At 44.4% G+C, this 72089-nt stretch overlaps 3 protein-coding genes across 7 annotated transcripts in view; 2 read left to right on the top strand and 1 right to left on the bottom strand.

The window, feature by feature from the left end:
* Nucleotides 1-2750, bottom strand: part of atp5f1a (ATP synthase F1 subunit alpha) — an 11886-nt gene extending 9136 nt beyond the window's left edge. Inside the window, exons 1-3 of the mRNA XM_085975403.1 lie at nt 2591-2750; nt 1353-1431; nt 43-212 (exon numbers count right to left, since the gene is read on the bottom strand). Of these exons, the coding sequence (XP_085831529.1) occupies nt 43-212; nt 1353-1431; nt 2591-2650 (309 nt within the window). The 5' untranslated portion in view covers nt 2651-2750. The remainder of the gene's footprint in view (nt 1-42; nt 213-1352; nt 1432-2590) is intronic.
* A 27250-nt stretch (nt 2751-30000) lies between these two features.
* tspan36 (tetraspanin 36) lies at nt 30001-49716 on the top strand. Its single transcript, XM_085975402.1, has 7 exons — nt 30001-30219; nt 40797-40988; nt 42731-42805; nt 43477-43572; nt 44592-44741; nt 47452-47535; nt 47860-49716. Exons 1-7 carry the CDS (start codon nt 30160-30162, stop codon nt 47944-47946), a joined length of 744 nt encoding a protein of 247 aa, XP_085831528.1. The 5' UTR covers nt 30001-30159; the 3' UTR covers nt 47947-49716.
* Nucleotides 49717-71146: 21430 nt separating this feature from the next.
* haus1 (HAUS augmin-like complex, subunit 1) overlaps nt 71147-72089 on the top strand; it is a 43791-nt gene continuing 42848 nt past the window's right edge. The window contains exon 1 of one of the 5 annotated variants that reach the window (XM_085975401.1): nt 71147-71282. In XM_085975401.1, coding sequence (XP_085831527.1) covers nt 71262-71282 — 21 coding nt within the window. In that variant the 5' untranslated portion in view covers nt 71147-71261. Of the gene's footprint in view, nt 71283-71526; nt 71679-72089 lie in introns of those variants that run through there. The other 4 variants (XM_085975398.1, XM_085975397.1, XM_085975400.1 and 1 more) reach the window with 4 other exon arrangements.

Genomic DNA, 72089 nt, shown 5'->3' with positions numbered 1-72089 from the left:
GTTTTCCATTAATTCATCACAAGCACTTTAGTGCTCAGTTACCTTCAGGCCAGAGGAGAATTCCACCATTTCTTCAGCCTGCACATTCCTCAGCCCATACACACGGGCGATACCATCACCGATCGAGAGCACACGGCCAGTCTCCTCCAGGTCAGCGGCGGTGTCAGCTCCCAGGATACGTTCTTCCAGAATTGAGGAAACCTCTGCAGTACCTAATGGAAAACACCAGCAATGTAAAACTATAGTTACGAGGAAATAGTGGAGATTCTAGAAATATTTCCATGAGAGCAGCGAAGGCTGAGAAGATTGCAGAGGTTAGTTTTAAAATTATGAAAGGATTAGACAGAAATGGAGTCACTGATGTGGGCAGTCAAGGGGGGGGGGGGGGGGGGGCGGCGTCATCAATTTAAAATCATCACAAACTGAGAAGGTTTCGGGGAAACTTCTTTATACAGAGGATTACTAGATCATGGGAAGCTTTGCCAGAGGGAATGGCTGAAGCAGAGGCCATTATATATTTTAAAGAGAAAATTGGATAAAAACTTCAAGGAGTGCAAGATACAGATTTTTGGGAGAATACAGGGCCATGGGTTTAGTTTTGGCTGGCTCTAGCTAGGCGATGACACAGACTCGATGGGTCGAATGGGCTCATATGCTGTGAATTGTTATGGTTCTACGTACTAGAGCAAAATGAGTCCAGGCTAGTTAAATCATGGCTAATTAAACCAAGATTTCCAGCAACTTAATAGAAAATGTCTGGACAAACCACTATTCCTGGCTATCTACTATAACCAACAAAAGAAACATTACTGCAAAATGCATTCGATTTTGGAAAAATTATCCAGTTTCCTGATAAACCACATCCAATGCAAGTGAAACACAATTCAAAATTAACCACCACTATGGGGTTTGGCATTCTTAAAGCAAGACTACTCAAATACTACAGTTATAGGATACTGAAAAATTAATATACTGTAGCATGGATTACTTAGAGTAGACCAATTAGACACATTAAGGTGATGATATAACCACTGGCACTCCAATGTGGAGCATATGACATAGGTCAATGCAGGCTCAAACCTGTCATTCCCTTAGTCTACAGCAGGCCATCAGTTGTACCAGACACCAGAACAGAAAGCAAGTCACCCAACCATGCTCACATTAAACTAACCTTGAGTTAATTACATGACCTGAAGCCAGACAAGGAATATAAATACAAGGATAAAACAAAAGTCAAATGGGAATGGTCATTGTTGACACTATGATTGACTTCTTTTATCTCCTCCTATAAACACTGAAATGTGAATGTCTACAAATATTAAGTTAGTCGAGGTCCTTTTCTAAAGACTGACCAGTCTTTTGAAGCCATGTCCTTGACGTGTGAAGATTCTTGGTGCCTACAAAGGCTGCAGGAAGGGCATGTCTTGCCACCTACAAAGAAGACGACTTTAAATAAATACATGTTTCCCAGACAAACCCAGTACATAAAACAATGGAATAGCATTCTACAGAGAGAGTGTAGGAAGCAAGCCTCTAAAACAGGATTAACTGCACGGTACTTCCAAAGGGTTGCTTTTAAATTCAATATGCAGATTACCTTTGTGCTGAATCACTCTTGGTAAATTTAAGTGATATTTAATTTAACACAAGGTCAAACCTCAACTGTTTACTGCCACTAGCTACAGCATCTATATAGAACAAATTCTGAATATTTCTGAACAACTGAATATACAAAGCAAATCACCGATTAATTCAATGCCATTCTGTATAAACACTAGATACAATACTGCTCCGGTTTCCTCCTACAGTCCAAAGATGTGCAGGTTATTAAGGTTGATTGGCTATGATAAATTGACCCTTAGTGTTAGGGGGTTAAATACGTGGGGTTGCAGGGATAGGGTGGGATATGTGTTGGTGTAGGGGTTACGGGGATCGGGTGGGATATGTGTCGGTGCAGGCTCGATGGGCCGAAATGGCCTCTATCTGCACTGTGGGGTTTCTGTGATTCTGTGAATTAAAAAGGTATAGCATTTTGCTAAACCAATTGTCAAATATTAAATGTTGCCCCATTAAATGCTACAAAAGAAAAGCCCCTACAATGTTCTTTTTAATTTTCAAACTCCAACCACAAAAAACAACGCAATCAAATTTGGAAACGAATCTACACACAAACTTGCCATAAATGCAATTTACAAAATCGATAAAGATAAATTTGCTGATCACAGATATTGCAAATCAAGTGACGGTTTGTACGTGAAGTAAAGGAGACATTCAGGACCTGACCTTCAGCAGGACGTTGTCAGTGAACCTCTCTTACAGACACACATGGGGCTCCGTTAGAAAGCTCCATGGATGACAAAGTGATGCAAATGCAGTAACTAAAGCCCTCTTGCAATAAGTACAAAAACCATTTTAAAGAACAGCTACTAAACAAATTCCCCAAACAATATATACAGTTCCTGCTCAAAGTCACTCTAGGCCCTGCGAGCTGGCTTTCCAAAATGGCGGAGAAGGCGGTTCCGGATTATTTTATTCTGCTCGCACGTTCCGCAACATCCAAACCCGGCAATTTAGCTTTCGGGATGCTTACATGAGCCCGCTGCCTGGGGAGAGATCGCGCGAAGGCGGTTGCAAGGCGGCCCGACAGCATGGTCTCGACTTTGTGTTTCTGCGGTTCTACTGCTCGGAACCTGCCTCCTCCTCCGAGCGGCTCTGCAAATGGCGACCGATTCACTAGCTGCGCCGCTCCTGGAACCAGAGGTCACCGGGGCCAGAGCGAGGCTCCGCCCACAACCCGGAAGCAAATTCCGCTGGCTCACTCAGCACTGCCTGCAGGAGCATCATTGCACTAATTAAAGTGACCTTCACGCCAATGGTGGGGAGCACAGGGAGAGGGCACTTTTCTTCTCTGCTCTGTCAAAACCCTTCATGATTTTGAACACCTCTATTCAATTTCCCCTTAACCTTAATAACAACAGAAAATGCTGGAAAAACTCAGCAGGCCAGGCAACATCGGTGGAGAGAAATTAGAGTCAACGTTTCTTGATAAAGGGTTTTGACCCGAAACGTTGACTCTAATTTCTCTCCACGGATGTTGCCTGGCCTGCTGAGTTTTTCCAGCATTTTCTGTTGTTATTTCGGATTTCCAGCATCTGCAGTATTTTGCTATTCCCCTTAACCTTCTCTGCTCTAAGGAGAATAATCCAGTTTGGATTATACTCGCTGGAGTTTAGAAGAATGAGAGGGGATCTCATTGAAACTTATAAAATTCTAACAGGACTAGACAGACTAGATGCAGGGAGGATGTTCCCGATGGCTGGGGAGTCCAAAACCAGGGGTCACAGTTTAAGGATAAGGGGTAGGCCATTTAAGACAGATGAGGAGGAATTTCTTCACCCAGAGAGTGGTGAACCTGTGGAATTCTCTACCACAGAAGGCAGTGGAGGCCAATTCAGTAAATATATTGAAGAAGGAGTTAGATATATTTCTTAAGGCTAAAGGGATCAAGGGATATGGGGAGAAGGCAGGGACAGGGTACTGAGTTTGGATGATCAGCCATGATCGCATTGAATGGCGGAGCAGGCTCGAGGGGCCGAATGGCCTACTCCTGCTCCTATCTTCTATGTTTCTATGTTTTTCCAGTCTCCCTGGAACCATTCGAGTAAATCTCTTCTGCATCCTCTCGAAGGGCTTGACATCCTTCTTAAATTGGACACAATGCTCCAGCCGGGGCATGACCAGTGTTTTATAAAGGTTTACCATAACTTCTTCGTTTTTATACTCCCTGCCTCTGTTTATAAAGCCAAGGATCCCATATGCTTTTTTTAACAGCCGTCTCAACTTGTCCTGCCATCTTCAAAGATTTGTGTATGTACACCACCAGGTCTCTCTGTTCCCGCACCCCCTTTATAATTGTACCATTTGCTTTATATTGCCTCTCCTCATTCATCCTACCAAAATGCATCACTTCATACTTCTCTGCATTCAGTTTCATCTGTCATGTGTCTGCCCATTTTACCAGTCTGCCTATGTCCTCCTGAAGTCTGTTACTAGACCGGTAAGCCTGACATCGGTAGTGGGGAAAATGCTAGAGTCCATTATAAAAGATGTAATAGCAGAGCACTTGGAAAGCAGTGACAGGATCAGACAAAGTCAACATGGATTTACAAAATGTAAATCATGCTTGACTAATCTACTGGAATTTTTTGAGGATGTAACTGGTAAAATAGATAAGGGAGAACCAGTGGCTGTGGTGTATTTGGACTTTCAGAAGGCTTTCAATAAGGTCCCGCATAAGAGGTTAGCGTGCAAAATTAAGGCACATGGGATTGGGGGCAAGGTATTGACTTGGATAGAGAACTGGTTGGCGGACAGAAAGCAAAGAGTTGGAATAAACGGGTCGTTTTCCGAGTGGCAGGCAGTGACTAGTGGGGTACCGCAAGGATCGGTCCTAGGACCCCAGCTGTTCACAATATATATTAATGATCTGGATGAGGGAATTGGATGTAATATCTCCAAATTTGCAGACGACACAAAGCTGGGTGGGAGGGTATGCTGTGAGGAGGATGTCATGAAACTCCAGTACGATTTGGACAGGTTGGGTGATTGGGCAGAAACATGGCAAATGCACTATAATGTGGATAAATGTGAGGTTATCCACTTTGGAGGCAAAAACAGGAAGGCAGATTATTATTTGAATGGCAATAGATTGGGTGAAGGGGAAGTGCAAAGAGACCTGGGTGTTCTTGTGCACCAGTCGCTGAAGGTAAGCATGCAGGTGCAGCAGGCGGTTAAGAAGGCAAATGGTATGTTGGCCTTCGTAGCAAGAGGGTTCGAGTACAGGAATAAGGATGTCTTGCTACAGTTGTACAGGGCCTTGGTGAGACCGCACCTTGAGTATTGTGTGCAGTTTTGGTCGCCTTATCTGAGGAAGGACGTGCTTGCCATGGAAGGAGTGCAGCGAAGATTCACCAGGCTGATACCTGGGATGGCAGGAATGACGTATGAGGAGAGATTGCATCGATTGGGCTTATACTCACTGGAGTTTAGAAGATTGAGAGGGGATCTCATCGAAACCTATAAAATTCTGTCAGGTCTGGACAGACTAGATGCAGAAAGGATGTTTCTGATGGCCGGGGAGTCCAGAACCAGGGGTCATAGTCTAAGGATAAGGGGTAAGCCATTTAGGACTGAAATGAGGAGGAATTTCTTCACCCAGAGAGTGGTGAACCTGTGGAATTCTCTGCCACAGATGGCGGTGGAGGCCTGTTCATTAAATATATTCAAGAAAGAGTTGGATATATTTCTTAAGGCTAAAGGGATCAAGGGATATGGGGAGAAGGCAGGGACAGGGTACTGAATTTGAATGATCAGCCATGATCTCATTGAATGGCGGAGCAGGCTCGAAGGGCCGAATGGCCTACTCCTGCTCCTATCTTCTATGTACTATCCTCCTCAGTATTTACTACATTTCCGGGCTTTGTGTCATCTGCAAACTTTGAAATTATGTCCTGTATACCCAAGTCCAGGTCATTAATATATATCAAAAAGAGCAGTGGTCCCAACAAGTACTGCTGGGGGACACCACTGTATACTTACTTCCAGTCTGAAAAACAACCGTTCACCATTACTCTGCTTTCTGTCCCTTAGCCAATTTCATATCTATGCTGCCATTGCCCTTTTACTCCGAAGAACTTTAATTTTGCTAACAAGACTATTATATGGTACTTTATCAAAAGCCTTTTGGAAGTCCAGATACACAACATCAACCACACTACCTTCATCTACCCTCCCTGTTGCTTCATCAAAAAAAGAACTCAAGTTAATCAACTCTTTGCTCATAACACTTACTTTCCCAGTCTACATTAGGTTAATTGAAGTCCACCTTTATCAGTACTCTATAGTTCTTTCATTTTTGTGAAAATTGCCTGCAAATTTGCTCCGTTATCTCCTTCCCCCTATTTGGTGGCCAATAGTATACACCCAGCAGCATAATAGCACCTATATTGTTCCTTAATTCTAACCAAATAGATTCTGTCTTTGAACCCTCAAATACAGTATCCCTTTCCAGTGCTGTAACAGTATCTTTCATCAATACTGTCACCCAGCTGCCCCCATCCGCCCCCCCCCTCCTTTTTTCCTTCCCTATCTTTCCTGAATATTTTGTAGGCAGGCTTATTAAGTGCCCATTCCTCCCCTTGTTTGAGCCAGGTCTCCGTTATTGTCACTATATCATAATTCCATGTGGCAGTTTGTCACACCAACCTTATTTACAACACTCCATACATTTACGCACATGCACTCCAAACCCATCATAGTCTGCCTTGCATTCCGCCCCCGCCTCCCCCCCCCCGGTCTACTCTTTTGATTAAGCACCCAAACAAATTAACTGTAAATTAACAAAACTTTAAATAAAACTTAACAAATCAAATTAAAATTTTGTTGGCCAGAGTGATGATGCACTCCAGTCCCCGCGGCGCCCACCGGTCGCGGAAGGCCTCAAGCGTGCCGGCGGACACCGCGTGCTCCATCTCCAGGGCCACCCGGGCGCGAACATGGCCGCGGAAGAGAGACAGGCAGTCGGGCCGAACAACCCCCTCGACCGCCCGCTGCCTGGACCAGTTAATGGTCCAAATTAGTGTAAACCCTCTCCCACAGCACTAACCTCCCAGTAGGACATTGGTCCCAGCCCTGTTGAGGTGCAGTCCATCCATTTTGTACAGGTCCCTCCTGTCCAGAACTGGTCCCAATCAATGTTCCCACTAAGCTGTGCGGCTGGTCTGGAGGTCCCATGCAGGCCACTCACCGGCTTCTCAATGGAAATAACCACGCATGCGCGAAAATTTGAATGGGCCGCCCAGCCAGTTAAAAGGACCGTGCACGAAAAGAAAATTAGAGGGAACATTGGTCCCAGTGCCCCAGGAATCTGAAGCCCTCCCTCCTGCACCATTTCTCAACAACAAAAACAACTTGTATTTATATAGTGCCTTTAACATAGTAATACGTCGCAAGGCGCTTCACAGGAGTATTATAAGACAAAAAATTTGACACCGAGCCACATGAGAAATTAGGAGCGTCTTAAAGGAGAAAAGAGAGGTAGCGAGGTGGAGAGGTTTAGGCAGGGAATTCCAGAGCTTGGGGCCTAGTCAACAGAAGGCACGGCCACCAATGATTGAGCGATTATAATCAGGGATGCGCAAGAGTGCAGAATTAGAGGAGCGCAGATATCTCAAGGGATTGTGGGGCTGAAGGGGGTTACGGAGATAGGGAGGGGCGAGGCCATGGAGGGATTTGAAAATAAGGATGAGAATTTTGAAATTGAGGCGTTGCTTAACTGGGAGCCAGTGTAGATCAGCGAGCACAGGGGTGATGGGCGAACGGGACTCGGTGCAAGTTAGGACACGGGCAGCCGGCAATGGTTGAGTGATTATAATCAAAAATATTATCTTAATGCTCCTATAATCACTAGCACATGGCACTGGGAGTAATCCAGAGATTAGCACCTTTAAGGTCCTACTCTTTAATTTCCTCCCTAGCTCCTGAAACTCTGACTGCAGGACCTCAACCCTTTTCCTTTGTATGCGATTGATTACAATTATGCAATAAGATCAAGTTAATTATGGTTGGGCAAGGCATTCGCCCCATCCTAGTTCATCTATTTAGAGAGATCCGAATGCACCCGGACCCTCCCCATTGCAGCATCCAATTGTTTCCTAAATGATTCCAGTGTTTCTGCTTCCACCACTCTATCTGGAAGTTTATTCCACATGTTGATCACTCTTTGTGTGAAGAGGAATTTCCTGCTATCAGTCTTAAAATTACCTTTTACTAGTATGAATCTGTGTCCCAGAATTTTACTCCCACAAGTTTAACTTAAAGTAATATTTAGGGTTAACCTTTCTCTATACCATTAGCAATTTTGTATACCTCTATAAGATCATCTCTCAGACACATCCTTTTCAGACTGAAGAGCCCAAGTTTCTCCAGACTTTCCTCATAACTCAGGCCCCTGACATTGGGGATCGGCCTTGTGGCTCTTCTCTGGAATGTCTACAGTGCTTGAAGGTTTCTTGTTTCTTAGTGAGCAGGAGTAGATGTGGACTGACCAGAGCACAATAAAGTTTGATCATTAGCTCCTCTGACTTGTAGTCTACAGTGCCCATAAGTCACAAAAGGCTTTGAGTGAAACGGTGGACACTGCAAACCTGTGTTCAATAGCCACCTGGGCAGTTACCAGAACTCTGAACATGGGCAAGAAGGCAGAGAGACCTATATTTTTTTTTACCCAGTTTCACGATGTGGGTGTCACTGGCAAGGACAGCATTTATTGCCTATCCCTAGTTGTCCTGGAAAGGTGGTGATACAACTGAGTGGATTTTTAGGCCCCATCAATTAACTGCGCAAATAGATGTAAACGAATATGATATAATTGGGATTACGGAGACATGGCTCCAGGGTGACCAAGGCTGGGAACTCAGCATCCAGGGGTATTCAATATTCAGGAAAGACAGGCAAAAAGGAAAAGGAGGTGGGGTAGCATTGCTGGTTAAAGAGGAGATTAACCCAATAGTAAGGAAGGATATTAGCTCTGATGATGTGGACTCTGTATGGGTAGAGCTGAGAAATACCATGGGGCAGAAAACGTTAGTGGGAGTTGTATACAGACCCCCAAACAGTAATGCTGAGGTTGGGGATGGCATTAAACGGGAAATTAGAGACGCGTGCAATAAGGGCACAGCAGTTATCATGGGTGACTTTAATCTACATGTAGATTGGGCTAACCAAATTAGTAACAATATTGTGGAGGAGTAATTCCTGGAGTGTATACAGGATGGTTTCCTGGACCAATATGTCGAGGAACCAACTAGAGATCAGGCCATCTTAGACTGGGTATTATGTAATGAGAAAGGATTAATTAGCAATCTTGTTGTGCGAGGTCCCTTGGGGCGGAGCGATCATAATATAATAGAATTCTTCATTAAGATGGAGAGTGAAGTATTTGACTCAGAGACTAGGGTCCTGAATTTAAATAAAGGAAACTACGATAGTTGCCCCCAATCCCATGTGCCTTAACTTTACATGCTAATCTCTTATGCGGGACCTTATCGAAAGTTCTCTGAAAGTCCAAATACACCACATCCACTGGTTCTCCCTTATCTATTTTACCAGTTACATCCTCAAAAAATTCCAATAGATTAGTCAAGCACGATTCACTTTTTGTAAATCCATGTTGACTTTGTCCGATCCTGTCACTGTTTTCCAAGTGCTCTGCTATTACGTCTTTTATAATAATGGACTCTAGCATTTTCCCCACTACCGATGTCAGGCTTACCGGTCTGTAATTCCCTGTAACTCAACAAGGCAGTGCTTCCTCTAGTACCATTCTGGATGTTAGCCTAGATTATAAGCTTAAATTCTGGAGTAGGACTTGAACCCACAATGCTGTGAACTTTAACAGCAAGAGTGCTACCAGCTGAGCCAAGATGACACTTAAAAAAAATCTGTAATTAGTGCCATTAGTGCTTCTGTCTAGTCTTTCCTTGGCCAGGTGGGGGCAACATACCATCATTGAAGAGCTTCATTACTAATCATTTCTTGTGAGGGTTTAATCCATCTCCCCCCCCCCTCATTTCTCCTCCAATTCTATTCCCTCCTCCTCTTCTCTCCTAAAGGTTGTGGAGTTCCCTCAGTGGGTGGTGGGCTCCCTCTGGCGAATCATCCAACTGACCATTCTTCATGTATGAGTTTCAATAGTGAGTGACGGGAGAATATTCGATTACTGGGGAGAGACAGCATCGCAGCCAAGCCTGATCCTGCCCTCACCCACTGTCCGTGCCTGGGCACATCCAACAGGGACGGCTGAACAGAAATTAAGAGTGGCTGATTCCTCCCCATCCCAGGGGTACTGAGGTCAATTGTAGCAAACCCAATTGCTGCCTCTGCAGGGTTCAGTTAACTCAGATTAGACAGGGATTGTATCTGAGGCCCTTCTAGTCAGCTCAGCCACTCACTGGATAAGATTGCTGATCCAACAACTTGACTTTTCTATTATTAATTTGTTTTCTCCTTTTCTCTGCTGTCTGTATAACATTGTTAGCCAAGAATGCAGGCAGTGTAGGCCCAGACTCTTCTCACTGCCATTTTGAGCTGTACAAAGATTTGTTGAGTAATTTCACCAATTTTCCCCAGGTCTTAAAAATCTGCAGCCCTTCCAGCATACTCCTGCTGTAACTTGGGTAGGAGTCTGCCAAAACTACCGGAAATTAGCTTGGAACTCGGTGACATAGGTTTCCAGGCATGTGTTGGGAAATTCCACTCGGCCTTGTAAGGGGCAGAGCCTCTGTGTGCCCCATATAAGGTCAGCGACATAAAAAGTGATGGGGTTACAACTACTTATGTTGGGGTTTCCGTCTCCCCGGCCCTCAGAGGGCCAATCTTCCCCACCCTAGCCCTCAACTCAAATCTTTCTCTAGTTGCTCTCCTATCTCCCATCATGCCCTCTCTGAGCTCATCCTGTCCATGAGACCCACCTCCTGCTCCCTCGACCCTAATCCCACCAAACTACTGACCGCCCAACTTCCCTTCCTGGCCCCCATGTTAGCTGATATTGTTAATGTTCTCGCCCCTCAGGTACTGTCCCCCTCTCCCTCAAATCTGCTGTCATAGAATCATAGAATGGTTACAGCACAGAAGAAGGCCATTCGGCCCGTCGAACCCATGCCGACTCTCAGCTAGTCCCACTCCCCTGCCCTTACCCTGTAGCCCTGCAAAAAAAATTCTTTCAGATACTATAGTAATCTGGGATGTAATGTTTAAATTATCCACCAGATGGAGCCAAATATTAAGGGTTCACATTCACCAGTATTTAAGGTAATGGGTCATGTATTCAATGTCCTGGTACACCAGTTAATACGGTAATGTGGCATTGCATTATGGGTATGACTCAGAGGTTGATCCTCCATCTTGGCTCGTGCAGTAAGAAATGTGTCTGGCCTCCAGCTTGTAAGAGCTATGTCTCTCTGCTACACCGTGTAAATAAACAGTTGGGTTTTGTTCCTAATATCTCGCTTCTCTCAGTGTCTGACCTTACCACTCGGTTTTAAACAGATACTTATCCAACTAAATATTGGGAAGACCGAAGCCATTGTCTTCGGTCCCTGCCACAAACTCCGTTCCCCTAGCCACTGACTCCATCCCTATCCCTGGCAACTGTCTGAGGCTGAACCAGACTGTTCACAACCTTGGTGTCGTATTTGACCCCGAGATGAGCTTCCGACCACATATCCGCACCATCACCAAGACCGCCTACTTCCACCTCCGTAACATCGCCCGACTCTGCCCCTGCCTCAGTTTATTTGCTGTTGAAACCCTCATCCATGACTTTGTTACCTTTAGACTTGACTATTCCAATGCTCTCCTAGAAGGCCTCCTACCTTCCAACCTCCATAAACTTGGGCTCATCCAAAACTCTGCTGTCCATGTCCTAACTCGCACCAAGTCCCGTTCACCCATCACCCCTGTGATCACTGACCTACACAAAATACTGCGAATGCTGGAAATCTGAAATAAAAACAGAAAATGCTGGAAATACTCAGCAGGTCAGGCAGCATCTGTGGAGAGAGAAACAGAGTTAACGTTTCAGGTCGATGACCTTTCATCAGAGCTAGAAAAAGTTAGGAAACTGGCTGAGCGGCAGGAGCCAGAGAGTAGGGATAATGGGCAGGTTCTCAAATTGGCAGGATGTGACTAGCGGTGTCCCGCAGGGATCTGTGTTGGGGTCTCAACTATTCACAGTATTTATTAACGACTTAGATGATGGCATAGAAGTCATATACCCAAATTTGCCGATGACACAAAGATAGGTGGAATTGTAGGCAGTGTAGATGGAAGCATAAAATTACATCAACAGATTAAATGAATGGGCAAAACTGTGGCAAATGGATTTCAATGTAGGCAAATGTGAGGTCATCCACTTTGGACCTAAAAAGGATAGAACAGGGTACTTTCTAAACGGTGAAAGGCTAAAAACAGTGGAAGTCGAAAGAGACTTGGGGGTCCAGGTACATAGATCATTAAAATGTCATGAACAGGTACAGAAAATAATCAAAATGGCTAATGGAATGCTGGTCTTTGTTGTGTCTGTGTATAATAAGACACAGACTGCAGGAGAACGGTACAACAGGTGTTTACTCAACGTGGCTCACACGGGAACTGATCTGTACAGATTACTACTCAGTGCTATATACAGGTGTGGTCACTGCCGGTACTGCAGTATACATGAGCTGTAAAAGATAGTTCCCCCCTTAAAGGTAAATACATTACAATTCCTCCCCTTTTAGATTAACAGTACCATAACACTCATTAAACAATTAAATATCAAACTAATTACAATTAACACTTTTAACATGCAACATTAGCTGAAAATAGTCTATTTATATATTCAGTCTTTGGGGAGGCTTCCTGATCCTTTCTGGATAGCGCCTTTCCTGAGTGTCTTGCTCTTGGTGCGGAGGCGATTCTGGCCCCCTGTCGTCGGTTGGTTCATCAGCTTCCGATGCTACTGTTTCTGGGGTAGATGCGACCTGTACGTCGGGTTCATCACCAGGTACGTATGGGCGAGGCATGGGGTTGACTTGTTCCTGTGACTCTAGGATCTGGTCAGCATGGCGTCTCACGATGCTCTCCCCAACGTCCACTGTGTACATTAGGGGGCCCTGCCGTGTGCATATCGTTCCTGGCTGCCATTTTTCTGTTTGGTAGTCGTGGGCCAAGACTGGTTGCCCTACATTGAAGCTCCTTGTTGGCTTCTCATGGATGTGATGGAATTGCTTACTCTCAACACCTCTTCATACATTTGGTCTGAGCAAATCCAGGCGAGATCTCAACCTTCGGTTAAAGAACATCATGGCTGGGGCCTGGTTGGTGACTGCCAGGCCCCAGGTGGAGGTAAGGAATAATAAGGGGAAAAAAACACTAGTGGGCGTAGTCTATAGGCCTCCGAACAGTGGCAACTCTGTTGGACGGAGTATCAATCAGGAAATAGTTGAGGCTTGTAATAAGGGAACATCTATAATTATGGGGGATTTTAACTATCATATTAATTGGACATATCAAATTGGGCAGGGCTGCCTTGAGGATGAGTTCATTGAGTGTATTAGGGATGGGTTTCTTGAGCAGTATGTAACTGAACCGACCAGGGGGCAAGCAACCTTAGATCTGGTCCTGTGTAACGAGACAGGATTAATTAAAAATGTCCTAGTAAAGGATCCCCTTGGAATGAGTGACCATAACATGGTTGAATTCCATATTCAATTAGAGGGTGAGGAGGTTGTATCTCAAACAAGCGTGCTAAGCTTGAATAAAGGAGACTATGAAGGTATGAGAGCGGAATTGAGTAAAGTGGATTGGGAAAATAGATTAAAGGGTAAGACGATACATGATCAGTGGTGTACATTTAAGGAGTTATTTTACAACTTTCAAAAAAAGTATATTCCACTGAGAAAAAAAGGGTGTAAAAGAAAAGACAGCCATCCGTGGCTAAGTAAAGAAATTAAGGATAGTATTCGACTAAAAACAAGGGCATATAAGGTAGCCAAATCTAGTGGGAGGATAGAGGATTGGGAAAACTTTAAAAGACAGCAAAAAATAACAAAAAGATTGATTAAGAAAGGGAAGATAGATTATGAAAGTAAATTAGCAAAAAATATGAAAACAGATAGTAAGAGTTTTTATAGTTATATAAAAAGAAAAAGGGTGGCTAAAGTAAATGTTGGTCCCTTAGAGGATGAGACCGGGAAATTAATGGTGGGAAATATGGAGATGGCAAAAACACTGAATGAATATTTTATATCAGTCTTTACAGTAGAAGACACTAAGAATATCCCAACACTGGACAAACAGGGGGCTAAAGTGGGGGAGGAGCTAAACACGATCAAAATCACTAAGGAAGTGGTACTCGGTAAAATAATGGGACTCAAGGCGGATAAATCACCTGGACCTGATGGCTTACATCCAAGGGTCTTGAGGGAAGTGGCGGTAGGGATTGTGGATGCATTGGTAATAATTTTCCAAAACTCCCTGGACTCGGCAAAGGTCCCAGCAGACTGGAAAACTGCTAATGTAACACTCTTATTTAAAAAGGGCAGTAGACAGAAGGCTGGAAACTATAGACCGGTTAGCCTAACATCTGTGGTAGGTAAAATTTTGGAGTCCATTATTAAGGAGACAGTAACAGGACATTTGGATAATCATAATTTAATAGGACAAAGTCAGCATGGTTTTATGAAGGGGAAGTCATGTTTGACAAATTTGCTGGAGTTCTTTGAGGAAGTAACATATAGGGTGGATAAAGGGGAACCAGTGGACGTAGTGTATTTAGACTTCCAAAAGGCATTTGACAAGGTGCCACACAAAAGATTATTGCTTAAGATAAAAAAATCACCAGATTGGGGGTAATATTCTGGCACGGATAGAGGATTGGCTATCTAACAGAAGGCAGAGAGTTGGGATAAATGGTTCATTCTCAGACTGGCAATCAGTAACTAGTGGTGTTCCGCAGGGGTCAGTGCTGGGTCCCCAACTCTTTACAATCTATATTAACGATTTGGAGGAGGGGACCGAGTGTAACATATCAAAGTTTGCAGATGATACTAAGATGGGAGGGAAAGTAGTGAGTGAGGAGGACATAAAAAACCTGCAAGGGGACATAGATAGGCTAAGTAAGTGGGCAGAGATTTGGCAGATGGAATACAATACTGGAAAGTGTGAGGTTATGCACTTTGGCAGGAAAAATCGTAGAGCAAGTTATTATCTTAATGGCAAGAAACTGGAAAGTACTGAAGTACAAAGGGATCTGGGGGTCCTGGTGCACGAAACTCAAAAGGTTAGTATGCAGGTGCAGCAAGTGATTAAGAAGGCCAATGGAATGTTGGCTTTCATTGCTAGGGGGATAGAATATAAAAATAGGGAGGTACTGCTTCAGATGTACAAGGTATTGGTGAGACCGCACCTGGAATATTGCGTACAGCTTTGGTGTCCATACTTAAGAAAGGACATACTTGCTCTCGAGTCAGTACAAAGAAGGTTCACTCGGTTAATCCCGGGGATGAGGGGATGGACATATGAGGAGAGGTTGAGTAGATTGGGACTCTACTCATTGGAGTTCAGAAGAATGAGAGGCGATCTTATTGAAACATATAAGATTGTGAAGGGGTTGGATCGGGTGGATGCGGGGAGGATGTTCCCGATGATGGGTGAAACTAGAACTAGGGGGCATAGTCTTAGAATAAGGGGCTGCTCTTTCAAAACTAAGATGAGGAGGAACTACTTCACTCAGAGGGTGGTAGGTCCATGGAATATGCTGCCCCAAAAAGCTGTAGAAGCTACATCATTACATAAATTTAAAACAGAAATAGACAGTTTCCTAGAAGTAAAGGGAATTAAGGGTTACGGGGAGCGGGCAGGAATTTGGACATGAGTCTAGGTTCGGATCGGTCATGGCCCTGTGGGTAGCGGAGCGGGCCCAGGGGCGGTGTAGCCTGATCCTGCTCCTATTTCGTGTGTCTAATTCTGTTAGATTCAGGAGATGGTTCTGTGATAGTGGATTGGCGGTTAGGATCAGATCAGCCATGATCTTATTGAATGGCGGAGCAGGCTCGAGGGGCCGATTGGCCTACTCCTGCTCCTATTTCTTATGTTCTTATGTTCTTATGCATGTGTCGCATTCCGGTAGGCAAACAGGAAATTGTCCACCTTGTGCTGCAGCGGAATGTTGTCATTGTACATAGCCTTTATTGCCTTCTTAAAGGTTTGTACGAACCTCTCAGCCAATCCATTTGTGGCTGGATGATACGGGGCGGATGTGTAATGCCTTACCCCATTCTTTTTCAAGAACCTCCGGAACTCTTCGGACACAAACTGTGGTCCCTTATCGGAGCAAATCTGTTCTGGCAAGCCATTCCTGGCAAAAATGGTCCGTAGGACTGCAATAGTTTTCTCCGTGGTGGTGGAGGACATTTTGATGACCTCAGGCCATTTTGAGTGCGCATCCACGGCTATTAAAAACATTGAGTCCATGAATGGACCAGCAAAATCAATATGCACCCGTTGCCATGGAGATGAGGGCCACTCCCATGGGTGTAGAGGGGCCTGTGGTGGTGCATTTTGGACTTTCTGGCATCCTGAGCAGCTCTTGGTCAGGTCCTCGATTTGTTTATCGATTCCCAGCCACCACACATAAGCCCTGGCTAGGCTTTTCATTTTTACCCCTCCCAGATGACCCTCGTGAAGCTCATTGAGCACTCTATCCCTTAACTTGGGTGGAATTACCACTCGGGATCCACACATCAAGGTCCCCCGGCACACTGACAGCTGTTCTCTCCTTGTCGAGAATGCTGGCAACAGTGAGTCGCCATGTGCTGGCCATCCTTTCACCGTCAAATCATATACCCGAGACAGTGTCGGGTCATTTCGGGTTTCCTTTTCGATACAAGCGTTAGTTACCGGTAGGTATTCAACTGTAGTCGAATGAAATATTTCGACAGGATCCACTGCTGGTGCTTCCTCCGCAGTAGGCAGTGGCAGGCGTGATAGCCCATCAGCATTTCCATGCTGTTTTGTGCCCTTATATTCAATCTCATAGTGGTGCGCCCCTAGAAAAAGTGACCATCTTTGTAGTCGTTGCGCAGTCATCACCGGAACGCCCTTCTTCGGATTAAAAATGGAGACAAGAGGCTGGTGATCAGTCAGCAAGGTGAATTTCTACCCGTGCAGATAGTGATTGAACTTTTTCACTCCCCACACTAGGCTGAGGGCCTCCCTGTCAATCTGGGCATAGTTACGCTCGGCTGAGGTTAGTAATCGTGATGCAAAGGCTATTGGCCTCTCTGAGCCGTCCGAGAATTTGTGCGACAGCACCGCTCCAATGCCGTAGGGTGACGCATCACATGCCAACCGAATTGGTAATGCTGGGTTGTAATGGGCCAATACCTCTTTCGATGTGATTAATGTTTTGCTCTTCTGGAAAGCTCGTCTACATTCATCACTCCACTTCCATGGCACCCCTGTTTGCAGTAGGGTGTTCAGTGGGTGTAGTATTGTAGACAAATTTGACAAGAACTTATGGTAGTAGTTTACCAGCCCGAGGAACGACCTCAGTTGTGACACATTTTCCGGTGCTGGAGCCTTGACTACTGCCTCAATCTTCTCTGCGGACTTATGTAACCCCTCTTTATCGATAACGTGGCCACAATACGAGATCTGTTTTCTAAAAAACTCGCATTTGGGGCGGTTAGCTCGGAGCCCATATTCCTGCAATCTAGTGAGCACCTGTTCCAGGTTGGCAAGGTGATCACTGTCATTTTCGCCCGTGACCAGGATGTCGTCGAAATAATACTGGGTCCCTGGGATCCCTTGCAGGACTTGTTCCATTGCCCTCTGCCAAATAGTCAGAGCTGATGCTACCCCGAATACCAGCCGGTTGTATTGGTAGAGACCTTTATGGGTGTTGATTGTGAGGTATTTTTTTGATGCTTCTTCTACCTCCATTTGCAGATACGCCTGGGCCAGATCAATCTTAGTGAAGCGTTTCCCTCCAGATAGCGAGGCGAAAATATCTTCAATCCGCGGAAGTGGATATTGTACGGTGTGAAGGACCGGGTTCACTGTTACCTTAAAGTCCCCACAGATGCGAACCTTCTTTGGTTCCCCAGGCGTGCTGCTCAACGACTTTTTCATCACAGGGGCGATGGGTGTAGCCCACTCGCTCCAGTCTACCTTGGACAGTACACCTGAACGTTCCAGACTCTCCAGCTCTGCTTCAACGGCTGGGCGGATCGCATAAGGTACCGGTCTGGCCTTAAAACATTTTGGGCTTGCATTTTCTTCAATTTTAATCATCGCTGTCATGCCTTTTAGTGTTCCGAGTCCTTGCTGGAACACTTCTTTCGCGTCAGTTAGGCTCTTTGACAGTCGCCCAGGTGTGACGTCATCATCCTTTTTGTCAGCCACAGTCAGTGCCTATATGGAATGCCAATCCAGTTGTATTTTCTGGATCCATTCACATCCCAGTAATGGTGGTCCTCCATCTTGTAATACATACAGGTCTAGTTTTGGTGTTTCCTTACCGTTATATATAACGGTCACCCTTATTTTTCCTTTGGGGTAGACTTTTTGCCCCGTGTACGTCTTCAAAATAATTTTTGTGTCTCTCAAGGGTATGTGTGAGAATAGCCGCTCATAGTCCCATCGGTCTGTGACTGTTAGGGCTGATCCTGTGTCCAATTCCATCTTTACCTGGACTCCTGCTATCTTGAAAGTGACCCAAATGGTTCGGTGATCCTCCGTTGTGATCACATTATGTAGTTTCAGACAACTCAGTTCCCTGCTTTCGGAGTCGTTATCACTCTTTTGTGCGTCTGAACTATTCTCTGTCATCTTATGTACCTTCTTGTACTTTTCTTTGGTAGGTTTCTTATTGCTGGTTTTCTTTCCCGACCTGCAGACTCGTGCTATGTGTCCTACTTTTCCACACTGTCTGCACACTTTGTCTTTGAACCAGCAATCATTCTGGTTGTGTGTTGTTCTGCCGCAGCGATAGCACTTCTCTGTTCCATATGACATTTCGTTTGTGCCATATTCTTGCGGTCTCTGTTGTATCTCTGCAGCGTCCCGTGCTGCTGCTTCATATGATACCGCAATGCTGAAAGCCTTTTCCAGCGTAAGGTCCTTTTCAGATAAAAGCCATTTCTGGGTTCCTTCACTTTGAAGCCCACACACAAACTTGTCACTTAAGGTATCTGCCAGTCCCGCTCCAAACTGGCAGTGTTTCGATAGTTTGCGCAGTTCTGTTAAATAATCAGCACTGCTTTCATCCTTATGCTGGTTCCGTTTGTGAAACTTGAATCTTTCTGCTATCAGCAGCGGTGTGGGATTTAAATGTTCCTGTGGTATCGTTACTATGTCTTCAAAACTCTTTTCCATTGGCTTCGTTGGGGTTACTAGATTTTGTAATAAACCATACGTCTTTGCACCCATTAAATTTAACAATACCGACGCTTTCTTGTCATCTGACACCTCATTTGCCTTGCAGTATACCTCTATTCGTTCGACATATGTAGTCCAATCTTCGACTTCATTGTCAAATGGGGTGATACTGCCACTCTTCGGCATTTTGGGTGTGGTTTAAAATGGCGTCTCCCAATGGCTTAAAATGGCGTCTCCCGCGCTTTCCTTCCACCCCCGCTGCTGCCAACGCCGCTCCTGGCGGTTCTCGTGGCAATGGCGGCGTCCTGTAGGTTTCGCGTGTTTCTCCTGCGCTGCTGCCAACGCCGCTCTCGGCGGTCCTCGTGGCAATGGCGGCGCCTCGCGGGTTTCTGCGCGTCTCTCTCTCCCTCTCTTCGACGCTGCTCGGCCCCTGAACACCAACTGCACCCTGTGCGCTCTGCCCTCTCTCGCTCTCCCCCGTCGATGCTGCTCGGCCCTTTGCTGTGCCGCTCGGTCGGGCTCTAGCCCGCCGCTGTCCGGGAAGGGTCTGCGCACTACCTGTTGCCAGCCCGTTTCGCTGGACCACCTCGACTGGAAAGCCAAGCCTGGCTCTCGACAGCGTCCCCCGCAATTCTCGAGTCTCTGCTGGATGACTGGGCGGTTGCCCGTGGTCGACGCCCGAGTCTCTGGCCTTGACCTCCAATCCACTGATCTCCAGGAACGAATCCCCGGGAGGTGATGCAGAGTTGCAGGTAGGTTCGAACTTGCCTTGTCGCCAATGTTGTGTTCGTGTATAATAAGACACAGACTGCAGGAGAACGGTACAACAGGTGTTTACTCAACGTGGCTCACACGGGAACTGATCTGTACAGATTACTACTCAGTGCTATATACAGGTGTGGTCACTGCCGGTACTGCAGTATACATGAGCTGTAAAAGATAGTTCCCCCCTTAAAGGTATATACATTACAGTCTTTATATTTAGAGGATTAGAATACAAGGGGGTAGGAAGTTATGTTGCAGGAATACAAAGCCCTGGTTAGACCACACCTGGAGTACTGTGAGTAATTCTGGGCAACACACCTTGGAAAGGATATATTGGCCTTGGAGGGAGTGCAGCGTAGATTTACCAGAATGATACCCGGACTTCAAAGGTTAAGTTACAAGGAGAGATTACACAAATTAGGGTTGTATTCCCTAGAATTTAGAAGGTTAAGGGGTGATCTGATCGAAGTTTTCAGGATATTAAGGGAAACAGATAGAGTCGATAGAGAGAAACTATTTCCACTGACAGGGATGGGGATTCTAGGACTAGGAGGTGATGTAAGAAAACTACTAGGCACTTGGTCTAAGCGTTAAACAAAGCTTTAATCAACTGTTTTACAACATGGAGATCTAGTTGTGTCCTTCACTAGTTCCTGTTAAGAATGTCCTGTGCAAGCTGGGCCCGTGCCCGAGTATTTATACTCTCCCTGGACAGCGCCACCCGCAGGCCGCTCAGTATTATTTCATAAGTCTTTCTTTCATGAATGACTGGTTCATGTCAGGGAGCATAGTCTAAAATTAGAGCCAGACCTTTCAGGAGTGAAATTAGGAAACACTTCTACACACAAAAGGTGGTAGAAGTTTGGAACTCTCTTCCGCAAACGGCAATTGATGGTAGATCAATTGTTAATTTTAAATTGGAGATTGATAGCTTTTTGTTAACCAAAGGTATTAAGGGATATGGGCCAAAGGTGGGTAAATGGAGTTAGGTCGCAGATCAACCATGATCTCATTGAAGGGCAGAGCAGGCTTGAGGGGCTGAATGGCCTACTCCTGTTCCTATGTTACTATATTCCTATCTAGAAACAGAGAATATGATAAAAAATAGTTAGCATGGGTTTCGAAAAGGAAGGTCATGTTTCACTAATCTTATTAAATTCTTTGAGGAAATAACAGAAAGAGTAAACAAGGTCAATGCATTGGATGAGGTGTACACGAACTTTCAGAAGGTTTTTGATATGGTGCCATATAAGACTCATGGCAGGTGGAGTCAGGGTCCATGTAGAAGAACGGATTGAAAGATGGCTACAAAGCAGAAAACAGAGGTTAGGAGTTAAGGGAAGTTTCTTGGTCTGGCAGAAAGTGGGAACTGATGTCCCACAGGGATCCGTGCTGGGACCACTGTTGTTCACCTTATTCTTAAATGATTTGGACTCAGAAATTGGAGGCAAGGCATCGAAATTTGCAGATGATACCAAGTTGTGGGTAAAACCGGTGCAATGAGATCCAATTTCTATTCCAGTGTCTTTAATAGAGGAAAGGGAGAAAACTAGGAAATACAAGAAGGACTTTGTCATCAGGATCCCTTTTAAAGAGGGAACTTCACCATGAAGACCCCTTTTAGAGAGCGAATTGATCCATCAGCACCCTATCAAAAAGGGGATTTCACCATCATATAATCACAGAATCACAGAAACCCCACAGTGCAGATAGAGGCCATTTCGGCCCATCGAGCCTGCACCGACACATATCCCACCCGATCCCCGTAACCCCTACACCAACACATATCCCACCCTATCCCTGTAACCCCACGTATTTAATCCCCCTAACACTAAGGGTCAATTTATCATAGCCAATCAACCTAACCCGCACATCTTTGGGCTGTGGGAGGAAACCGGAGCACCCGGAGAAAACCCACGCAAACACAGGGAGAATGTGCAAATAAAGAAGGAGTCTCACAGACTGGGCCTCTTTTTAAGGAAGGAATCATTCCATCAGGACTCCTGCAATAGAGGAAATGTGTTAATCAGGATCATAAAACTGTCAGTTGTAAGCAGAAGTTCAAATGCAACGTTAACCAACACTGGAGTGGCAATTTTAGACAATAGATGTACTATACATCCTAGGGGCATGCTCCTCCAGAAATGTTGACTTTTGACACTTATCTGGTGCATTATCCAGCATTTAGGTGTAGACTTTCTTTTAAAGAAACATTCACTTTATCTCTTTTAGAAATGTCCCAAAGGGCTTCACATACAATGTCTTACTTTCAAGTGCAGTCGCTGTTGTTATAGGCAATATAGATAGTTGGGGCTAAAAATTGAGTAGCGCCTCATTTGGGGCGCTAACTTCACCAGGGCGCTAACCCGCGCTGGAAATTGAGTGGTTGTGCCCCAAAAGGGATGCAGGGCGCTACTGGAAGCGCCCCGCATTCCTCTTGGGGCGCTGCGAGTCAATATCGCGGCACTCTGTGCCGTGGTATTGGAGGCCTTCCTCCCCTTCTTAAAGGGGAGGGGCCTTGCGCAGCGCGATCTGGGGCCCATCTGAGTCCCTGGGGATTGGGAGTGACGGCAAAAGAGCCCGGCACTCAAGAGAAGTGCCGGGCTCTTGGAGCACAGCCGGCACTCCGCGTGGGGGGGGGGCCGTTCAGGAGGCTGGGGATGGGAACGCAGGCAGGTGCTGGCAGGCGGCCAGCAACAAAAATGGCCGCCCGCACCTCGCCTTTAAATTGCGCCTCTCCGGCCGCAGGTAGGCCCCTCTGACCCTGTCGGACATAGCATCCGGTGGTAAGTCAGGGGGCGCTCCTGAAGGTCGCGGCCGGGGCACGAGCGGGGCGCTGTGCACGGCAATGACGTCAACGCCGGCGGCGCAGCGCGCGGGGCACGACCAGTTAGCACTGCCGCTAACCTCCCGCTGAATTTCGCGGGAGGCGTGGGCGGTGCCGCGCCCGGGCCCTAGTTGCTTTGCGCCCTGTTAGCGCCCTCTTAGGGTGCTAACGGGAGGCGCAAAGCAACCCAATTTTCCCCCCTTGGTCTTTTTTCTAACGTGTGCTCTTATGATAGAATATAGCCCATTTGGAAACTGGACAGAAAACAACTATAATGGTGAATCATGTTTGTGTGGTAATCTATTATTAGCAAACTAATGCGCTTGTTTCTTGACTCTTGTTTCAATACGCTTCTTGCTGTACCATCCATATATTTTGACTGTGGAAATTATTATTGATGAAATTAGTGGGTGAAAGCTTAATGCACTTGTATGATATTCCTTTCTCCATTATTTTAATTCAAGTGTTAATTAATTTATTTTAAACAAGTTAACACACCTGTTAAAATAGTGGACAAAGGGATTTCATATGAATGCATACCAATATTACCAACTGTAATTTCTAGGCTTTGGTCCTAAAATAAATAGTATAGTATCAAAAATAGCCACAGAGCCCATATCATCTCGACTCTTGTGTTATTTGCTGCCTTGTGCTTTTGGAGACAGGCTCTGATATACTTCTTTGGCTTTCATAAGGGAAGAAGTGGTTCATTGAAGTTCTCAACTTGAGACTTGTTGGGGCAGGTTTTCCTCCTTACCACTTGGACATAAAGCATCAGCTGGGTGGAACACGTAGTGGAAAATTGGGAGCAGGATTGCTTGCCTGTGATGGAACCTAACTAATTTCTTTGTTAGGAGTGTGTGATCCTTCCGACCCCATTTTCCTCTGTGTGCTGCACCCAGGCAATGCTTTATGCCAAATCGATAAGAGGAAAATCTGCCCCACTGCGTTCCAACAATCACCTGATACGCTCGGATGAACCCGGCATACTGGAAATTATTTTGGATTCAACAATCTGTGGATGTGGGGTTTACCTGAGGATCGAGGCCTGGGTCTGGCTTGGACTCCCCAAAACATTGCCACAATTTTAATTGTCACCTCCCTTGTTAAAGGAGTCAGTTGGGCATAGAAAAAAGTCCTCTTGTCTGTCAGTGGTACCACCCTCCTCTGGCAAGATGCAACCTGATATCTACGGTACTTGCATTTTGTTAACTGAACACTAGATGGCTGCCTGATGGAAGTAAGAAGTAACAATTACACTTCAATGTCTCTCTTGTATTATTTTTGTTATTCTTATTTTTAATGTTCTAGAGGGTCTGGAAATAAAAGCATCTAGTTATTACTCCACCAATGTGAGAGTTTATTTGGACATAACATGCTCATAGTGTTGGTGCCTGCCAATCATATTAAAATACGACCTTCCTTGATCCTGAATACTTTGGTAGGCTCAGGAGTGGGATCTGGTTGCCGACAAATGCTGATGTGGCCATTCTGTAGATTTTTAGAGCCACAATGTTTAATCCTAATTTGTACCTTAGGCTCCACAAATAGAAACTGAGTATACTCAGCGTACCCAAGTATACGCTCAACGACATGCTACCAAAAAGTGAGCAAGCTTTAACATCCAAAAACAAAAAGTATAGGCTTCCCTCCATCATACTTTGTTAGCCAGGTTATTGGCATATGCATTAGTCCATTGATGGGTCTGCGATTCTTTTTTGGCGCCCCTGTGTTCTTAGAGGGCACAAGGGTAACTTTTAATGACAGTTAGAAACAGAGGTAGAGGCAGATGGTAAAAGTGTATTGTGGAAGGAAAGGAGTACAGATAGAAGGGTAGAAGGGTACAAGTTGTGGGGCAACAGATGTAACGGGGATAGTGTTGAAAGTAAAAGACTGAAGGTAATAAGATAGCTAGGCTGGTACAGGTAAAGAGGGGCAGGTAGAGAGATAGAGGTAGAGGAGTACAGTGAGAGGCAGGGATGGAGGAATACAGAGAGGAGTAGAGGGATACAGGGAGAGTTAGAGGGGTACCATTGAACCATAGAACTTCACAGGACAGAATGAGGACATTCGGTCCATCGTGTCTGTGCCGGCTCTTTGCTAGAACAATCCAAAATTAATCCCACTACCCCCTCTCCCCATTCAGATAATGAAGCAGTCCATGCCCGCATGCAACAAGACCTGGATGGCGTTCAGGTTTGGGCTGATAAGTGGCAGGTAACATTCGGGCCACAGAAGTGCCAGACAATGTCTACCTCCAACAAACGAGAGTCTAACCACCACCCCTTGACATTCAACAGCATTACCATTGCTGAATCCCCCACCATCAACATCCTGGGGGTCACCCGTGACCAGAAACTTAACAGGACCAGCCACATAAATACAGTGGCAACAAGAGCAGGTCAGAGGCTAGGTATTCTGAGGTGAGTGTCTCATCTCCTGACTCCCCAAAGTCTTTCTACCATCAAGGCACAAGTAAGGAGTGTGATGGAATACTCTCCACTTGCCTGGATGAGTGCAGCTCCAACAACACTCAAGAAGCTCAACACCATCCAGGACAAAGCAGCCCGCTTGATTGGCACCACATCTACCACCTTAAACATTCACTCCCTCCACCACCAGTGTACCATGGCTGCAGTGTGCATCGTCTACAAGATGCACTGCAGCAACTCACCAAGGCTTCTTCGGCAGCACCTCCGAAACCTGCGACCTCTTCCACCTAGAAGGACGAGGGCAGCAGACGCATGGGAACACCACCACCTCCAAGTTCCCCTCCAAGTCACACACCATCCTGACTTAGAAGCATATCGCCAATCCTTCATCGTTGCTGGGACAAAATCCTGGAGCTCCCTACCTAACAGCACTGTGGGAGTACCTTCACCACATGGACTGCAGCAGTTCAAGGCGGCTCACCACCACCTTCTCAAGAACAATTAGGGATGGGCAATAAATGCTGGCCTTGCCAGCGACACCCACATCCCACAAACGAATTTTTAAAAATAGTCTTGTATCTAACTTTACTTCAAATAATTATCCAATTTTCCCTTAAAAGCTGCAATTGTCTCAGCCTCAACCACCCCGTGACAAAACATTTCATGCACCAACTATTCTGTACATAGAGAAATTTCTCCTACGTTCTCTCTTCACTCTCTTAGTGACAATTTTGAATTGATGGCCCCTAATCACTAACTCTCCAGCCAGAGGAGACAGTATTTCCCTATCACACTATCAAAGCCCATCAGAATTTACAAACCTTAATTAAATCTCATCTTAGCCTTTTCTGATCCAGTCGGAATTGTTGCAGTGCCTGGTCTCTCCTCATGACTTAGTTTCCAATCCTTGGCATTATCCTAGTGAATCTGCAATGTATGCTCTCTATGTCTTTCATGTCCTTCCTCCAATGCGGTACCTAGAACTTTTCACAGTACTCTGTGTCTTAACCAATGTTTTGTGCAAATTCATAATTCCTTCTTTAATACTCTATGGGGGAGAAATTCAGTATCGCCCCATTTGGGGCGCAATTATCAGCCGGGCGCAAAGATTAGCGCCTGCCACTAATTATTGCCTCCGACTGCAAACTTGGCTACTATCGCCCGAGGTGATTGGAGCGCTAAATCAGGCGCTTCACACCTGTCTTAAGGTGCAAAGGCCGAGGAGCGAGGCAGTACCTCAGAGCACTGGCGAAGCTCATGTGATGTCAGTCAGCAATGGAACACAGACACACTGGCGCCGGCCAGTTCTTAAGGGAGAGGGTCGATCTTGCTCTCCATCCACATCCTGCTCATTGCAGCCTTGAATCTCGGCCTGGAGAGACCTGTACATCAAATCTGCTGGAAAGAACAATGGAGAGACCCAGGGAAAGAACTCAAAGTGCAGCCCCCACAGTCTCTTCTAAATCGATACAAGAAAGGGCAAATCAAAATGAACCTGCAAAGTGCTGCTCATTACCCAAAACTCCTTCACACAGCGTTGAATCTCTCCAGAAGACTCTCTCTCTCTCTCTCAGAATGCATGGTGCAAAAATGTCACCAACAAAAAAAGGCAGGAAGCGGTTGCCTTTAAATAGCGCTCCCCCAGTCCCTTCCTGACTGGAAATCGCTCCCCTCAACCTGTCGTTGCTAGCGGCAGGCAGAAAGGCAGGGGGCGCCACTCAATATCCGGTCCGGGGTGCTACCGGGGCGTTGCACGCTCGACTGACATCACGATCTGCCGGCGCAGGAGATTGTGGCGGTAGTGTTTAGCACTGCCGCAAAATGTCTAGTTAATTTCGTGAGTGGCGCAAACATCGCCGCACCCGGGCGCTAGTTGCTTTGTGCCCCATTAGCGCCCTCTTAAGGCGCTAACGGGAGGTGCAAACCAACTGAATTTTTCCCCCTATGTCCCTATTTATAAAACCCAAAATACTGTTGGTCTTTTTTATGGCTTTATCTACCTGCACTCGCACTTTTAGGAATTACGTGTTTGAATCGTAAGTTTCTCTGTTCATCTATGTCCTTTAGTATCTTTCCCTTCCCATTCCCTGTTTTCTTTCTGAAAACCAGCTAGTTTTAGATATGCATTGATCTGGCGAGGTGCTATTTTTCATCTTCACAGGTGATGGGAGGTCATTGTATTTTCCCACATACTCTCTAGTAAATGCTTTACTGGAATTAGGAGCAATTGCTAAACCAGGGCATGCTATCCCAGACATGGCAGTGAATGAAGGTGCAATTTCAGTTCATAAAAGAGTCGGTCTGCTTATGGAAACTGCTGTCTAGCTCTAAACATGAGAGAAAGTGTTGATTAAAAAACCCCAAACTGTATAGAGGGGTACAGGGAGAAATGTACAGGTAGCAGTAGCTGTAGATGCAGAGAAGCTGTTTCCCCTGGCTGGAGAGTCTAGCTAGAACTAGGGGGCATAGTCTCAGGGTAAGGGGTAGGCCAGTTAAGACTGAGATGAGGAGGAATTTCTTCACTCAGAGAGTTGTGAATCTTTGTATTTTTCTACCCCAGAGGGCTGTGAATGCTGAGTCGTTGAGCATATTCAAGGCTGAGATAGATAGATTTTTGGACTCTAAAGGAATCAAGGGATATGGGGATAGGGCGCGAAAGTGGAGTTGAGGTCAAAGGTCAGCTGTGATCTTATTGAATGGCGGAGCAGGCTCGAGCGGCCGTATGGCCTACTCCTGCTCCTATTTCTTATGTTCTTATGTAGCAGTTGAGGTAGGTTCCTAATGGCCTAGTGGGTAAAGAGACCCTTTGTGTCCCTGAGATAGGAAGGGGAAAAATCCGCTGGGATTTCCATTCCTGACCCCTATCTGATGATCCCTCGTGGAAAGTATGTATGAGATATCAGTGAGTAGCTAGGCTGTGGTGTTGTGCATGATTCAATAGTCGACCGCCACTCACTGTCCCTCTTTTGATAGGACCAGTCAAAAATAAACAAATAGACTGTAACTAATAAAACTTTAAATAATCCTTAGCAAATCAAATTAAAATTTGGTTATCCAATCCAATTATGCACTCCAGTCCCTGCGGCGCCCACCGGTCACGAAAGTGCTCGAGCGCGCCAGCGGACACCGCGTGCTCCATCTCCAGGGCCACCCGGGCGCGAACATGGCCGCGGAAGAGAGGGAGGCAATCTGGCTGGACGACCCCCTTGACCGCCCGCTGCCTGGACCAATTGATGGCTTTTTTAACTCACTGTCAAGTTTCACAAAGGAAGAATGAGGTAAGGTGGCTGACGCCCATGGAACCATTCCCCAGCAAGAGTTAGTGCCCTCAGGAGAGGAAAAAGGGAGAAACCTGAGAGAAACACAAAAGTTTAAGTTATAGGCTATGGCTGTGGTACTTGACTAGCAACCCAGAGATCAAATCCCACCATGAGAAATTGTGAAATTGAATTCAAGAAATCTGGTCATTTTTGGGCTGCTGGATTGTTGTAAAAACCCAGTTGGTTCACGTAATATCCTTTCGGGAAGGAAACCTGCTTCCCCTAGCTGCTCTGGCCTGCATGTAACTACAGTCCCACACTATGTGGTTGACTCAATGTCCTCAGGGAAACTAGGGATGGGTCAATAAATACTGCCTTGCTGGTGTTGCCCATATACCTAAAAACAAATTTTACAAAAGGCAAGAGGTAGAACATCTGATAGAGTTGGCAGTACATGTTGAGATAGAGGTTACAAGCAGGGATACATGTTGAGGAATATAAATAGGTATAGGCAACTCATAAAAATATAATTTCCTCTGGTATCTAAAAATAGATCCATTGAAAGCTTAAGGGAAGACGTGGAGAGGGAGTTGCCATGGTTTCAGCTAGTGCCTGCTGATGGTAAATGGAAGCACGCGCTGTTTGCCTTATTTTTAAACAGCCAAGGTCCTGTGCAAAGATGATTCCCATTTGGTTGTTATATCAATTCATAGGTCACATTGTTGCATGATGACTTTTAAAGGGTATTGTCAGCTCACCCAATGGTCTAACGGACACTGTCTAGTATGGCACTTGGCCACTTAAATCTAGAAGGTCCCAGATCTGATCTCAGCTTGTTGGGGTACTCCGAATTGGTCTCAGCATCTGAGCTGGGGAGAGAAAAATCAGGTTGGGTTCCCAATCCTGATTGCTGTTCACTAGCCCATGCTAGAAAGTGACCATTTTCTTCAGCCCCACAAACCCCCCGCGATATCTGCGCTCCTCTAATTCTGCCCTCTTGAGCATCCTTGATTTTAATCGCTCCACCATTGGTGGCCGTGCCTTCTGTTGCCTAGGCCCTTAAGCTCTGGAATTCCCTGCCTAGACCTGTCCAGCTCGCTACCTTTCTTTCCTCCTTTAGGATACTCCTTAAAACCTACCTCTTTGACCAAGCTTTTGGTCACCTGCCCTAATTTATCCTTATGTGGCTCAGTGTCAATTTTTTTTGTCTTTTAATACTACCGTGAGGGGCCTTGGGACGTTTTACTATGTTAAAGGCGCTACATAAATACAAGTTGTTGTTGTTGGATGTCAAGCGAACTAAGAATCTGGCTCATCCGTGATGCTATCCATGGTCGAAAAACTTGGTGACACTCTAGGCTCACACATGAAGAACATGAAGGGAGGTTCAGTAAAAGAGATCAGCAAGAGCCACAAATCATCTTCTTCATCACACTGGAGTGACACGATTACATTGTTGTGATGTAATGATGAGGTTTAATGTGAAGTCTTTAACCAACAATAGCCTGCAGACGCTCATCGTATGGAGTCAGGCGCAAAGAATAGTCACTTCTTCTCAAACCAAGAGTCAAAGCCTTCAGGAGAGTGGAAGGAATCGGTGGGCGGGGGGCGGGGAAGAAAAAACACAGAAAAAACCAAAGTGAATCTCGCTTAATTGCTCCTTTAATTCGGCGAGCACTAGGACCGCCGCAGTGGAAAGTGTTCTCAGTGACTCGAGATAATTAGTCATGTGCGGCTTATGTCATCAAATGTGAAGCCGAACTAATCGGCAGGCAGTGATAAAGAGAAAAACTCCAAGGGGAAAGGCAATAAAAGGGCCGAAAGCGGGACAGAGAGTTATAACCGCACAAAGTCGCTCTCACAACGTTCTGGCACCAACTTGCGCTCAGACACCATGGACTGCGGCGTGTTAACCTCCAAAAGCGTCCTCCTTTTCCTCAGCCTCATTTTCTGGGTGAGTTTACATATTGAACTTTTAAATGTGTTTATCCAGGAACGTTTCTCCGTTTAACAAATAAGAACAGAAAATGCTGGAGATACTGTTTATTTCAGATTTCCAGCCTCTGCAGTATTTTCTCTTTGTATTTCCGTTTAGCAAAGCTTGGTGTAAAACTTTCAAATGTATCTACGTTTGCGAAGTCTGGTAGGGCGGCTTTCTTTTCTTGGCGTGAACCGACAGCGCGGGTTACTGTCTCTCTGCTCGCTTACTCCTATTCAAACTCCAGTGTAACTTTTTTTTTTTTGCATTTTAGCCTGTGTTGTTGACAAAGTCTCTTAAAAGAAACCTGACCTGCAATGCAAAACAACGCGCGAATTTTATTGCGAATGGTCAAAGACCAAACTGTTGGTTATCTTTATTCCTTTTGTATATATTTTTTTAAAGTGGAAAAGCAGGTCAAGCAGCATTTAGAAACATAGAAGATAGGAGCAGGAGTAGGCCATTCGGCCCTTTGAATGGCATAGCAGGCTCAATGTGATCATGGCTGATCATCCAAATTCAGTACCCTGCCTTTTCCCCATATCCCTTTAGCCTCAAGAAATATATCCAACTTTTTCTTGAATATATTTAATTAACTAGCCTCCACCGCCCTCTGTGGCAGAGCATTCCACAGGTTCACCACTCTGGGTGAAGAAATTTGGAGACTGGACAAAAATGCCAGAACTGCAAAGGGGTATATTTTCAGTTTCTGCCTCCAGCTATGTGCACTTTCACTTTGAAACACTCCTATCTGTCATGTGGTCTGGTGCTAAATTGTCAATAGGGTGGGTGCACTTAACTCATCTGCCCAACTTTTCTGATCTGCCCATTTCTCTGAAGATCATGACTCAATTTGGCTGTCTCTGCTATGGTGTTTTTTAACTAGTTAATTTAGAACTTTTCCACATTACAATAGTGACCACTTCAAAAATACTTAATTGGCTGGGATGTCTGGTGGCTGTGAAAGGTGCTATATAAATGCAAGTCTGTCTTAATTCAGAATGCTGTGGCCTTGTGCAGAGTTTCCCAATTGCATTGTCCTTTCAAATTTTAAGATTTTGAATGTCTACCTGAGAGACAGGTGTGGTCTTAATTGAAAATCTCATCCAAAGATCACTCCCTCCTGATGCAGTACCATTGGATGTTGGCAGGTGCTGGAGTGAAGTTTGACCTACAACCTTAAGTCCAGAAGCATAATGGCTTGAGTGTTGGTTATCCTTTACTCTGCCCCCTTCCCCAGCAACATATTGGTATCCATGTTAAATAAGACTGTTGCTGATTTCTTTCCACTGTGGGCTGTTGCGCATGTGCCCCCCCCCCCCCCCCCCCCCCAAAAAAAAAGTGAAAGGCTACTTTGAAAGCAGTACAAGTAAAATGGAGGGTGACGGCAGCAGCAGGAGGAAACACTCCTTTGAATGTTGGCCTCTGTCCAACCTCTTGCAACTGGTCATGTGAAACTCCCCTTTTTCCTCTTTGAAGTTGGGAGTCGGCATGATTGTGTTGTCAGCAGTTGAACCTGAAGGCTACTGAAACTGCAAGGTCTAAGCAATTACATGGGAGCCTTTTGTAATCATTTGAACTTTGATATCAGTTATCTAGTGGACTAGTGATGTAATGTAGCTTTGTCATTCAGGTTTTGGTAAAGATTTTAGTGTCTGTCTGAAATTTTAACCTGGGAAACCTATTCAGATTTCTAAACATCCATAAACCAACACTTGAAATCCTGCTCACAGTAGTTCTCCTAGCAACAGAGCAGGTTCATTACTGATTTGAATGGAGAAGGAAATCAATTTTACACAAAGGACATGGGTTCAGTATTTCCATTGGTGCTAGTTCATCCACTATCACTAAAAGATAACGTGTATGTACGTCAACTTTTTTCTTGGTAGCAAATTTAAATGCACAATTTGCATGAATATTCTGTCTACTATCAGACTGCTAATGAAGCATGGATTGCTTCAAGGAGTGTTTTCCCTGCCTGTGCTTATGCCCCCACTGTGGAGGGTTGGGGGGGCAAAGTGGAAATAAAACCACCTAGTTTTTCACCTGGAATCTGACTTATTGGTCCAATATCTTTTACATTTTAAATACACAAGTTCAAAGTAACTTTCAAAGCACAATCTACAAGAGCAAGAAAAAAATGACTAGCTTTTTTAGTTTAGATTGCATTCTCTCTTTCCATTTAAGGATCTGAGTGAGTCATAGTACAGTGCAGAGATTAATGATCACCAATGGCAATATCACATGCTCATCATTCCCTGCCCCCGTTCCTAATTTCTTTGCTTTGAAAACCATGTGATCCTCATTCCTGAAGCTTGGCAAGAGTTTTTTACAAACTCTCATTCCATATGACCTTTTGACTTAAGTATATTGACTTGAGTATATACAGTACATGTCCTAGAACCAGCTTCCAATAGTGAACAGCAATGCAAGTCTATCCCCTCTGCCATAAACAAATCTAGTGTGGTGAGAACAATTAGTCCTGTAGTCAATATAATTCTCTACCCCAAAGGGCTGTAGATGCTGTCACAGATTTTTGGATTCATGGGGATTGGATGGCAAAGTGGAGTTGATGATCTTATTGAATGGCTGAGCAGGCTCAAAGGGCTGTGTCCTGCTCCTAAATTGTTATAATGGCTGGCTGAACTCCTCTGGCTCTCAATTCTTTAAGCATATTTTCCAAGTGCCCACATTAAAGATGCTCAGTATTTAGATTGGATTGTAGAGATCCTGAATGGTAATATTTTAATTATTGTAATGTTAAGGTGTTCATAGCACCTTGTGGATGTGTTTACAGTTGACAAGACAGCAAGTCTGTGCTTAGTTAACCACAAACTCTGAATAGCAAGGAAACTCTGAAAAGCAAGGATCCAATTGATACCAACACTGCACACTTGAAGCCTGGACCACTACTGCTTAAGAGGGGGATGGAGGAAGCAATCCTGTCAAATTTAGTTTTTGCATTTGCAGCATGGTTGACCTTCAATTGAATTTTATTCAGTAACCACAGCTACAGTCAACCCAGGCTATGCTTGTCAGAAAACACCATTACACCAAGACCCAAAAGCCGACTCGTCCTAATTAAAATGAGTTACAAGCAACTATAGACGACGATGCAGCAAGACTTGTTTGTACTGCTAGTTATAAATATACCACTATTCTGCATCTGTGTAAAATAATCACAGAAGGAGGCCATTTGGCCCATCAAGCTCTGCAAGAGCACTTCAGCTAGTCCCATTCCCCTGCCCTTTCCCTGCAGCCCTCAATTTTTCTTTCAGGTACTTATCCAATTCCCTTGAAACTCATGATTGAGTCTGGCTCCACCACCCTCTCCCTGGCAGCAAATTCCAGATCCTAACCACTTGCTGCATAAGTTTTTCCTCAGGTCACCTTTGGTTCTTTTGCTAATCGCCCTAAATCTGTGTCATCTGGTTCTTGACCCTTCTGCCAATGGGAACCAGTTTCTCTCTTGACTGACTAGACCTTTCATGATTTTGAACACCTATCAAATCTCTCAAGCTTCTCTGCTCTAAGGAGCAACCCCAGCTTCTCCAGACTATCCATGTAACTGAAGTTCCCCATCCCTGGAATATTCTTGTAAATCTTTTCTGCACCCTCTAAGGCCTTCCTAAAGTGCAGTGCCCAGAATTGGACACCATACTCCAGTTGAGGCCAAACCAGTATTTGATGAAGATTCATCATAACTTCCTTGCTTTTGTACTCTGCCTCTGTTTTTATGAAGCCCAGGATCCCATATGCTTTTGTAAACACTTTCTCAACCGTCCTGCCACCTTCAATGATTTGTGCACATGTACCACCAGGTCTCTGTTCATGCACCCTGTTTATGATTGTACCTTTAGTTTATATTGCCTCCTTGTTCTTCCTACCAAAATGTCACTTTACATTTTTCTGCATTAAATTTCATCTGTCATATGTCTGTCTATTTCACCAGCCTGTCTGTCTTTAAGTCTCTCTCTAGCTCCTCACTTCACTATACTTCCAAGTTTTGTCATCTGCAAATTTTGAAATTGTGCCTTGTATTCCAGGTCATTAATATAGATCAAGAAAAGCTGTGGTCCTAGTACTGACCCCTGGAGAACACCATCACTGTATACCTTCAGTCTGGAAAACAACTGTTGTAACAATTTCAGACCATTAACCTCTACCCCTATTTTTTTCTCAGTGGCTCTTTCATTCTACCAGTGCCATTTACACTTCATCTAGAGCCATCTTGTGTTTCTTAACTTGTCCCATTACCATCTCCTTTTGCCTTTCACCATCTCTTAATGCCTCTCTTCTGCCTTCCATCCATCCTCTTCTGCCATCCATCCTATCACAGACCTTCCCTTTTTTTTTTTGTTTTCACCCCCCCCTTCCCTGCCTCCCTCCCCTCCCCTCCCTCCCTTGCTTAAAAACCTGTTTGATTTCCAGTTCTGATGAAGGGTCCTCAACCTGAAATGTTAACACTGTTTCTCTCCACAGATGCTGCCTGACCTGTTTCCAGCATTTTCTGTTTTTATTAACTGTTCACTGCTACTGTTTCCTATCATTAGCCAATTTTGTATCCATGCTGCCACTGACCATTTTATTCCATGGGCTTCAACTTTGCTGGCAAGCCTATTATGTGGCACTTTATCAAATGCCTTTTTGGAAGTCCATATACACATGTCAACCACATTGCCCTTATTGACCCTCTGAACAATCAAGTTAGTTAAACATGATCTGCCTTAACACATCTGTTGGCTTTCCTTAATTCTCACTTGTCCAAGTGACAATTTTTGTCCCTGATTTATTGTTTCTAAAAGCTTCTCCACTAGAGGTTAAACTGACTGGCCTGTAGTTGCTGGGTTTATCCTTGCATTCTTTTTTGAACAAGGATGTAACATTTGCAATTCTCCAGTCCTCTAGCACCACCCCTGTATCCAAGAGGATTGGAAAGTTATGGCAAGTACCTCTGCAATTTCCTCCTTCACCTCCCTCGGCAGCCAAAGATGCATCCCATCTGGTCCTGGTGACTTATCGACTTTAGTACAGACAGCCTTTCTAGTACCTACTTTATCAATTTTTATATCTTCCAGTATCTCCACTACCTCCTTTCACTGACTTTGGCAGCATCTTCCTTGGTGAAGACTGATGCAAAGTACTCACTTAGTACCTCAGCCATGCTCCATGCATAGGTCTCCTTTTGATCTCATTGGCCCCACCCCTCCTTGCTACCAGTTTTTGTTTATATGCCTCTAGAAGACTTTTGAATTCCCTTTTTTTGTTAGCTGCTAATCTCTTCTCATACACTCTTTGCCCCTCTTGTATTTTTACTTCCCCCCACTTAATTTTCTATATTCAGCCTGATTCTCTTTTATTCTCAACCTGACATCTGTCATACATGCTCTTGTCATCCAGGGTGTTCTGTCTTTTGTTGCCCTACCTTTCCCCCTTGTAGGAATGTACCTTGACTGTACCCAAACCCTTTTTTTTTTTTTTTTTTTTTTTTTTTTAAATATAAAAGGCAGCCCATTGTTTGATTACAGTTGTGCCTGCCAATCTTTGATTCCAATTTACCTGGCCCAGATGCATTTGCAACCCACTGAAATTTGCCTTCCTCAAATTAAGTATTTTTACTCTAGATTGCTCAACAAACAAGATATTAAATCTTGGTCGAGAGGCAGGTTCAGTGCTGCATGATACTCTTGTGTGGTTTCATCCATTACAGGTAATTGGTGCTGATGGGTTTAAGATTTTGGGGCATGGGAGGGTGGACATAAATGGCACTTATTTCCATCTTGGAGAAGATTGTTTTTGGAATTTTGCTGGTTGCCATCAAACACTTGAAGGTCAACATGCTTGGTATTTGCTTTACTGTAACATGAGTCTTTAATGAACTGCAGATCTACATTATGATTCTTAATGTGGTCAATTTTCATTGAGCCATTTTACACAGCTGCATATTATCACCTGATCTCCACTTAGGCCCCATAACAGGCTTGATCAGAGTACCATGACTGCCTTTTCATAAAATGCTGGGCTATATTGCACTTAAATGTATTCAGACAATCCTGTGTATACATAAGCAGCTTATGACCATAGTGTCTCCATAATGCAATTTAGGAATTTAAATTTGGACTTTCCACCAAAATAATAGGACATTTAAGCTCCATCCTTAGATTAGCATAGCAATCTGAACCAAAAAAACACCACTCCCCAGCATTGTGTACATTACAGCTATACCAGGGTTGTCAACACTCCCACTTTTAAATGTAAAAGCCACACTGACCACTGCAAAACAAATGTGGACCAGGGTGGCTGCCAGTGAGTTGAGTCTCAGCCAATGAGCTGGGGAAGGTACCTGAATATATAGTTGGGTTGGCTGCATAGGAATTAGGGCTGCACCTGCTGGCCTTGGGAGCTTTATTTTATATTAAAATCATTGGCCTAGGGCTGTCTGGATGCATGGAGCCAACAAGGGGATGGGAAAGGGGTGGGCTGGCTGGCAGCCAGCTCCAGACTGGACCCAACCACAACTGCAGGGCAGTGATGTATATTTTAAACTGCACAGCCATTTTGGGCTACAGAAAAAGATGGTACTTGGGATCAGAAGGGGAGCAGGCAAGGTCTATGGTAACTAACTTTTACAAGGAGGCTGAAAAATAGTGGCCTAGAGATATTAAATTCATTCTTGCATTTTCTATTAATTGAGGTTTCACTTATGGGGGTGCCTATAGTGCTGCCAAAGTCAAGATGATGACTAAGCTAGCACAGACAGCTCCAACTTCATTATGATTGTGCCATAATCATTAGTTTATATAAGCAAAAATTCATAACTTCTGAGTTGACTGACTGGTGTGCAGCTGTAAGATTTAATTAGAATATTTCTCAAATAATTACACTCCACTCTTAGTTGTGGTTAATGTAGACCGCATGCTTAAACTAGTTACTGAGAAATCCAGGGATGTGACGGTACTGGTGATTATGATTTGTTAATTGGTTGGAAGTTGTACTTGTGTTTGTTTAAATTGAATCTGAGGATCAAGTAGATTTACCTCTACGAGCAGAGGCCAAGTGAGTTTGGCCCATAAATTCAACACGAAAGTGTAGTTGGCTTGAGTTTGGATCCATTTATAATGTGTGTAGAACTTGGATGAATGCTCCTAGGACAAGGACAACCACAAGTTGGGCTCTGAATGCCAGAGAGGTGACAATAGCTGACTAATGTCAGTATTGTGTTTGGCACTAAGGAGCCATGGGGGAAAAAACGAGTCAATTGGAAAACCCTCCTGGAATCCTACTGATTCAGTGTGGACAAGAAGGCAAGTGTAGTTGTAAGAGGCCAATCATTGCAGCACAGCCTTCTTGGCACAAATTATCAGCTGCTTTATCAATGACCTTCTCTCTGTTACAAAGGTCAGGAATGGGGCTGGTCACTGAATTCCAGTGAATGAAGCTGAACACTACTAATAAATGAAGTAACCTGTTGAAATAAAGAATAGATTTGCCTTCCAAAGTTAGGCTTTATTAACTTTAAAATTAGCAGCATATCTTTCTACATCCAGTCCCAACTAAGGCTAGAAAAGGACTGAATTTAAGGTAGCCACAACACATCATGTGATCATCAACTACCAATGAGATTACAACACATATCCCAAGGCAGTTAACAAACAACAAATCATAATACTTTTACTAATCAAGGAATAATCACCACACCTATGCCAACTGATACAGTATGCAAGCTTGGACTGGTGGGTAACACTTGTGCTACAAATACCAGGGAATAATCTCTTCAGCTTCAGCAGCATCAAATCTTTCTCCCTGCTCTTTCTTCCCACCCCCCCCCCCCCCCCCCCACAGACTCATCAATAACATTGACCAGAAACTTATTGGACCAGCCAATTCAATACTATGCTGGGTACTCTGACACACTTCCTGGCCCTTCAATGCCTCTACCATCTACAAGGCTCAATTTGGGAGCATACTGGAATAATCACCCAGATGGGTCCAGCCACAACATCATCCAGCACAAAGGTATTTGCTTGATCAGTGCTCATGAACTCCATATCCACCCTGGCAGTATATGTACTATCTACAGGATGCAGCAACAACTTGCGAAGCTTACCCTAACTGCACCTTTTTAAGCCCTGCAACCTTTCATACTGAAGGACAAGAAAAACCATAGCCTCAAAATTGCACAACATTCAACTTGAACATGTACCAATGTTCCATTGTAATCTACTCCACACCATTGCCACAAACTACAACAGTTCAAAGGCCTACACTACCTTCTCTGGGCAGCTTGGCTAGGCACAAATATAGCCTTGCCCACATCTCCTTTTTTTTTTTCCCCCCCCCCCCCGGTTAATTGACCCCACAAAATTAATGCTGCTTCTCCCACCAGGTTCCCACCTTTGAAGGTCAGTAAGGCCAGAGGCAAATGAAACCCTTGGGTATTTCAATCTAAAGTATTGAACACCAGGAGATGATTAACTTGTACAAGATGGTTAGCCAAGGTTGCTATTAGAATATGCACATTTTGGGTATCTTGAAGAGGCAAGGTGTATTAATTTCACAAGTAGATGCAGGGTTGATTATGAAGTTGGGGCTTCTTTCTGCCCCCATGATCAGGCAATGAAGATTAAGATTCACTTGAGACCTTCTGATTAATGGGTTTTGATGATGCAAATCTCTCAGTAGGCATACACTCCATTTTAAGGCCAGAGCTTGGCTTCCAGTTGGTAACAACCAATGTATATGGGCAGAAACTTCATTTGTGTGCATACTTTTCCAACCGGTGTGCTATTGGACACTGGTGATGATCTGTATGCTATTGTGTAACACACTCCTTTAGTCAGCAGTTACTTAGTTTTTCTGTTTTTGAAAATGCTAAACACCTTCTCCCTGCCCCAACCAAGCTCTGAAAAAGCTACTTTCATTAAACTATTTTAAAAGTCTGCTCCAGTGTGTGCATGAGTGGTTTGATGAGAGTTAGCACTCTCCATATCCCAGGTTGAGTCCCACATTTGTGACAAGGTACAAAGGCAAAGATCAAACTGTCTACTAGAAGCACCAGAATCAAATTGTCTACTAGAAGCACTTGATCAGGCTGTTGTGAAACCAGTTGTATACTGGAATGACATTGGAAGAGGCTGGGAGCAGACCAAGTTCAACATTGAGCAAGAATGTCAATGTATTTAAACAAGTAAGGAATTTATAACTCTATTTGGTGTTGGGACTTTACAAAACGTAAGCATCATTCTCTTCCTGTTAAAACAAAACGGAAGTAAAAGAACAGAAGTAAAACTTGCAAACATCAGCAATCTAGATAGTCAAGCAACCACATGGAACTTTTAAACTTTTTTTAAATGATTAATGGAAGAGAAGATCATTAATTCTAACTAACCTAGCCTTCATCTTCTAGTTCTCTGATTCTGGAACAAATAGCCCTGTACTCCCTTAATATGAATTCATCCAGTTTTTTAATGAAAAGTCTACCCTGGCTTTCTCTACACCTGCTAACCTGTTTCATAATTCTCTGCTTACATTTCCTAATTTCTTTCAATGTCCCTGTGCTTTAAAGAAGGACTTTGCAGGATTCCAAAAACCATGACTCTCCCTTTGTCTCACTCCCACCCCTCCCATCATCCTAGATTAGTCCAAGATGGATTTTCTTAACTCCCTCAAACTTCAATTGGGATTTGACCTCCCAAGGCATCCTCTGGATTCAGACTGCCACTCAAGGTGTGGGCTTTGCTAGCAAGGCAGCCATTTATTGCCCAGCTCCAGTTGTCTTGAGGGTGGTGGGCTTATCAAGATTTGATGCAACTCACTTCAGAGGGCAGTTATGAGTCGACCATTGTTGTGGAATTTTAAATGCGTATAGGCCAGAATGGGTAAGGATGACTACCAGTTTCCTTCCCTAAAGGAAATTAGTGAATCAGTAGTAATCAGTTGGGTTTTTACAACAATCCAACAGCTTCATTTCACTTAAACAGTTTTATTAAACAGATTTCAACTTTTCAAACTGCAATGGTGGGATTTGAACTCATTCTCTGCATATTGTCCAAGCCTCCAGATTACTAGTTCATGTAACCAGTATGCTATTATCCCCTAATGCTAATTCTGTAGTACCCTTATGTTAATATAATTGCTTTCATGGAAATGCTAGTTGCTCAGCAATCTTCCTGGATGCTTAATGTCCTGCCCTGCCCCATCTTCCTCCCTTCCCAGCCCCATTCCTGAAACTGTTTGTTTATGTAGGTGTTGAGTATAATGAATAGTTTTGTTGTAGGAAGTGAAGTAAAAACTAATGCTGTTTGGCTCCAATTAAGGAAAGATTGTCTACAGAAACTGTCTTGGAAGGGGAGAAGTTTTTTCATGTGGGGATGAGTTCAATTGTCTTGTCTGCTCCAGGTAACTGCATATAGTTGGGCAATTGCTCCAGGTAACCTTCAGTTGGGCAATTGTAACCACAACTATAATCTACCTCATTTGACTCATTTGTTTGTTCCTTTCTAACAAATATGTCCATTTATAATTTTGCACACTTGTTTTTCCTTGTTTTGCAGGCTGCAGGGGGTGTGCTCACTTATGTGGCAGTTATCTTGTTATCCACCTATAAAAACTATAACCACTTTTTTGAAGACAAGTACACTGTGCTCCCAGCTGTGGTGATCATTGGCATCGCACTTGTGATGTTTGTTATTGGAATCATTGGCTGCTGTGCCACTCTGAGGGAGTCTCGCTGTGGATTGGGATTGGTGAGTTGAAGTTTTATTTCCTATTGTCCTTGAATCTTAGACTTGAAGGGTGACTGACTAGGATTTTTTTTTAGATGAACAGTTTGGTTTTTAGATTTCTTGAGGCTTTATCTGGTGCTCACTGGCCTATTGTTTAAAGGCACTATCTAGCCAAGTTATACAAACTAAGGTCCCAGATTTCTGGTTGGTAGTAAGTAGCTGTAATCAGCTTGAGTGCTATAATGGGTGGGACTAGGGTGAGGCAGATGAGTAGGAAAGTTTTCCATATTAGAAAACTTCAGAAGATGAATTTAGAATTAAAGGTGAGGGGAGCAATCTGTTTTCTAAACAGATGTATAGCAGATAAAGGAAATGCACTAAATTTGTGATGCCATTGATGTTTGTTGGTAAAGGTAGTCCATAATGTGTTACTAGGCTTTCTTTCTGACATCTCTAAAATATTGAACCTGAAGATTGTCTACTATTAGCTAGTAAACCAGTCAATATCTTTTGAAGAAAGGGAGATCCTGTGAAGTGATGCCAAAAAACCCTTCCAATACCTAGTCTTCCAAAAGTATCAAGTTCTGAATGAAAGGCCATTGGTTAAGCTCAAACCAATGGAGATTCAAGGTAAACCTGAATAAGAAATTGATGGTTGGATACTAGTTGGCTAGTCAACTTGGGGATTGGGGTGGGCAGGGAAGGATAAGTGTGGACCACTACTGCTTTTATTAATGACTTTGCCCAGAAAAATGTGTACCACCAAACATGGAGGGCAGTTGATTCTGAAATTGGCAGCTCAGAATACTGAGTTTAAGGAAATATGTAAGAGGACTGAACAATGGCAAAATTTGAATGTTAGTACTGCAGCATACAGTTTCAACAAATGCTGTTGAAAGGCTGAAGATTGAGTGCTAGGTTTCTTTGAATTGGCACTCGGTGGCCTAGGTTTTCTGGTATCCCTACTGACTCTTTTGGTAGCTCTGGAGTTAGAGGCCTAATTGTCTCTGAAGGGAAATCAACATCAGACTTTCTGATGGCAAGAGGGAGGAGTAACTGCACTCAACCATGTGGGCAGGTGCAAAGTTTCCTGCCATCTTGTAGGTTCCAATATTTTAAATGTCAATGGGCAGGATTTGGGCCAAAGATGAAGGGCCTGTGCATGTGTTGTCAGAGCATAGCCTTGCACAGTTCTCATCAGGTGAAAAGGCACTTTAACTTGAAAGCTGACTTTTAATCCAAATGGGCAGCACCTAGCCACTGGCTTCCAGCTGTAGCGGATGATACCACATTTTCACTGACTGGCATGATTTCCTGGCTTGGAAATCTGGTTTCTGAGTTAACAACCTTGGGGGGCAGAAAGGGTCAAGGGCATCTCCAGGGTGAGGGTTTTGGCCTTCCTCACTGCTGCTAGTACAAGGCTAAATGTAAAGTCTAGATCAACTTTAAACTTTAGCCTTTAACTCTGGTTCATCTATCACTTTGGCCTAGTTACAAAAGTCATTGTGGTTTTTAGGGGAATTTCTCCATTTCAGGGAAATTTCTCCATTTCAGGGAGAGGGTGTCTTTTTTTGTACAAAAGTAAGCAAATGGATGAGGCTTGCCAAATTGCCCTGGGTGGTTGTTGTGCATTTCTCTGTCTCCTTGACCATCTATGCTTCACTGAAATGTTGTAATTTAGTTTTCACTCAGAATTTGATAGTAAATGCATGTTAGATGGTGTATGTACACTGCTAACTTCCTGCTGTTTTTATCTTGCTTAGTTCCTGTTCATACTCCTGCTCATCTTTGCTGCAGAAGTGTCTACCTTTGTTCTGGGATTCATCTACAGAAAACAGGTACTAGCTTGGGGCAGAATATGCACTTTTTTTTATTTCTATCTTTATTTCTCCTATCTTTCTTTCCTGACCCCCACCCTCAGGTGACTGTCTAGTACTTCCTTTTTTGGGGGGGGGGAGGTGATTAAGGCTTATTTTAACTTGAGGCTTTATCTGGAGCTCACTAGTCTATTGTGTAAAAGGCACTACTGTCTAGCCAAGTTGTACAAACAAGTCCCAGATTCTCTTATTTTATCCTGAGGCTCAAATTTGACTCATTAGTTTTTTTTTTTGGTGGGGGGGAACCTTCAACTAGTATACAATAAGACTGTTGCTTGCATACCAGCAAGAGCCATGGGTACAGATGAGCAACCACTGAACAATGAGACTAAACCACAGGCAGCACTGACATGTGCATTCCAGTGAGGTTCTGAAAATTAAAACTTCCTGAGTATTGAGATCACATGCCCAACAGTTGTTACTCATTCTTTTTACTAAATACAATTTGTTGAATTAGCAACATGGCTAATATATTGATAACACTGCAGTAAAAAGGAGCTTTACTCTGCATGCACCAGGCTATGTTTCTGACAGGAGGTTTTTGGGGTGGGGAGAATATAGTGTGGTGATACTCTTCTGGTGTTTTTTGTAAATAAGTGAGATGAGAAACTAATCTGTGCTGTTTCCCACAGGTACATGAAGGTCTGGATAAGTCTATGGCTGTTGTCTTTGCAAAATATAATGGGCGAAATAGCGAGAGCCGGGCTGTGGACTACTTGCAGGAGCAGGTAAGACTGAAGCATGGTGATTGCTTACTGAGCTGTGCAATGAGGGCTTTGCAAATGTTACCAACTCACCAGGAATGCACTGCTGTATAAAGATGCTAAACTATCTAATTGCAAGTCGAGCACAAGCTGATGCTGCTCTGCATTGTAACAGTAAACTTGTCTTATTGAAGGTGGTGAATTTCCACTGGTGCTTGGACAGTATCTCCTGAGCTCAGATTTCATAGATTGGGAAGGTGGAAGGCAAATAACCATTTTCCTGCCTTCCCACCTTAGAGGTTGGGGGTGGTGGTAAACTCTGGAAATCAGCACCTTCCCCTTTCTCCTCTTGCCCTGCATGTTGTTGCCTTGTACTTCAGATCTGCCCAGATTTTTGCCTCCAAGCACATCCCTGATGGGACTCTTCAGGAATGGGGACTTGGGTTTTTCTAATCAAACCAGCACTTGAGTAGCCAGAAGAGATCCTGTAACTCCCTATCTTTGGTCTAACTAAATCTACATAAACCAAGTTTGAAACTGACCTCCCCTTGGGCAGAAATTTTAGTAGTGTCTTCACCTAATAAGCACCCAAAGTTGAAGTGTTGACTGTGCAGTTGCATGTTTCTGTAGTGGTAACTTTCAATTCTGGAAAATGAGTGAGTTTCTGTTTTTTCCCCCACTGAGGTTTTTTTGATTTTTCTTTTTCCCCCTCTGCATCAGCAGCCAATACAGCCCTATGTGCATGCCCTACAGAACACTTGGCAAAGGCACAAGAGCATCTTGTTCTCCATATTCTGTTGGGGTTCCCCCAACCATATGGTAACCTATAGTGGGAGGGGTAGAAGATCAGTTAAGACTTGACCTTACCAAAAAAAACTAGAGTTCAGTAACTTTTTATTCATCATAAACTCCAGCAGAGTTGTCAAACATTCAATTGACTTTTTTTTTTTTTTTTTTAGAACTCTACAGGGAATGTATTTTAACTATGCAAACACTAAACTAGTGTTGACAGTTTTGCTTTAACATCTTGTCCTTCCTCCTAGATGGAGTGCTGTGGAATTAAGAACTACACCTACTGGGAAACCACTGACTGGTTCATCAAAGGGAACAAAACTCTCCCCCTCAGCTGTTGCAAGTCTCAATTCTCTAACTGCACAGGAAGCCTAAGACACCCTGAGCTCCTCAACACAGCAGTGAGTCAAACTTTCACCCTCAGCCCCCCCCCCCCCCCCCCGTTGCCCTTTTTTTAACAAAATAGAAAATGCTGGTAATACTCTAGTCGGGCAGCATCTGTGACCCTTTTGTCAGGACCTGACTAAAGGTCATTGACCTGAAATGTTAACTAGTTTCTCTCTCAGATGCTGCCTGACCTGCAGAGTATTGCCAGCATTGTTTTATTTCAGATTTCCAGCATCTGCAGTATTTTGCTTTTGCCCGTTAAGATTGGCAGCAACACTAGATCTGCTTTTGAGATGGCATTCAAGTGAAACCAACAAATAATGAGGGAGCAGGGAAAGGAAAGTTATATTTAAATATATCTAGATTGCTTGAAGAAACAAACTAATTTCATGGTGTAATCTCCAATCTATGTACTGCAGTCTTGCTACTTCTGAGATGGTAGTACAGGATGTGTTCAAAGTGGCTCTTAACTGAAATGCTGTTTAAGTGAATCCACCCACTGAGCAATGTTGAAGAAACCAAATGCAAATCCAAGCAGCCCCCCTGATTGGTGCCCTGAAATATTCCCCCTCTTTTTTTCTATTGGATCATGTCAACACTAGTATTGCCATCAAATGTAGTGATGTGGCAAACAAGCTTTGTTTGCTGCATCCAATCCATTCTCTGCCTAATGTCATTTGCTGTAAATTTTTGCTAGTCACCCTCTGCTGCCATGTATAACACTCCAGAATGATGGGTTGTATTAGGAATTCTATATCAGCCATACTTTTAATGTTGGGTGTTCAGAGATTTGGGTGTCCTTGTGCAATAAACAAAGCTAGCATGCAGGTACAGCAAGCAATAAAGGCAAATGGCATGTTGACCTTTATTGCAAGGGGGTTGGAGTATGAGTAAATAAGTCTTGCTACAATTGTAGAGGGCCTTGGTGAGGCCACACCTGGAGTACTATGCACAGTTTTGGTCTCCTTATCTAAGGAAGGATATACATTGCCTCCAAGGCAAGTAACAAAGGTTCACTAGATTGATTCCTGGGATGAGGGCAGTCCTATGATTGGGCCTATACACATTTAGAAGAATGAGGTGATCTCATTGAAACATATGACTTCTGAAGGGGATGGACAGGGTAGATGCTGAAGTTGTTTTCCCCTGGCTGGAGTGTCTAGAACTCTGGGGCATAGTCTCCGATAAAGGGTAGGTCATTAAGACCAAGATGAGGAGGAATTTCTTCACTCGGAGGGTTGTGAATCTTTTCAATTCCCTACCCTGGAGATTGTGCAGGAAAGTGGTTGAGGTCGATGATCTGCTGTGATATTGAATGGTGGAGCAGGCTCTGGGCTGTGTGGCCTACTCCTGCTCTTATTTCTTGTACCTTTTTGGCACAAGAGCTTCCATGCAGTGTGGAATTGGGCTTGATTATCTTTGATCCACTTTCCAGTAGTTTTGGGAGAAATCTGTACTTTTTTTTTCCTCCCCTGGGGATGGCCTGTGGCATAGGGAGATTTGCCTATTAACTTTATGAATTTAAAATAGCAAGGTGTAAATGGCTTCTGGCAATCTAAACTTTCACATTTAGTAAAATGGGCATTTTTTGGATAGAAATATTGATTTGCAGACTTCCCTTTTTGGCTTGTTGAACTTCCCTTGGCTATAGGGAAATGGAATTGCCCTTAATGCAACTAACATCTGTAGTGTCTTGTCAATGTCCAAAGGTGCTTTATTAAGGAAATGAGTAGGTGATTGAAGACTTGAAGGTGGAGAAGTAAACTAGACAGTGGAGTTTAGAGAAAGTGTTCCCAAGTATGGACCAAGATTCTTTACTGATGTGTAGATTGGCAAGTGGGTGAGGTAGATCTTGGTATGGAGAAACTTGTGTAAGAAGCAATTTGCAGACCAGTTAGGTCCAGGCATTGGCTCACTAGCCCCTAATGTGTTGGGAACTTTGTGCAGGATAAAATGCAGGTTGTGGTGTTCTAGAGGAGTGAGATGGGAGAAGTGTCAAGTTTGGGGTGAAAGGGTGTTTAGTGGCAATGGGAGTAAGGTATTACTAACTTCAGCTACACAATATATTGGCCTAGGAAATTGCAGTGGGTAATAACAGAACTTGCAGCATTTGCTGTTGTTATCCCTTTGAAACTGACCAACTTCAGGATTTGGCACATGCACATCCTGACCCAGAAATCCTGAAGCTGCAGTCAGTCATTCTCTGCACTATGATCCCCACAGCCAGTAATCTGGCAAACTGAGTAACTTTGGCTTTTCCACATTAATATTGCTGTTAAATACCCCATCATTAAACCCTTTTAGATCAGGTGTAACAGGTTTTAAAAGCATTGACTGCTTAAACAATATGGCCCTGAAACACAAATTTACCCATTTTAATAAATTAATTTAAGAAACTTAATTTTTTTAAAGTTCATCTCTATTTCAGGCATATCTCTGATAGCCCCAATCTTTATTTTGCTCTAACATTTTTATGCATTGTGATTGGCTGCTTAGACAGCTTGACCTCACAGAAGGTCATGCTATGGGATTCCCACTACACTACTGATCTTCACTATCAGAAGCTGATCTCTCCACTTTGAAGCTTACTTCAGGGCCAGTGACAAACTGCTTTGCCACTGACTGCAAATTATGGGCTATTAGTTTCAGGAAACTTTGCTTGTATCCCTGTGGTTGGCTTTGATACTGTGTAACTTCAATTAACCCTTTTTTCCTCCTTTGTAGGGATGTGAGGGAAAGTTGGAGATGGGCCTGGAATCCATTCTGAGCTATGCTATGCTGGTCATCTTGGGATTTGCCATTATTCAGGTATTTGATTTTTTCACTTAAACCTAGACTAGAACACTCGAACCAGAAAGTCCCATGTCTGGGTTGTTGGGCACAACTGGGATAAAGGTTCCTGAGGAGAGGAGCCACTGACTGCCAGAAAGCATTGGGCTAAGTAAGGGTAATTCTGAGTTGGTTCATGGGCTGGGGGGGGGGGGTTTGGGGCTTGAGTGGCACCAAATGTAGTGTTTGCATCCTCTTCTAGCTGTGGTGGTTAGTCAGTTTATGGTCCAGGGCCCCTGCATGCTGGTAAACCAGACTCTTGTATAGGATTAAGTATACTAAAATGTGTTTTTTTTTCTCCAGTTTTTTGGAATGATCAGCATCTGTGTGATTGGCTGCAGACAAAAACATACAGACTACCAACCACTCTATCCTGGAATGTATGCATGAAGGAAATCAAGGCTGATGAAGATTTCAAGCTTTAAGGAGCTTATTTTGAGGACTATTGCATTGTTAATAAGTGGAAATGTGTTCAGACCCACCACACTAATTTCTGGCTCCCCCCCCCCCCCCCCCCCCCCCCCCCCAATAAAGTGGCAGTTGGCAGTGTTCCTTTTTTAAAGTTACCCTTGGCCCCTCTTTCAGAGGCAAAGCATTAATGTGGTTAACTTGCAACACTGGAGACTAAATTCTGTAAATCACATTACCTATTGTGCACATTTACCTTTTTTTAATAGTTTCCTTCTCCCCTTGATTGCGTGGCTGTCAACTTGAGCTGCAGTGTTGCAATCAAAACAGGAAATCTAGTATTTCTAGATACTGCATCCCAAGCTAGAGGCTGCAATGGTAGCTTCATATGTAACAAGTGAACCATAAGTCCATTTTACTGACTGCCTCAAGGAAGGAGGGAAACTTTTTATTTAACAAGCATTTAACCACAAAACCAGGTAATTTGAAACTGACTCTTGGTTTTCACATTACTATTTTCCCCCCAAAAAACCCCCAATTGATATGGGTCTGGCCCTGACCACCATAGTGGGACCTTGTTAATCCATAACATTTGTTTGTATTCCAATCTAATATTTGCTGTAAAGGGCTGTGTAGCCACTCTGTATTCTTTCTTTACCTTTAACAAGTTTCAAGTCTAATCTTTCTTTCAGTCTCCAGTTACTGCACAAATTGAGTGTCTTGCTACTAATGGCCAAATGAAAAGATGCACTAACCGCTTAATTGAGGTGATTCCTTTTTTGGTTGTGGATACAATGAACTACTGAGGATAGGTAAAAGGTAGTTTTTAAAAAAAGAAAAAAAAAGTATAGTTTCTCATTAAATGCAATATCAAGTTTAGAATGTTTTTTTTTCTTTGCCAAATCAGTTATTGATAGCCCAATTCTTCAGATCTGATCTCTAATTGTGTTTTAATATCAAATCTAAGTCTACATCTCTTGGCAACTTTAAGCACTTGCCTATAGTGTAGCTCCATGGCTTAAACCAAATGTCTTTATTTCCCTGAAAAAACTAGCAGTAGTATTTTGGTAGCTGATGGGATTTTTTTCTTCCCCCATTCAATTATTTGGTCATGATGGTAAATGCTGCCACAAGTTATTCTGAACAGGCACAGTGGGATCTTGTTTCCTAAAACATTCAGCGCATCCTAATCAATACTGCAGGAAACAAATGGTGTTCTGATGTCCAATGCCAAACTGGATAAGTGTGGCATAGACTACCTTTTTTAATGTAAAACTCCTCTTAGTAGAGACTGATGCTCAACTAAATTCAAGTAGATGTTGGGAGTCCTGTGGTTTTTAAGCTTCAAAAATCAAGTTGGTGGTTTACTGCTAATATTTAACCAGACTGGTTGGTGTGTACTCAATTTTGTGGAAAAAACCATATGCCAGCTGAATGGATTCTGGGTGCCATCTAATACCCTGAAACTGTCTTTGTGCACTCCACTAAACTGAACTCTTGGCATCAATGCAAATAAAGGCCTGTTGCAACAGTAAATCTGTCTTTGAAATTGACATGATTTGAAACAGGAAATTCTGCCAAGTTATACTGTTGAGAAACTGTCATCTAGTCTTATCTACTGTATGGTATCTGATGCCTAACTTGCTGTAAATCAAATGTGGCTAATGAGACTTTGCTTTTTTGTAACTGATCATAGATTTTAATGCTCATGGAAAATGTAAATTATGCTGATAATAAATATTGTGAAACATTTGTTTTGGGTTTATGTATTGTGGCAGGTGAAACATTGTGATTATTTAGTGCTTTATAAATGACTTGATTTGATAAATTTACTCACTAACAGTGATTCCAAATAATGCCCAGTGTTGCACATCCAAGCTGATGTGTCTGCACAGCACTTGGCTGTTGGTTGAGTTCCTAGAATGACTCCAATTGCAAGAACTTGTAAGAGTGATGCAAGGATCTTTTTCTTCACATGTGGGTGTCCCTGACTAGGCCACACTTATTGCCTCTTTCATAGTTGTGCTGAGAAGGTGGTCCTGCAGCTTGTATGGTGATGGTACTCAGTGACTGATAAATTCCAATTCTATTGACTGACCATGAAGGGCATGTTTTTTGGAGTTTATGGTGGTCCTGTAACATTGCTGCTCTCTTTCTTGGTATGGGTTGCAGTGGAGGGAGGTGCTTTTGAAGTAAATGAATGATTTGCTGCAGTGAATCCTGTACCTGGCATACTGTGGCCACAATGCACTGGTGATGGAAGGTGGATATTGAGATGCTGAGCAAGCAAACTGTCTTGGATAGTGTTGTGCTGGTGTTCACATCTGAGGCATCTGGAGACATTTGCTTGTGTAAAACTGTTCCTTTTTAGATTGGGGAAAAATACATGTCACTCTTGAAAGGTTAGAAAATGGAATTATAGACCAGTTAGCCAGCATCTGTTGTGCAATTACTAGAGTCTAAAGGCTAGTGACTGATTTACAGTTGATCAGGCCAGCATGGATTTGTAAAAAGTAAGCCATGCCTGATGAGACTGATTGAATTTTTTTGAAGAGCTGACAAAAGTAGTGGACAAGTGTTCCAGATGGCATTTGATAGTCCCTCAGTGTTAGCTAAAGTTGAAGCCCATGGCATTATTGAGGGCAAATATTGACCTGGTAGAAATTCAGCCAGAGTAAAGATATGGGCAGGTACTCTTAATTGGCAGGATGTGATTAGTGGTGCCCCACAGGATCTGTGGGGCCTCAAATATTTACAATAGTCACATATCCAAGTCTGCTGATGGGTGGCATTATAAGCACTGTAGATGGAAGCATAAAATTACTCAGCGGTGGGTAGATCTGTGGCAGATGGATTTCAATGTAGGCAAGTGAAAGGTCATCCAGTTTGGACCTTCAAGGATAGATCAGCCATTGAATGGCAAAATGGGCTCTAGGCTAAATGGCCTACTTTTCCTATGCTTCTTGGTGCTGTAATCACTCCTGCTTCCTTGATATAAAGCAGCTACTCTGCATTTAGCTCATGTCAATGTCTGGACCAAACCTGAGGTCTGGAGGTGAGTGGTTCTAGTGGAACCTGAATTGAGTAACTAGGTGTTATTTGATACCATTGCTGATTCCTTCCATTGCTTGATGCTTGGGCGGCAGCTGATGGTGTGCATGCTCTCTTACTGATGGTTGCTGGGGATCAATCTTGCAACCTTTTCCTGGTGCTGTAAATAGTGAGCTGTGTGTTTTGGAAAGGGTACCTGAGGCCAGTGCTTAGCAAATTGTTTGTCTGAAAAGAATTAAACAACCAGTGTATAATTTTGGTGAGAACTGATCTTTCTCTTTACTGGAGCCCAATGGTGAATAGAGTTTTAAGGCTGAATTAATCAAAAGGAGAGGAAGACTATTTTTGATGATCTATTTACTGTTGAGCATTAGTTAAAGAACTTGCAATTATATAGCACTTTTCACATTACTTCAATTAATTGTTAACTACATAATGTATTGGCCACTTGCTCACAGTAAGGTTCAATGATTAGGTAATCTGGTTGGATGATATTGGTTAGGCTTCCTGGGAAGCTCCATGCTTGGGTGGCAGTGGTACAACTTTCTATTATCTGAACAGGAGGATGAGGTTTCAATTTACTATCTGATCTGAAAGATGTTACTTTGGCAATGCAGTACTCCCTGACCATGCTTGGGCTGTCGAGGGGCTTGAACCAACAGCGTTCTGATTTGGGCAAGATTGCCATCAGTAAGCCAGGGTGTTGCATAAGGGATTAAAAACAGAAAATGCTGGAGATACTCAACAGGTCAAGCAGCATCTGTGAAGAGCAAATGTTAACATTTCAGGTTAATGACCTTTGTCAGAACCTGGGGGGAAAGCAAGAAATGGAACAGATTTTTAAGCAAGAGTAGGAGCTGGGGATAACACAAAGGAAGGTCTGTGATAGGCTAGAAGGCAGGAGAGGTTGAGATATTCAAGGCAAAAGGAGATGGTAATGGGACAGGTTAAGAAACAAAAGATGGCTCTAGATGAAGTGTAAATTGTGCTGGCAGAATGAAAGACAGCTGCCATGTGGGAGAAGAAAACACAAAACTTCCACCCTTCCCTTCACATGGTCCATCTCTGACTCTTCCTTGACTTCTCCACCTCTGGGCAAAATAGGTTATTGGCAAACATTCACTACAAGCCCACTGACTCCCATAGCTACCTGGACTACACTGCCTCCCACCCCCCCGCTTCCTGTAAAGACTCCCTTCCATTCTCCCAGTATCTCCGTCTCTCCATCTGCTCTGACAATGCCACCTTCCATACCAGTTCTTCCAACATGTTTTTTTTTCCTCAACCAAGGATTCCCCTCTACTGTGGTTAACACAGCCCTTGACTGTCTGTTCTATCTCCCACACTTCTGCCCTCACCCCTGCCCCCCTCCTGGAACCTTTGTCCTCACCTTTCACCACACCAGCCTTCACATTCAACGGATCATTTTCCGCCACCTCCAGCGTGATCCCACCACAACACCATCTCCTCACCTCCCCTTTCAGTATTCCGAAGGGACTGCTCCCTCTGCAACACCCTGGTCCACTCCTCTCACACTCCTTTACCTGGCACCTTCCTGTGCAAGCGCAGGAGATGCTACACATGCCCTTATACCTTCCCTTCCCACTGTCCAGGGCCCCAAACACCCCTTCCAGGTGAAACAGCGATTTACTTGTACTTCTTGCAATTTAGTATACGGTGTTCGCTGCTCACTGTGGTCTCCTCTACATTGGGGAGACCAAACGCAGATTGGGTGACCGCTTTGCAGAACACCTCTGTTCAGTCTGTAAGGGGGACCCCGAGCTTCCAGTCGCCTGTCACTTTAATTCTCCGCTCCACTCCCACTCGGACCTCACCGTCCTCGACCTCTTGCATTGTTCCACGGAAGCTCAACGTAAACTCAGAACAGCACATCATCTTTTGATTTAGGCACTTTACAGCCTTCTGGACTCAAATAGAATTCAACAATTTCAGATCATAACCTCTGCCCTTATCATTTTTTTCCCCTTTGTTTTTCTTCTCCCCCCACATGGCAGCTGTCTTTCATTCTGCCAGCACAATTCACACTTCATCTAGAGCCATCCTTTGTTTCTTAACTTGTTTCATTACCATCTCCTTTTGCCTTGAATATCTCTCTCAATCTCTCCTGCCTTCCATCCTATCACAGACCTTCCCTTTTGTTCTTTCATCCCCTCCCCCTTTTCCAGTTCCTACACTTGCTTAAAAATCTGTTCCTTTTCCTGTTTTTTTTTCCAGTTCTGACAAAAGGTCATCGACCTAAAACGTTAACTTTGTTTCTCTCTTCACATGCTGCCTGACCTGAGTATCTCCAGCATTTTCTGTTTTTTTCAGATTTCCAGCATCTGCAGTATTTTCTTTTTGTATTGTTGCATAAGGGAGTAGTGTTCAGGAGAGGAGTGTGTGTAGTTCCAGGTGTCAAAGATCTGGGAGGTTGAATTTGATTCTGCAGCAGTGCCATAATAACCACTTTTTAACTTGAAGGTGAAAGCAACACCAGTAGTCTGCATCGGACCACAAGACCATTCTCTCAACATGTTGGCCCAGAAATTCAGTTCGCAGGCTTCCCGCGGGCGGAGGGCTGTGATCTGGAAAAATCTGCGCCTAGACCGGAGGGCTCCCGGGAGGCGCAGAGTTCCGTTGCTGGGCCTCTCCACTACCGGTGCATAGGGCCCACGTATCCCAGAGGCGCAGGCGGTTCACAGCGTCCCTGAGATCATGGGGAGCCAATCGGAAGGGAATCTCCCTTCATACATTTGACAGGAAGACCTGTCAAATATGAATGGAAATAACCCCTGAAACATAGTAAAACTTTAAATAATTTTTTTTTAGATCACATTTAAATGACTTTAAATTACATAAAATTAGTTTAAAATACTTGATTTATTTTCTGAAAAAATAAAGTTTTTAACAGGGCTTACCTTTTTAAAGTATTTTAAAATGATAAATCAGTGGGGGGAAAAAAAAATTCTTTTTTTTTTCAACTCTTATCCTGGTAAAAGCAGGCCCTGTGCCTGCTTTTATCAGGCGCAAGAATTGTAAGTGTTTTCTGCAGGTGGAGGGTCTCCAAAAAACGGAACTCTCCGCCCGCAGAGGCCCTGCTCCCGGGCAGGCGGAGGATCTGTCGAGATCGGAAATGCTGGTTTCCACCGCAGGTGCAGTGCATGCCTAAAACTGACATTTCTGTTGGCCCTATGGGTGAGTACACACCTGTTGGCAATGGAATTTCTGCCCCGTTATGTAAAATAGCAAGTGGTTGAGTCAGGGTAGTGCATAACTGCTTTAATGACTAAATGTATTAGGTAAGGTGCAAGTGGCAGCACATTTTGACTAGGCACTGGCACATGATTTGTAAATCCCACAGAGCTATTGCATGACCTTGAGGAATAACAATCATAATGTTAACGGATCTGGGATTTAGGGATATTTCTGAGCAGCAGTTAAATATTTAACAAACTCTTCCCTTAAGTAAATTGTGATAGGGGAGATTGTTACTGCTTTAGTAAAGGACAGATGAAATACCGTTACACTGCTAATGGGGCTGAAAGTGAGGCCAAACAGAAGTTAATACATTAAACAAATAGTTCCTCAAAGATTTTGCGAGGAATTTCTGAGCAATATGCTTTCTATATTTAATACTCCAAGTAGAATTAATGACCAATATAAATGAGGTTGGAGTCCTATACGGTTTAAACAGGCTCCAGTAAATCCCTGGGGATGGATGATTATCTTAGACCACTAAGATAGGCAAGGGGTGAGATGTTGGTTGTCATTTTGAGGATGTTGAATATAATGGGGGGTGGGGGGAAAAAGTCCTGTAAAGCATACCAGACTCTCAAACCTCTGTATAAAACAATGTCTCCTGCTCTCTACTAAATCTCTTATTTCATCCTGTATCTATGCCTCCCTCAATCTAGATTGCTTCTGTGCCACTATGACAACTGTATAAACAATTTAGCAATCAGACGTAGCAATGACATACCAATACATATTCACGAGTTTGCAATTTAAGAAATTAGGGGAAACCCTTACAATTTTGGCCGGTCACTTTATTGATTAGAGAAAACTATCGAGACAACAAAGCAAGGATATATCTAAATAATCTCTCTTCATCTGGTTGATGGCATTACAGATGTGTTCAGACACAGACCTGGACCAGTGATCTAACCAAACATAGACCTGGAACAGTGATCTAACCGAACATAGACTTGAAACAGTGATCTAACCGAACATAGACCTGGATCAGTGATCTAACCGAACATAGACCTGGAACAGTGATCTAACCGAACATAGACTTGAAACAGTGATCTAACCGAACATAGACCTGGATCAGTGATCTAACCGAACATAGACCTGGAACAGTGATCTAACCGAACATAGACCTGGAACAGTGATCTAACCGAACATAGACCTGGAACAGTGATCTAACTTAAGACAGACCTGGAACAGTGATCTAACTTAAGACAGACCTGGAACAGTGATCTAACCGAACATAGACCTGGAACAGTGATCTAACGGAACATAGACCTGGAACAGTGATCTAACCGAACATAGACCTGGATCAGTGATCTAACCGAACATAGACCTGGAACAGTGATCTAACCAAACATAGACCTGGAACAGTGATCTAACCGAACAGAGACCTGGAACAGTGATCTAACCGAACATAGACCTGGAACAGTGATCTAACCGAACATAGACCTGGAACAGTGATCTAACCGAACATAGACCTCGAACAGTGATCTAACCAAAGACATGATCTTATTGAATGGTGGAGCAGGCTCGAGGGGCCGATTGGCCTACTCCTGCTCCTATTTCTTATGTTCTTATGAACATAGACCTGGAACAGTGATCTAACTGAACATAGACCTGGAACAGTGATCTAACCAAACAGAGACCTGGAACAGTGATCTAACCGAACAGAGACCTGGAACAGTGATCTAACCGAACAGTGATCTAACCAAACAGAGACCTGGAACAGTGATCTAACCAAAGACAGACCTGGAACAGTGATCTAACCAAACATAAACCTGGAACAGTGATCTAACCAAACATAGACCTGGAACAGTGATCTAACCAAAGGCAGACCTGGAACAGTGATCTAACCAAACAGAGACCTGGAACAGTGATCTAACCAAACAGAGACCTGGAACAGTGATCTAACCAAAGACAGACCTGGAACAGTGATCTAACCGAACATAGACCTGGAACAGTGATCTAACCAAACATAAAACTGGAACAGTGATCTAACCAAACATAGACCTGGAACAGTGATCTAACCAAACATAGACCTGGAACAGTGATCTAACCGAACATAGACCTGGATCAGTGATCTAACCGAACATAGACCTGGAACAGTGATCTAACCGAACATAGACCTGGATCAGTGATCTAACCGAACATAGACCTAGAACAGTGATCTAACCAAAGACAGACCTGGAACAGTGATCTAACCGAACATAGACCTGGAACAGTGGTCTAACCGAACATAGACCTGGAACAGTGATCTAACCGAACATAGACCTGGAACAGTGATCTAACCGAACATAGACCTGGAACAGTGATCTAACCGAACAGAGACCTGGAACAGTGATCTAACCGAACATAGACCTGGAACAGTGATCTAACCAAAGACAGACCTGGAACAGTGATCTAACTGAACATAGACCTGGAACAGTGATCTAACCGAACATAGACCTGGAACAGTGATCTAACTTAAGACAGACCTGGAACAGTGATCTAACCGAACATAGACCTGGAACAGTGATCTAACCGAACATAGACCTGGAACAGTGATCTAACCAAACATAGACCTGGAACAGTGATCTAACCAAACATAGACCTGGAACAGTGATCGAACCAAACAGAGACCTGGAACAGTGATCTAACCAAAGACAGACCTGGAACAGTGATCTAACCAAACAGAGACCTGGAACAGTGATCTAACCAAACAGAGACCTGGAACAGTGATCTAACCAAACATAGACCTGGAACAGTGATCTAACTTAAGACAGACCTGGAACAGTGATCTAACCGAACATAGTCCTGGAACAGTGATCTAACCGAACATAGACCTGGAACAGTGATCTAACCGAACATAGACCTGGAACAGTGATCTAACCAAAGACAGACTGGGACTACATAGTTACCAACCATTTACTTTTCACACAGGCATTCAGCTTTTCCGGCCCCTATTTCCTCAGGAATGTGGGAAATAATTGCTTTGGGCCTGGCTGAAATCTGATTGGTTTCCCTGTGAAACTGGCACATTTGGGTCTGCGAATGAAGGCCCGGTAGAGCTTGAGGGAAAAGAGCTGGGAACCCTGTTGCGTCCGTGTATAATAAGACACAGGCTGCAGGAGAACGGTACAACAGGTGTTTACTCAACGTGGCTCACACGGGAACTGATCTGTACAGATTACTACTCAGGGCTATATACAGGTGTGGTCACTGCCGGTACTGCAGTATACATGAGCTGTAAAAGATAGTTGCCCCCTTAAAGGTATATACATTACAATTCCTCCCCTTTTAGATTAACAGTACCATAACACTCATTTAACAATTAAATATCAAACTAATTACAATTAACACTTTTAACATGCAACATTAGCTGAAAATAGTCTATTTATATATTCAGTCTTTGGGGAGGCTTCCTGATCCTTTCTGGATAGCGCCTTTCCCGAGTGTCTTGCTCTTGGTGCGGAGGTGATTCTGGCCCCCTGTCATCGGTTGGTTCATCAGCTTCCGATGCTGCTGTTTCTGGGGTAGATGCGACCTGTACGTCGGGTTCCTCACCAGGTACATATGGGCGAGGCATGGGGTTGACTTGTTCCTGTGACTCTAGGATCTGGTCAGCATGGCGTCTCACGATGCTCTCCCCAACGTCCACTGTGTACATTAGTGGGCCCTGCCGTGTGCATATCATTCCTGGCTGCCATTTTTCTGTTCGGTAGTCGCGGGCCAAGACTGGTTGCCCTACATTGAAGCTCCTTGTTGGCTTCTCATGGATGTGCTGGAATTGCTTACTCTCAACATCTCTTCGTACGTTTGGTCTGAGCAAATCCAGGCGAGATCTTAACCTTCGGTTAAAGAACATCATGGCTGGGGCCTGGTTGGTGACTGCATATGTCGCATTCCGGTAGGCGAACAGGAAATTGTCCACCTTGTGCTGCAGCGGAATGTTGTCATTGTACATAGCCTTTATTGCCTTCTTAAAGGTTTGTACGAACCTCTCAGCCAATCCATTTGTGGCTGGATGATACGGGGCGGATGTGTAATGCCTTACCCCATTCTTTTTCAAGAACCTCCGGAACTCTTCGGACACAAACTGTGGTCCGTTATCGGAGCAAATCTGTTCTGGCAAGCCATTCCTGGCAAAAATGGTCCGTAGGACTGCAATAGTTTTCTCCGTGGTGGTGGAGGACATTTTGATGACCTCAGGCCATTTCGAGTGCGCATCCACGGCTATTAAAAACATTGAGTCCATGAATGGACCAGCAAAATCAATATGCACCCGTTGCCATGGAGATGAGGGCCACTCCCATGGGTGTAGAGGGGCCTGTGGTGGTGCATTTTGGACTTTCTGACATCCTGGGCAACTCTTGGTCAGGTCCTCAATTTGTTTATCGATTCCCGGCCACCACACATAAGCCCTGGCTAGGCTTTTCATTTTTACCCCTCCCAGATGACCCTCATGAAGCTCATTGAGCACTCTATCCCTTAACTTGGGTGGAATTACCACTCGGGATCCACACATCAAGGTCCCCCGGCACACTGACAGCTGTTCTCTCCTTGTCGAGAATGCTGGCAACAGTGAGTCGCCATTTGCTGGCCATCCCTTCACCGTCAAATCATATACCCGAGACAGTGTCGGGTCATTTCGGGTTTCCTTTTCGATACAAGCGTTAGTTACCGGTAGGTATTCAACTATAGTCGAATGAAATATTTCGACAGGATCCACTGCTGGTGCTTCCTCCGCAGTAGGCAGTGGCAGGCGTGATAGCCCATCAGCATTTCCATGCTGTTTCGTGCCCTTATATTCAATCTCATAGTGGTGCGCCCCAAGAAAAAGTGACCATCTTTGTAGTCGTTGCGCAGTCATCACCGGAACGCCCTTCTTCGGATTAAAAATGGAGACAAGAGGCTGGTGATCAGTCAGCAAGGTGAATTTCTGCCCGTGCAGATAGTGATTGAACTTTTTCACTCCCCACACTAGGCTGAGGGCCTCCCTGTCAATCTGGGCGTAGTTACGCTTGGCTGAGGTTAGTGATCGTGACGCAAAGGCTATTGGCCTCTCTGAGCCGTCCGAGAATTTGTGCGACAGCGCTGCTCCAATGCCGTAGGGTGACGCATCACATGCCAACCGAATTGGTAATGCTGGGTTGTAATGGATGTCTTTCGATGTGATTAGTGTTTTGCTCTTCTGGAAAGCTCGTCTACATTCGTCACTCCACTTCCATGGCACCCCAGTTTGCAGTAGGGTGTTCAGTGGGTGTAGTATTGTAGACAAATTTGGCAAGAACTTATGGTAGTAGTTTACCAGCCCGAGGAACGACCTCAGTTGTGACACATTTTCCGGTGCTGGAACCTGGACTACTGCCTCAATCTTCTCTGGGGACTTATGTAACCCCTCTTTATCGATAACGTGGCCACAATACGAGATCTGTTTTCTAAAAAACTCGCATTTGGGGCGGTTAGCTCGGAGCCCATATTCCTGCAATCTAGTGAGCACCTGCTCCAGGTTGGCAAGGTGATCACTGTCATTTTCGCCTGTGACCAGGATGTCGTCCAAATAACACTGGGTCCCTGGGATCCCCTTGCAGGACTTGTTCCATTGGCTTCTGCCAAATAGTCGGAGCTGATGCTACCCTGAATACCAGCCGGTTGTATTGGTAGAGACCTTTATGGGTGTTGATTGTGAGGTATTTTTTTGATGCTTCTTCTACCTCCATTTGCAGATACGCCTGGGCCAGATCAATCTTAGTGAAGCGTTTCCCTCCAGATAGCGAGGCGAAAATATCTTCAATCCGCGGAAGTGGATATTGTATGGTGTGAAGGACCGGGTTCACTGTTACCTTAAAGTCCGCACAGATGCGAACCTTCCTTGGTTCCCCAGGCATGCTGCTCAATGACTTTTTCATCACAGGGACGATGGGTGTAGCCCACTCGCTCCAGTCTACCTTGGACAGTACACCTGAACGTTCCAGACTCTCCAGCTCTGCTTCGATGGCTGGGCGGATCGCATAAGGTACCGGTCTGGCCTTAAAAAATTTTGGGCTTGCGTTTTCTTCAATTTTAATCATCGCTGTCATGCCTTTTAGTGTTCCGAGTCCTTGCTGGAACACTTCTTTTGCGTCAGTTAGGATCTTTGACAATCGCCCAGGTGTGATGTCGTCATCCTTTTTGTCAGCCACAGTCAGTGCCTGTATGGAATGCCAATCCAGTTGTATTTTCCGGATCCATTCACGTCCCAGTAATGGTGGTCCTCCATCTTGTAATACATACAGGTCTAGTTTTGGTGTTTCCTTACCGTTATATATAACGGTCACCCTTATTTTTCCTTTGGGATAGACCTTTTGCCCTGTGTACGTCTTCAAAATAATTTTTGTGTCTCTCAAGGATATGTGTGAGAATAGCCGCTCATAGTCCCGTCGGTTTATGACTGTTAGGGCTGATGCTGTGTCCAATTCCATCTTTACCTGGACTCCTGCTATCTTGAGAGTGACCCAAATGGTTCGGTGATCCTCCGTTGTGATCACATTATGTAGTTTCAGACAATTCAGTTCCCTGCTTTCGGAGTCGTTATCACTCTTTTGTTTGTCTGAACTATTCTCCGTCATCTTATGTACCTTCTTGTACTTTTCTTTGGTAGGTTTCTTATTGCTGGTTTTCTTTCCCGACCTGCAGACTCATGCTATGTGTCCTACTTTTCCACACTGTCTGCACACTTTGTCTTTGAACCAGCAATCATTCTGGTCATGTGTTGTTCTGCCGCAGTGATAGCACTTCTCTGTTCCATATGACATTTCGTTTGTGCCATATTCTTGCGGTCTCTGTTGTATCTCTGCAGTGCCCCGTGCTGCTGCTTCATATGATACCGCAATGCTGAAAGCCTTTTCCAGCTTAAGGTCCTTTTCAGATAAAAGCCGTTTCTGGGTTCCTTCACTTTGAAGCCCACACAGAAACTTGTCCCTTAAGGTATCTGCCAGTCCCGCTCCAAACTGGCAGTGTTTCGATAGTTTGCGCAGTTCTGTTAAATAATCAGCATTGCTTTCATCCTTATGCTGGTTCCATTTGTGAAACTTGAATCTTTCTGCTATCAGCAGCGGTGTGGGGTTTAAATGTTCCTGTAGCATCATTACTATGTCTTCAAAACTCTTTTCCATTGGCTTAGTTGGGGTTACTAGATTTCGTAATAAACCATACGTCTTTGCACCCATTAAATTTAACAATACCGACGCTTTCTTGTCATCTGACACCTCATTTGCCTTGCAGTATACCTCTATTCGTTCGACATATGTAGTCCAATCTTCGACTTCATTGTCAAATGGGGTGATACTGCCACTCTTCGGCATTTTGGGTGTGGTTTAAAATGGCGTCTCCCAATGGCTTAAAATGGCGTCTCCCGCGCTTTCCTTCCTCCCCCGCTGCTGCCAACGCTGCTCCCGGCGGTTCTCGTGGCAATGGCGGCGCCCTGTAGGTTTCTCGCGCTTCTCCTGCGTTGCTGCCAACGCCGCTCTCGGCGGTCCTCGTGGCAATGGCGGCGCCTCGCGGGTTTCTGCGCATCTCTCTCTCCCTCTCTTCGACGCTGCTCAGCCCCTGAACACCGGCTGCGCCCTGTGCACTCTGCCCTCTCTCTCTCCCCCGTCGACGCTGCTTGGCCCTTTGCTGTGCCACTCGGTCGGGCTCTAGCCCGCCGCTGTCCTGGAAGGGTCTGCGCACTACCTGTTGCCAGCCCGTTTTGCTGGACCACCTCGACTGGAAAGCCAAGCCTGGCTCTCGACAGCCTCCCCTGCAATTCTCGAGTCTCTGCTGGATGACTGGGCGGTTGCCCGTGGTCGACGCCCGAGTCTCTGGCCTTGACCTCCAATCCACTGATCTCCAGGAACGAATCCCCGGGAGGTGATGCAGAGTTGCAGGTAGGTTCGAACTTGCCTTGTCGCCAATGTTGTGTCCGTGTATATTAAGACACAGACTGCAGGAGAACGGTACAACAGGTGTTTACTCAACGTGGCTCACACGGGAACTGATCTGTACAGATTACTACTCAGGGCTATATACAGGTGTGGTCACTGCCGGTACTGCAGTATACATGAGATGTAAAAGATAGTTCCCCCCTTAAAGGTATATACATTACAAACCCAATGCAGATTGATGGCTACTTTTCATTTGAACACACAGCTTAGTGTTTGGGATTAATGTGTGTCACATGAAAAAGGGAAAAAGATGTTTTGCTTCATAGGATCTACAGAGGAGCTTCCGACTTGAAGAGGAACCTTTCTCACTTTATATACACATCTAGGTTCTGCAGAATCGGTAAATGGGCTGAATGACTCTTTACAGCTAATTCAAAAAAAAAGAAATGTTGAGGTGCAGTGTTCTTGCACAACATTTAGATTAAGTTAGTGGTGTACACTAAGGTTCTCTACACAGTGTTTCATTTACATTCGCGATATACACACAAGTTGTACAAGTACATTTCATCACTAGGTGCCTCACTTACCTGTGACATCTGAAGCCCCAGCTGTAAGTTTAGTTTTGATACATAGTGTGAAGACTTAGTGCAGAGCGTCCTTTATTGAACAAGAATTCAAGTTACATAGGGGCCTCTCTAATGCAATGCGGTATGTTATTGTGGTGGTGACATAAGTGTAGAGTTTAAACATACTTGTAAACACTCCATGTTGACTTGCTTGAGTTTGTTAATTGGAGTAATGGTATTACAAAATGAGCAAAGGATGGCAAAGGAGCTCCCTAGGGAGCTGCCAGCACAGGAGCCATCTTGAAAGTGACATCGACGATGAAGTCCAACACCGCTTTCAGTGTGCCAGTGCAGCATTCGGTTGCCTGAGGAAGAGAGTGTTTGAAGACCAGGACCTCAAACCCGGCACTAAGCTCATGGTCTACAGAGCAGCAGTGATACCCGCCCTGCTGTATGCCTCAGAGACATGGACCATGTACAGCAGGCACCTCAAAGCACTGGAGAGGTACCACCAACGCTGCCTCTGCAAGATCCTGCAAATCCATTGGCAGGATAGGCGCACCAACGTCAGTGTTCTTGCTCAGACCAACATCCCCAGCATCGAAGCTTTGACCACGCTCGATCAGCTCCGATGGATGAGCCACATTGTCTGCATGCCCGATATGAGACTCCCAAAACAAGCGCTCTACTCGGAGCTCTGGCACGGCAAGAAACCCCCAGGTGGGCAGAGGAAACGCTTCAAGGATACCCTCAAAGCCTCCTTGAAAAAGTGTAACATCCCCATCGACACCTGGGAATCCCTGGCCCAAGACCACACAAAGTGGAGGAGAAGCATCCGAGAAGGCGCCGAACACCTCGAGTCTCTTCGCCGGGAGCAAACGGAAGCCAAGCGCAGGCAGTGCAAGGAGCGCACGTCAACCCAAGCACCCCACCCACCTGCCCCTTCAACCACCATCTGCCCCACCTGTGACAGAGACTGTAGGACCCGCATTGGACTCATCAGTTACCTGCAAACTAATTTTTAATGTGGAAGCACGTCATCCTCGGTTCCGAGGGACTGCCTAAGAAGATTACAAAATGAACTGCGCAGTAAGTGTTGTGGATGTAGCATGCTCCGTGGATTTTTGCTTCATCTAGGTGTTTTGCTCCTGTTGCCACTCTGCAGGGTGACTTTGAGCAAGCTGTTGTAAGTAGTTCTTACTGCTCAGTGGAGTTGCATTTACATCAAAGGCCTTTTGTTCTGTCTTCAGGAGTTTTTGAAAGTCCTGTTAGCTCACAACAACAAATTATCTTCAATTACTTTATTAGCAGCACTGCCAAATACAGAGAGTGGAATTACCTCAGTCCAGAGAACAGAAGTACAGTGGCTTCAGTGTACTATCTGCTCAAGTCTGTTCTGCCAGACTCCAGCCATGCCACTTATATGTATATCTAATTTGCTTATGTTAGCGGATTTCTTAGTTACCGTCGCAACAGAAGGTTGTTAATCTGGCGACAATAACTCCACTTATGCTTCACGCATGAATGTTTTTTATAATAACAAGCTTTTATAATAAGCTTTATTACAGTGACTGATTTGGTCTTCCATTTATAATAAATGACATGCAAATAAAACTTGGTTCTCAGGCTCCGCCTACCTCTGAGAACGCTCTCTGATGTCAGAGAACAACACAAGTCCTGGAGTGACCAGCTCCCGTCCTCCTGGCCTTGCACACGGCTGCATTGCTCCTGACCATCAAAACGCTCTGAAGTTAAAGAGGGCCTGGTTCTATTCTTATACTATAATACAACCTTGGCTTCTGGTTCCGTAATGTGTAGATTGAACATTTAGCTGAGGCCACATTTTTAGGTGTTTACCCAGCTTATATCTTTCAGCCTTTGCCTCTGCTACAAGCTTGGTGTATAGTATAGTATAGACTGGATCTTATCTCTCACTGTGGTGTTGCAATGGAACAGTCTATTTGTTTATATATAGAGACAAGATTAAGATTTCCATTTCTCCCATATGATTATAATAATGCGGCTTCTACCCAGAGTATAAGTGGTAATATAAGTCTCAATTATACCCTGTAAACTGCTGCTCGAATACTGTATTGTATTAAGTCTTGCTTGTGCTGAATAAAGTTACATCACTGTCCCCAGTACGGGTCAACCTCGAATCATTTGGAACCAGGGTCCCTCTGCGATATTATACTATATCCTGGAAGGGGTGTTTGGGGCCCTGGACATTGGGAAAATATAAGGGCATGTGTTGCATCTCCTGCGCTTGCACGGGAAGGTGCCAGGGGTTGGGGAAGGGGTGTTCGGGGTGATAGAGGAGTGGACCAGGGTGTCGCAGAGGGAGCGGTCCCTTCGGAATGCTAAAAGGGGAGGTGAGGGGAAGATGCGTTTGGTGGTGGGATCACACTGGAGGTGGCGGAAATGGCAGAGGATGATCCGTTCAATGTGGAGGCTGGTGGGGTGAAAGGTGAGGACAAGGGGAACCCTATCGTGGTTCCCGAGGGAGGGGCAGGGGTGAGGGTAGAAGTGCGGGAGATAGAACAGACACGGTCAAGGGCCTTGTCGACCACAGTAGAGGGGAATCCTCGGTTCACCTTCCAGGTGAAACAGCGATTTACTTGTACTTCTCGCAATCTAGTACACTGTATTTGCTGCTCACAATGCGGTCTCCTCTACATTGGGGAGACCAAACGCAGATTGGGTGACCGCTTTGCGGAACACCTCCGTTCAGTCCGTAAGGGGGACCCTGAGCTTCCGGTCGCCTGTCACATTAATTCTCCGCTCCACTCCCACTCAGACCTCACCGTCCTAGGCCTCTTGCATTGTTCCACTGAAGCTCAACGTAAGCTCGAGGAACAGCACCTCATCTTTTGATTAGCCACTTTACAGCCTTCTGGACTCAACATAGAGTTCAACAATTTCAGATCATAACTACGGCCCCTATCATATATATTTTTTTCCACCTTTTTTTTGTTTGTTTTACTTTTCTTTTCTTTTCTCCCACATGGCAGTTGTCTTTCATTCTGCCAGCGCAATTTACACTTCATCTAGAGCCATCTTTTGTTTCTGAACCTGTCCCATTACCATCTCCTTTTGTCTTGAATATCTCTTAATGTCTCTTAACCTCTCCTGCCTTCTATCCTATCACAGACCTTCCCTTTTGTTCTTTCATCCCCTCCCCTCTTTCCCAGCTCCTACACTTGCTTAAAAATCTGTTCCATTTCATGCTTTTTTCCAGCTCTGAAGAAAGGTCATCGACCTGAAACGTTAACTCTGTTTCTCTCTTCACAGATGCTGCCTGACCTGCTGAGTATCTCCAGCATTTTCTGTTTTTATATTAGTGTTTTATACAGTTCAAGCATAACCCCCCTGCTCTTATATTCTATGCCTTGGCTAATAAAGGCAAGTATCCCGTATGCCTCCTTAACCACCTTATTTACCTGTCCTGCTACCTTCAGGGATCTGTGGACATGCACTCCAAGGTCTCTCTGATCCTCTGCACTTCTCAGTGTCCTACCATTTATTGTGTATTCCCTTGCCTTGTTAGCCCTCCCCAAATGCATTACCTCACACTTCTCCGGATTGAATTCCATTTGCCACTGTTCTGCCCACCTCACCAGTTCATTAATATCTTCCTGCAGTCTACAGCTTTCTTCTTCATTATCAACCACACAGCCAATGTTTGTATCATCTGCAAACTTCTTAATCATATTTCCTACATTCAAGTCCTACATTGATATATACCACAAAAAGCAAAGGACCCAGTACTGAGCCCTGCGGAACCCCACTGGAAATAGCCTTCCAGTCATTAAGATGGAGAGTGAAGTAGTTGACTCAGAGACTAGGGTCCTGAATTTAAATAAAGGAAACTATGATGGTATGAGGCGCGAGTTGGGTAGGATGGATTGGGGAATGTTACTTAAAGGGTTGACGGTGGATAGGCAATGGCAAACATTTAAAGATCGCATGGATGAACTACAGAATTTGTTCATCCCTGTTTGGCATAAAAATAAAACAAAAAAGGTGACTCAACCGTGGCTAACAAGGGAAATTAGGGATAGCATAAGATCCAAGGAAAGGACATATAAATTGGCCAGAAAAAGCAGTAAACCTGAGGATTGGGAGCAGTTTAGGATTCAGCAAAAGAGGACAAAGGGATTAATTAAGAGGGGCAAAATAGAGTATGAGAGTAAGCTTGCAGGGAACATAAAAACTGACTGTAAAAGCTTCTATAGATATGTGAAGAGAAAAAGATTGGTGAAGTCAAGCGTAGGTCCCTTGCAGTCAGAATCAGGGGGATTTATAATGGGGAACAAAGAAATGGCAGACCAATTAAATACATATTTTGGTTCTGTCTTCACAAAGGAGGACACAAATAACCTCCCAGAGACGTCGGGGAACATAGGGTCTAATGAGAGGGAGGAACTGAATGAAATCAGTATTTGTAGGGAAATGGTGTTAGGGAAATTGACAGGATTGAAGGCCGATAAATCCCCAGGGCCTGATAATCTTCATCCTAGGGTACTTAAGGAAATGGCCCTAGAAATAGTAGATGCATTGCTGGTCATCTTCCAAAATTCTATAGATTCTGGAACAGTTCTCATGGATTGGAGGGCAGCTATTCAAAAAAGGTGGTAGCGAGAAAACGGGGAATTATAGACCGGTAAGCCTGACATCGGTAGTGGGGAAAATGCTAGAGTCCATTATAAAAGATGTAATAGCAGAGCACTTGGAAAACAGTGACAGGGTCGGACAAAGTCAACATGGATTTACAAAAGGTAAATCGTGCTTGACTAATCTACTGGAATTTTTGGAGGATGTAACTGGTAGAATAGATAAGGGAGAACCAGTGGATGTGGTGTATTTGGACTTTCAGAAGGCTTTCGATAAGGTCCCGCATAAGAGATTAGCGTGTAAAGTTAAGGCACATGGGATTGGGGGCAAGGTACTTGGATAGAGAACTGGTTGGCAGACAGGAAGCAAAGAGTTGGAATAAACGGGTCTTTTTCCGAGTGGCAGGCAGTGACTAGTGGGGTACCACAGGGATCGGTGCTAGGACCCCAGCTATTCACAATATATATTAATGATCTAGACAAGGGAACTAGATGTAATATTTCCAAGTTTGCAGACGACACAAAGCTGGGTGGGCGTGTGTGCTGTGAGGAGGAGGCCGAGAAACTCCAGTATGATTTGGACAGGTTGGGTGATTGGGCAGATGCATGGCAGATGCAGTATAATGTGGATAAATGCGAGGTTATCCACTTTGGTGGCAAAAACAGGAAGGCGGATTATTATCTGAACGGCAATAGATTGGGAGAAGGGGAAGTGCAACGAGACCTGGGTGTCCTTGTGCACCAGTCGCTGAAGGTAAGCATACAGGTGCAGCAGGCGGTTAAGAAGACAACTGGTATGTTGGCCTTCATAGCGAGAGGGTTCGAGTACAGGAACAAGGATGTCTTGCTGCAGTTGTACAGGGCCTTGGTGAGACCACACCTTGAGTATTGTGTGCAGTTTTGATCGCCTTATCTGAGGAAGGATGTTCTTGTCATGGAGGGAGTGCAGCGAAGATTCACCAGACTGATACCTGAGATGGCAGGAATGACATATGAGGAGAGATTGGGTCGATTGGGCTTATACTCGCTGAAGTTTAGAAGAATGAGAGGGGATCTAATTGAAACTTATAAAATTCTAACAGGACTAGACAGACTAGATGCAGGAAGGATGTTCTCGATGGCGGGGGAGTCCAGAACCAGGGGTCACAGTCTAAGGATAAGGGGTAAGCCATTTAGGACAGAGATGAGGAGGAATTTCTTCACCCAGAGAGTGGTGAACCTGTGGAATTCTCTACCACAGAAGGCAGTTGAGGCCAATTCATTAAATATATTCAAGAAGGAGTTAGATATATTTCTGAAGGCTAAAGGGATCAAGGGATATGGGGAGAAGGCAGGGACAGGGTACTGAGTTTGGATGATCAGCCATGATCTCATTGAATGGCGGAGCAGGCTTGAGGGGCCGAATGGCCTACTCCTGCTCCTATCTTCTATGTTTCTATGGTCGATTACCTTCTTTACCCAGAAAGTGGTGAGGATGTGGAACACGCTACCACAGGGAGTGGTTGAAGCGAATAGCATAGATGCATTTAAGGGGAGGCTAGATAAGCATATGGGGGAGAAGGGAATAGAGGTTATGCTGATAGAGTTAGATGAGAAAAAAGACAGAAGGCAGCTCGAGTGGAGCATAAACGCCGGCATGGACTGGTTGGGCCAAACGGCCTGTTTCTATGCTGAATATCCTATCATCAGAACTGGAAAATGTTAGAGATGAAACAGGTTTTAAGCAAGCACAGAGGGAGAGAAAGACGGGAGGGGAGGAAAGAACGAAAGGGACTGTCTGTGATAGGGTCGAAGGTAGGAGCGATTCAATGACAAAAGGGATGATTTTGTGAGGCAAAAAGGGGGTGGTAATGGAACAAATACTTTGGTTCTGTCTTCACAAAGGAGGACACAAATAACCTCCCAGAGATGTCGGGGAACATAGGGTCTGATGAAAGAGAGGAACTGAAAGAAATCAGTATTTGTAGGGAAATGGTGTTAGGAAAATTGATGGGACTGAAGGCCGATAAATCCCCAGGGCCTGATAATCTACATCCCAGGGTACTTAAGGAAGTGGCCCTAGAAATAGTAGATGCATTGCTGGTCATCTTCCAGAACTCGATAGACTCTGGAACGGTACCCATGGATTGGAGGGTAGCTAATGTTACCCCACTATTCAAAAAAGGTGGTAGAGAAAAAGCGGGGAATTATAGACTGGTAAGCCTGACATCGGTAGTGGGGAAAATGCTGGAGTCTATTATAAAAGATGTAATAGCAGAGCACTTGTAAAGCAGTGACAGGATCGGACAAAGTCAACATGGATTTACAAAAGGTAAATCATGCTTGACTAATCTACTGGAATTTTTTGAGGATGTAACTGGTAAAATAGATAAGGGAGAACCAGTGGATGTGGTGTATTTGGACTTTCAGAAGGCTTTCGATAAGGTCCCACATAAGAGATTAGCGTGCAAAATTAAGGCACATGGGATTGGGGGCAAGGTATTGACTTGGATAGAGAACTGGTTGGCGGACAGAAAGCAAAGAGTTGGAATAAACGGGTCGTTTTCCGAGTGGCAGGCAGTGACTAGTGGGGTACCGCAAGGATCGGTCCAAGGACCCCAGCTGTTCACAATATATATTAATGATCTGGACGAGGGAATTGGATGTAATATCTCCAAATTTGCAGACGACACAAAGCTGGGTGGGAGGGTAAGCTGTGAGGAGGATGTCGTGAAACTCCAGTACGATTTGGACAGGTTGGGTGATTGGGCAGAAAAATGGCAAATGCACTATAATGTGGATAAATGTGAGGTTATCCACTTTGGTGGCAAAAACAGGAAGGCAGATTATTATTTGAATGGCAATAGAGTGGGAGAAGGGGAAGTGCAAAGAGACCTGGGTGTTCTTGTGCACCAGTCGCTGAAGGTAAGCATGCAGGTGCAGCAGGTGGTTAAGAGGGCAAATGGTATGTTGGCCTTCGTAGCAAGAGGGTTCGAGTACAGGAACAAGGATGTCTTGCTACAGTTGTACAGGGCCTTGGTGAGACCGCACCTTGAGTACTGTGTGCAGTTTTGGTCACCTTACCTGAGGAAGGACGTTCTTGCCATGGAGGGAGTGCAGCGAAGATTCACCAGGCTGATACCTGGGATGGCAGGAATGACGTATGAGGAGAGATTGTGTCGATTGGGCTTATACTCACTGGAGTTTAGAAGATTGAGAGGGGATCTCATCGAAACCTATAAAATTCTGTCAGGCCTGGACAGACTAGATGCAGGAAGGATGTTTCTGATGGCTGGGGAGTCCAGAACCAGGGGTCATAGTCTAAGGATAAGGGGTAAGCCATTTAGGACTGAAATGAGGAGGAATTTCTTCACCCAGAGAGTGGTGAACCTGTGGAATTCTCTGCCACAGAGGGCGGTGGAGGCCAGTTCATTAAATATATTCAAGAAAGAGTTGGATATATTTCTTAAGGCTAAAGGGATCAGGGGACATGGGGAGAAGGCAGGGACAGGGTACTGAATTTGGATGATCAGCCATGATCTCATTGAATGGCAGACCAGGCTCGAAGGGCCGAATGGCCTACTCCTGCTCATATCTTCTATCTCATAGAGTCATAGAGTTTTACAGCACAGAAAGAGGCCCTTCGGCCCATCGTGTCTGCGCCGCGTATCTATGTAAATAAAGAAACAAAAGAGGATTTGTAAATGGCAACAGCAGAATCATTGCTGTCCAAGAATAATGGGAGCAATGGCTGTGATGCTGGGCTCATTTTCAGCCTTATTGTTCTTTCCTCTGTCAAAGGAGGTCACATTGCGCCTGTGGATGACGTCACCAGAAAGGGGCGGGGAGAACTCAAAGGATCCTGGGTAACCGGGCCTAAAAAGATGGCGGGAAAAGCCGGGAGCTTCTTCGGTGGTTAACCGGACCTTTATGTCTTATTTAAAAAAACACTAAAAATGGATTCCAAAAGCGCCAAGGTACAGTTTTAAAAAAAAGTTTTCCCCACACTTTAAATGTTTAACAAAAAACGCACCAAAGTGTAACGTTAGAATTCAATTTTTAAAACTATGGAACATATTTGCGGCGGATTTTTTTGCGCCAGTGCCATGGTGACGGAAGTCCCGCCTACCTACCACCGTCTGATTGGTGGTCCTTGAGCGGCAGGAGATTGACGCGCAATGTAATTGGACGGCGTGATTGTCAGTCCCCGTTGTGTCGGAGGGAGAGACCGTCCCCGGAACAGCCGGCGGGCGGGGGCGGCGGCGCTGGTTTTTGAGACATTTCACAATTGGCACAAATCAAAACATTTACATCGGAACTCGAACCCGTTACTTTAGAATTGTCTTTTTCCTCAGCAAGAGCTACACATATTGGTGAGGGTTTAAAGGCTGGGTCATGGTAAAAGTTTACTGAATTACATCGGATATACTGCACAGAAACAGGCCATTCCGCCCGACTAGTCCATTCCGGTGTTTATGCTTCACTCGAGCCTCCTCCCGTCTTTCTTCAACTAACTATCAGCATAACCCTCCATTCCCTTCTCCCCCATATGCTTCTAGCCTCTCCTTAAATATATCTATACTATTCGCTTCAACCACTCCCTGTAGTAACGAGTTCCTCATTCTCACCACTCTTTGGGTAAAGATATTTCTTTTGAATTCCCTATTAGATTTCTCGGTGACTATCTTCTATTGATGGCCTCTAGTTATGCTCTTCCCCACAAGTGGAAACATTCTCTATGCACTCTATCGAAACCTCTCAATTTTAAAGACCTCTATTAGGTC

Source organism: Somniosus microcephalus, chromosome 2, assembly GCF_052327205.1.
Source record: "Somniosus microcephalus isolate GS21.2 chromosome 2, FLI_Smic_1.0, whole genome shotgun sequence".
NCBI lineage: Eukaryota > Metazoa > Chordata > Chondrichthyes > Squaliformes > Somniosidae > Somniosus > Somniosus microcephalus.
This window is presented reverse-complemented; position numbering and strand designations above follow the sequence as displayed.

Bases quoted from the DNA above. Each gene is read 5' to 3' on its own strand.
- tspan36 (XM_085975402.1), top strand. From the start codon at position 30,160: ATGGACTGCGGCGTGTTAACCTCCAAAAGCGTCCTCCTTTTCCTCAGC. The intron at 40,989-42,730 runs GTGAGTTGAAGT...TATCTTGCTTAG, and splicing joins CTCGCTGTGGATTGGGATTG to TTCCTGTTCATACTCCTGCT. The intron at 43,573-44,591 runs GTAAGACTGAAG...CCTTCCTCCTAG, and splicing joins TGGACTACTTGCAGGAGCAG to ATGGAGTGCTGTGGAATTAA.